We start from the raw sequence: 72,089 nt of genomic DNA, 5'->3' as shown, positions 1-72,089 counted from the left end.
TTACATTAAATAGTATCGGTACCCAAGGTACAATACTGATACTTCTACACTATTGTATCGATATTATACTTCAGTATCGATACCCAAGGTATTGATACCCCTTGGTATCGATACTACTTTTTCGATATCGATACTGAATAAAGGATTTCATACAATTTACCTTATGGTATCGATATCGTTCTTCTAGTATCGATACCCAAACTCAATATTACCTATTTTTACTCTGAAGTATCAGTACTGTTCATCCAGTACAGATACCCCTTGCCCATAACTTACTTATTTTACCCAAAATTTTTCCAAAACATACCTAGTTATCACTCTTTTAACCCCTTCCAAAACATTAAACTCAAATATACTTATTAAAACTAACTTATATCATTTACGTATTCTTTAACATCCAAAATCCCACTTCAATACTTGAATCCAAAAATTACACCATATTTTAAAACATGTTCTTAATCCTTTCTAACCTCAAAAATCTCTTATTCTTACTGATGACAAGTCAAATATGGATTAAAAATCCATTTAAAAATTCTTCCTCAAAAATTCACTTTAAAACCCCTTATATTCAATCTCTCTTAATTTGTAAATCATTTAGTTTCTACTTCTCTTTTAGCTTCCTAAGATTTCTTAACACTCTAAGAATCAACACCAATTTTAAAATAAAAGGAATAATCAATAGGAATCATACTCACCTTATTCAAAAACTCACGGTGGAGAGGATGAAGAAAGAAGAAGAAGAAGAAGATAGAGATTTCTAGATTTCCTTATTACCCATCTTCCCTTTTCCACGTGTTTATAATACCCTCCTCATAAATTTTTAATTCTCTAATTTCAAAAGACCAAAAGGCCCCCTTCCTCTTATAATTTTTACCAACCAATCCTATAAAGAAATATTCCAAACCAATCTCTGCACCTTCTAACTAATTTGAATTGACCACAATATTTTAAAATCTTACACTTTGGTCAATGGCCCTATTTTTGGGATGTTACAATTCTCCCACCTAAGAAAATTCATCCTCGAATTTTCACTACACAAATTGATGAGAATATTGTCTACACATTTCTTCTAATATTCTCATGCTGCTTCTTTTACTTTAATCTTTCGTGTTTACCGTTAATAGACTTACCTTTTCACTCCTTCAATTCTACACCTACATCAACCTTTATAAATCCATATAATATCACTCATCCTGTAGACAGTAACCCTAATCCTTACCACTCAATATCATGAGTCAGTGGATTTATTTCATCATTCTCTAATTGCATTGTAACATAATACCAAACCTTTACTCTTGTACAATCCTTATTCGAATTACAAATATTCTTTTTATCTCAAACTTTTCTACTACATCCTTAGCTTCCTTCAAATATAAAAATCGTTATCTCTTTGACTACATTACATCTACAGGGCCTAGATACACAACTATACACAAATCTACACCATACTTGATTAGTTTAACCTGATATTTTCTTCAAATATTTTAATTCTATTACACTTACCACCATATAACCTTGTTAGTCAGCACCAACTCTTTGAATCTGGGTGCAAACCCTCATCTTACCAATCATATACTTATTTTCAGTCGGAATTAACTCAACGGTAATTTACTCAACTCATCAAACCTGCACTCTTACTCATACATGGTGCAATTCCCTTAGTTCATACTAAAAAATTCTAGCTTCATTTGTCGTATAAACTGGTCACCGATGTACTTATTTTGAACTTTTCTAAAAACAATAACCCCATCACTTGATCTTTTAATATTCTCATGATAACATTTATCCACTATACTTTAACTTGTCCGCTCAGTAAAGAAACTACTCCACTTTAGAGCAATGGAAACCCTATAACGTTATTCTGACGCATTTTCAACCTCCTGAAAAATAACCCTTGATCTTGTAAAGGCCCTCCTTGAGGTGTTCGCTCTTCATCCTGCCTAGCCAAGGAAGGTGAATTGCTATCACCTTCATGTTTATCACCTCTCTCTTCACTTCGAAATCTCTCATGATTAAACATCTAATATAACATAACAATCCTACTCTAATAACAAGACATCACACTCCTTACACTATCAGATCAGATTTTTTTTCTTTTGTTGGCATGTACACTTTTAAAACTCATTTCACTTCGGTTTAAGCCTAGAATCGGCTAAACCTTAGCTATGATACCATTATATGTGATTCCCCAAACCCGTATCCGACCCGAATACAAATCCGAGGTGTCACATTGACTTTTCAAAATCATTTGCTTTCAGAAGATAATTGAAAATACAAATTTATATTAAAATAAATCTGAATAATTTACACAGTTACAATAAAAAAGGATTTACAAAACTGATCAGAGCATATCCGACTCAAATATTTAATTACATGCCAACTACATTCATTATAACAAAATACATACTATTCGATTCTTTTCTGATCTAATCTTCGTAAAGGAGATGTTGTCCAGACTCACTTATCCTTGCTCTTCCTACCTCATTGAACCTTCGTGTGAAACATTCACACGCTAAGTCATTGACTTAGTGAGACATATAAAACATATAATGGAAACTTTAACTACTTAACAATGCATGTACATTTCATACAATAATATCATACAAAACCATATAACATTTCATATAACAAAATGCTTACATGCACATATACCATCATTATCATCATCAACATTATTATCATTAGTCTCTTTAATCATATAATCTTGTACTTAACAATCGTAAACATCATATAATACATTTCAAAAAGCAAAACACATAACATTACATACAGTTTATTTATATTATCTCTTTTTAATAGCTCATGGTACACTTCTGAGAACTTAAGGTATGTGAGTGCATTAAGGTTATGCACAAATGTTGTCACCACAGCTCATATAAATTGCACCGAAGTGCCACATAGAATGTCACGATGGAGCACTTAGATATGTCCTGAAGGATCACGTAGAAATGTCCCAAAGGACCAGATAGAATTGTCCCGAAGGACCACATAGATGTCCCGAAGGACCGCGTAGAACCCTTGACTCTTGGCATGCCAATTATACCCTTAACTCTCATAACACATACTTATGGACTTTACTGTTTACACATTTCACATTTTCAATTATTCACATAGTTCTGTATCACATAAATTATATCACATGTTCACATAGTCACATAGATTGTCACATAGACATGTACTCACACAGCTCATAGTCACATAACTTATATCATTTCTCATGTATTCCCATAGGTCAATGTTATTGAGCGTATCTCATTTTTTCATTTAATTCACATAGTTCATTTATATCATTTCACATAGGTTACCACACATACATGTATTCACATAATATCACATGTAACGCATATCTCATGTATAACAATGCACTTAACATATGACATATGCATGTACTCATGAACACATAGAAATCTCATTAATAACATGCTGATATTCATGAAATAATGCAATCAAAGCATTGGAAATAGACTCATCGCAAGTCTCATTTCCATATACCACCATAGATATTAAAATATGCACTCACCTTAGCATCACTTAGTACAAGCTAAACACTTAGCACCTTAGATCGATCTCACAACTTTGAATCGTAAGAGTCTTCTTTTTTATCAATATCTACACCAATATACGATATAAATAAATATCATAATTCATAATACTATAAATCCATCACTAATAACTTGAGCTAAACAAAACACTTAATTCACTATTTTACTTTGAATAGCATCGGTACCCAAGGTACAATAATGATGCTTCTACACTATTGTATCAATACTATATTTTAGTATCGATACCCTATTTCGATTTTGAAATTTCATTTTCAAAATGGTACCTATACTTGCTCACTGGTATAGATACCCCTTGGTATCGATACTGAATAAAGGATTTCATACAATTTACCTTATGGTATCGATATTGTTCTTCCAGTATCGATACCCAAACTCAATATTACCTATTTTTACTCTGAAGTATCGGTACTGTTCATCCAGTACCGATACCCCTTGCCCAGAACTTACTTATTTTACCCAAAAATTTTCCAAAACTTACCTAGCTATCACTCTTTTAACTCTTTTCAAAACATTAAACTTAAGTATACTTATTAAAACTAACTTATATCATTTAAGTATTCTTTAACATTTAAAATCCCACTTCAATACTTGAATCTAAAAATTACACCATATTTTCAAACATGTTCTTAATCCTTTCTAACCTCAAAAATCTCTTATTCTTACTGATGACAAGTCAAATATGGTTTAAAAACCCATTTACAACTTCTTCCTCAAAAATTCACTTTAAAACCCTTTATATTCAATCTCTCTTAATTTGTAAATCCTTTAGTTTCTACTTCTCTTTTAGCTTCCTTAACCTTTCTTAACACTCTAAGAATCAACACCATTTTTAAAATAAAAGGAATAATCAATAGGAAGCATACTCTTCTTATTCAAAAACTCACATTGGAGAGAATGAAGAAAGAAGAAGAAGAAGATAGAGATTTCTAGACTTCCTTATTACCCATCTTCCCTTTTCCACGTGTTTATAATACCCTCCTCATAAATTTTTAATTCTTTAATTATCAAAAGACCAAAAGGCTCCCTTCCTCTTATAATTTTTAACAACCAATCCTATAAAGAAATATTCCAAACCAATCCCTACACTTTCCAACTTATCTGAATTGACCACAAATTTTAAAATCTTGCATTAAGGTCATTGGCCCTGTTTTGGGGATTTTACAGCCTCTTCTAAAGAAGTATATGAAGCTTGAATAAATGGAAGATTTCAAAGAACCAAAATAGAAGTGTTCTAAAAGGTTTAGCAATTAAATATGATTGTTGCAACATTTTGTCTACATCTGATTAAAATGCCAAGCTAATAAAGAGAGGCATGTCACAATGTTCACAAGGATTGAAAAAGGAGAAATATTGATGGTCGAAACCTTAGAAATAGTTTAAAGCCAACTTGAAACCAGCCCATCAATATTTACACTTGTTAAATGAATATAACGTTGAAAATTTCAAGAGCAATGAATTCTTCTGATATTCAGCGAACTCTTGTTTTGTGATTTGTATCAATTGTGAGATTAAATTAAGGGACACCATTTTGTTTTATAAAATTCTTTTATTCTTTTGAATTCTAAAATAGAAGAAAGGAGAAAAACATTTTCAAACAGGATAATCTTCTGATAATAAAGGAGGTTCTTGCTGTTGATGAGATTTATTCTACCTCAAATAGAGAAGTGAAACAAAAAATAAGAATCAAACCAGGTGATGCAAGAGAATCAAATACATTCTTTGATTTTTTAGCAAAAAACCTGAAAGATCAGAAGGATCAATAATAATTTTCTCACACTTCTTCGTGACATCGTTAGTAATCAATAAAGAAGCAAACGATCACCTTATTATGATGGGGCAGGACATATCTTGAATACATTTATACTAGAAACATTGATCACTTATTGAATGTCCATCTGGTTTGGATACCTCACAAAAAGAGGCCCTCAAACTATTTAATCAGAATAGAAAAAGAAAAAAGGCATTGGATAATACTTCTATTTTTCCAAGTCGATATCATGTAATTGTTAATGGATAATATGATGATAACGCCATTTAAAGCCGAAATTCACATTATGGGCATTTTTTAGAGTTCAGATAGCGAGAATCAGATCAAGAAGACATTGAAATTTGAGCTTCCCCACTTGAAAGAGCTTACCTTACGAGATGAACAATTCATGCCTTAGTTGACGAATGGGTCCTGAAAGACAATTTTGATTGAGCACTTGAATCATATATAAATAGGGCTTCCAATCATATACCTAATCATAACAAGAATTCAAGAGAGAATGCATTTCCTCCTAAATGAAGATAGAAAATGGATGATAGAGAGAACATGATGACAAGATGATCAATTTGTTTCCCAAAAGAAACGAGCTTGAGCTGGCAAGTTTCCAGACATCGATGTCAAGCTATTCAAGAATGATCAAGTGAATGAAGATTGTGTTCTCTACTTTAAAGCCAACAAAAGATTGATAATTAACATTTCAACACACAAGACAATCATACATTACATTTTTATGCATTACATTACATTCATATTTTCATACGAAAATGTATAATCATTACAGATCTTTCAAGAAAAGAGAAAGAAGAGAAAGTCAAAATTAAAGCCTCAAATGGAGGGAATTACATTCAGAATAACAAAAACTCAAGAAATGAGAAGCCCAATTTACAAAACAGTCATTACTTTGAACAAACATTCCCAAGCAATATGATATTTTTTAAAAAAAGAAACTAAGTTTGATTTTCAAAGGCTTCTTGCTTGAGTAAGTCCTTCGAGCCATCTGTAAGTCTTACGAGCATAGTGATTAAATCCTTCGGGCATTAGTAACTCTGTTGAGCATGGTGATTAAATCCTTCGGATCACTAGTAAGTCTTTTGAGCATGGTGATTAAGTCCTTCGGGCTATCCATAAGACTCTCGAGTGGGATGTTAGTAAATTGGAAAGGTTGAACTTGAATAATAGATACAACATTGGCAAGAACAAAATAAAGTCCCATCAAAGTAATGAAGCAATGAGTTTTCCACGCAGACATTTCAAAAAGTTTGCAAGGATTTGAATCCACAACTTCATATGGAACAAGAAGATTTCAGAAAATATTTAATCTACATCTTCACTTTTGAAAGAAATCTCAGCAAAGAATTCAAGTTTCGCTTCCATCACAGAAAGAGTTGGATCAACATCAACATTTCGTTCAATTCCATCACAAAAAGAGATGAATTTCACTAACATTTCGTTCAATTCCATCACAGAATGAGTTGATTTTTCATCAACATTTCATTAGATTCCATCATAGAAGGAGTTGAACAACATCAATATTTCGCTCGATTCTATCACAGAAGGAGTTGGGTCAAACATCAATATTTCTATTGATTCCATCACAGAAGAAGTTGGGTCAAACATTAACATTTTGATCAATTCCATCACAAAAAGAGTAGGTTAAACATTAACATTTCGTTCGATTCCATGACAGAATAAGTTGAATAACATCAACATTTCGTTCGATTCCATGACAGAATAAGTTGAATAACATCAACATCTCATTCAATTCCATCATAGAAGGAATTGGTCAAACATCAACATTTCGCTCGCTTCCATCACATAGGGTGTTGGAATAACATTGATGTTACTTTTAGTTGTGATATATATATATATATACAAACACACACACACATAACTGACAAATAAATCCTTAGATGTACTAACTAAGGGTAATTGTGTCTTTGAAGGTCGAACATATGTGGGATTGAAACAAACCAAGGGGGAAGTTCTGATACAGAGGAGTAGATCAGTAGATTGAATAGACCAGCATATGTGAGATAGGAGTTTTCAGAGGCATGGAGGCAAGATGTTCATTGTGATAGGGTAGATCATTCGATTGGAGGATTAAAAAAGAGAGATAATGTCATGAAGATCAGAATTGCAATCAGATTAGACAAAATTAGGCTATTTTTTGTCTTTGCTCTGTCATTATTCCACAATAACAAGCAAAAAGGGGCAGTTGTTGTAACCTAATTTTTTTCGGGTATTGCAAATCGAGGCGAATATGGTCAAAGTCAACTCTGAGAATCGGGTGTGGATGTCAATGTTGGAGAAATTGAAATTTTGAGGAAGAATTAGGAAGATAATTGATTTTGGGGTCTCAAGTATTGGGTTTTAAGCATTGCTCATTTGGGCTCGGTAACCATTCACATTTTATCCAAGTTACCACCATCATTCATTAATAAACACTACAACAAAATGGGTTTATAGCGGCTTTTTTGAACAAAAACTGGTAACTTTATTATTATCGCGGCGTTCTTAGAACAAATGCCACAAAATAACAAATTTCACGGTGTTTTGATAGAAATACCACTAATTTTATGCATATCGCGGAATTTTAAGCAAAAACGCCACTAAAGAATCGTACTTTCATGGCGTTTGTATACAAATGTTGTTGAAGACTCCTACTTTAGTAGCATTTTTATACAAATGCCCCTATAGACTCGTACTTTAGTGGCATTTTTATACAAACGCCACTAAAGACTTGTACTTTAGTTGCTTTTTATACAGACGTCGTAATATGACACAAATATAATGGCGTTTTTGAAAAAACGCCAGAGATTCATACTCTAATGGCATTTTTTGAATAAACGTCGCAATTTATCATTACATTATATAAACGCCGCTAAAGACTCCTACTTTAGTGGCATTTTAATACAAACGCCACTATAGACTTGTACTTTAGTGCGTTTTTATACAAACGTCGCTATAGACTCATACTTTAGTGGGGTTTTTATACAAACGCCGCTAAAGACTCGTACTTTAGTGGCGTTTGTGTTTACAAATGTTGCAAGTTTACAGTTTCTAAGTCCCGCGCCCCTTAACCTTTTTTTATTTTTCCCCTTCACCTACTTTTTCATTCCCGCCGTTTACCCAAACCATCTGCTGCTTCTTCTCCAATGGCTACTTTATTTGTGATTTGTTGAACCTAGGGCTTAATTTGGGAACATTCAGGAAATGGATGTGGATTCGTCGATGGTGCCAGAGACCGACCATGATCAGAATCACAATGGAGGTTCTGAATGGTCAGAGCCGATGGAGAGGGAGCGCCATCAAGAAAACCAACAACTAGAGAACCAGATTTCGCCACCGGCACCCGGCGGATCTGCGCCTCCTTCGATGTAACAGGCTGCATCTACCCCACCCTCTACTCAAGGACAGTCGCAAATGCAGGTGGTCAGGCCAAGGTGGGCGCCCACTTATTCCGTGGTTAATATGATTATAGAGAAGAAAGAAGATGGGCCATGCCCTAGGTGTGGGCATACCTTAACGGCAATGGCAGCTGTGGGGAAAGAAGGGACGCTTGGGTATATTGGGCCCATGTTGATTCTGTTTGGTGACGCCACGGCCTTGGAAGGGAATTCTACAGCTTCTGGGACTCCATCGTCGGCTGGAAGTGCTGTCATCAGTAAGTTATTTTTTTTCATTTTGATTAGATGTTTATGTAAGAAACCTTAAAACATTACTATGTTTTAAGTGATTTAAGATGAAGAGAAATTTGCCTATAGCCTATAGGTGTCATGTGTCCATATATGCACGAGAACCTTAAGAGGGTCTAAGATGCGTATTCTTTAAACCCAACAATTATTGCTTAAGCAGTTCATATTTGGTGAGAAGCCATTTAATGAAAGAGCAAATTACTTCCAGTTGCAGTTAAATTACTGTCTTCTCTTTTTATTGGACTGATAAGGAAACTACTCTAAACAGTTAAGTTTCTTTTTTTGAAAGAAAACTCTAAAGGGATAAGGGGGTACCACTGCAAGTAGAAGGCTGATTCTATTACAGAAAAAGAATTATGTATAGTGTAATTCTTTTTTGGTTCTTCTTCTTTAATACCAAGTTAAATTAATTCTAAGCTGAATGTAGTTGGAATAGTGGAGGTGGCATATGAGCCTTAAATTCTTTGGGTCTTCTACAATTCAAAATACATATGATTTTTCTGTAAGGAATGATAAAAGACTGGAAGTGAAAATATTCCATTCCTTCTTGAATCTTGCATGGAATTGATGTTTTAATATTTATTATGGTTCTATGAAACATGAATACAATTTTGTATACTCCCCACCCTCCTTTTTCCTCACCATACCAGCTCCCAAGACCTTTTAAAGATGTTTTCTGGTACTAATTTGAGTTCTGATGTTTTTAGATATCTTAACATTTTTCAAAGTTAAAAACTAGCAACAGGACTATTTCAGCTTTACAGTTTTAAATATCCTTGTTTTGCTTCAAATTGCAAATAAAATCTGCTTCATTAAAGAAAGAAAAAAACAATTTGTCTATATTTTCCTTCTGTTATAATAAATGTTCCAATTTTTGCTTTTGAAATATTCATGATTCTATTTATAATTCATGCTCCTATAACTAAGAAACGTAATATTTTCATTCTTTTCAAATAATAATATGATCTAGTGCATCCACCTAGGATTATCGGAGTTCAAAACATTATAGAATGTATAAAAATCAATGATGTTTTGATTGGTTTTCAATTAATAATGAAACCGTTAGGCCCTTTAGTTGGCTTGATATGGAATCAGACTCCCCCCCCTCCCTTTTTGCAAATCTGTTTGTAGCATATGGCATGTCAACGACAGTTGTTGTTGCGCCTTTGTCTCTCTTAACAAATGATTCTGATGAAAATTTCTCTTTTGTGTTGACCGACATTCATGCTCTAAATTTATTTTTGATTGAATTAAATTTCAAGACTAGCAGGTGCTACTGCTGATTTGCATTGTTATGATGTGTTAACTAATAAATGATCTAGGTAAGCCTAGGAGGGTTCATTGCTTCCATTTTTTATATAAACGTATGTTTCACCGTCGAATTTTCATCTATATATAGTGGTGACTGATAATGTTTTCGTTTGTTAATCATTTACAGCCCGGGCATAGGGATGGAACTATTCAATTCTTCATTAAGTGAAACAAATCTAATTTAACTTATCACATTTTCCTATGCCTCAGTCCTGGTAAGCTACTCTTTCAGTCTCATCCTTTAAATTCATTGGCATGGTTGGGAGGCTTACGGCCTTCCTTTAAATTCTTTGACTTGCATTCTCCCTTTGTTCTCTCTGAAAGGCCTTCTAACATAAATGGTTTTAATCTGCAATAAGCACACCTTGTAACAAGCTGCAAAGTCGTTTTCTAGATGTTTCCATAAATACTTCTTGTCGCTTTCATTTGATCATCTTGTTGATTCCTCTATTGTAGCTAGGTTTTTATTTTTATTTTTTTGACAACAGAATATTTGCTGCTAGTAATTCCAACTAGTTGTTTGCTACACATTATTTCTCTTTGGAAGTGCATGTTTTCTTTCTACAAGTTAGCCAGCTTGGTTCCAAGTATAAATGTCATCTGTCTATGGGTGGATTTTCTGTTGTCATCCTCTATGACTAGTGGGTTAGCCGTATTACACACAAATAAAGTTGCTATGATCGAGTTCATAGCAAGTTGTTTACTTTAAACTTCTAATAATGGATGTATAAATTGGAATGGGGTCCAATGTCTTTTTTCAACTGGAATAAGTTGAACTTCAATATGTGTTTGCATGCAACTTAAATAAGTTTTTGTCGGTTGTCTTTGCTGCATGATGGTGTTAGTTTTCCTACGTACTATTCTGACCTTCCTACCTATGGAGATATAATTTCTTGCTTTTTATTTATATACCATTTGGGTGCATGACCCTAATCTTTGTTATATTTCCCAATGCAGCTTTGCATGTTGAAAATGGGAAGTTTCTTCTTTGTGCAAAACGGACCCGTAGAACTACTTGCACAGAGTATGTTAGCTCAAGATTATGTAATTTTCTAAGTTTTATTTTCTTTCCCCTCATTTTTCAAGTGTATTATCAAGCAATGAATGGAAAGAAAAAGGAGGCAGTGAAAACGTGAAAAGAAAATAAACTTTGAATGTGCTTAGTAGGAAAGAAAATGAGAGGATTGTCATTTTCCATCCTCATGTAAAAATGAATTATTCAGAATAATGGGAGGAGAGAACATGTGAGAGAGATGCTAGTTAGTTTACATACATCAAACCAATAGTATAATTTTATTTTGTGTTTCATTTATCACAACACATTTAATTTTGAGCCAAGACAAACAATTAGTTTTCGTCATAATTTATTTGATATATTGGTTGTGAGTTTTAGTTTGTTGTGATATGTTCTCAATTGTGAAATTAAATGTAATGCTTATGTTTAGTTGCTTACTTTCTCTATAATATTAGCAATTAACATTTGAAATTGATAATCCATAAATATGAAATGGATAAGAGTTGGATGGATTTGTCAAGGGTAAGCGAAGAATATCGAAATGGAGTAGAAACTGAAGCAAAGGAAGCAGAGAGAGAAGCAACATATCAGAAAAAATGTGAATACTTTCAAAATCAACTTCAAGCTACGATGCAGATGATACGACAAAATCAACCCCAGAGTCTACCATGTTAGGTGTTATTATTGTTTATTCTAGTTAACAATGTTGAACTACTTTATATTTTATGTTAATGTAAACTTTGATTTATTATTATGGATTTCAAGTTTCTTGTTATGGATTTCAAGTTTGTTTATGGACGTCAAGTTTATTTGATACTGCTACAGGTTAAATTTGGGTAACAAAAGAGTAGAAAAAAACATTTGAAAAATTAGTTTTAATTTGTGGCGTTTGTATAAAAAAACACTACTATATACATGTCAATACCAGTGTTTTTGAAAAACGCCACTAAAGTTCTAGATCTTTTGCGGCGTTTATATAGAAAACGCCACTATATACATAGTCAATAGCGGCGTTTTACATTCACAAATGCCACTATATGACATAACATTTACCGAGATTTTGGGAACAAAAGCCATTATATGTGAGAATATTTAGCGGCGTTTTTGGGACAAAATGCTACAAAAGAAAAGATAAATAGCGGCGTTTGGAAAAATGTCACTAAATATCATAACCTTTAGTGGCGCTTCGAAAAAACACCACTAAATATCATTACCTTTAGCGGCATTTGTTAAAAAACGCTGCTAAAAAAACATAACTTTTAGCCGTGTATGAACTACAAACGCCGCTACCTTTTGCAATGTTTGTTATAGCGGCGCTTTTTGTGGTTTTTGTTTTGCGCCACAAAAAAACATGTTTTGTGAAAACCCAATAATAGTCCTTTAAACTGTTAACCCATTATTTTAACCCATCACACATGATACATTAAACCATTTCAGCCCACATTATCCATTACAATTACCTTACCATTTACCCAAATTATACCCCATACCAAATTAATCCATTTTCCCAATCCTACAACCCATTACACATCATACCCATTCCCATTTCTTTGGTTACATTAACTTGAACCAAACAACCCATACATTCACATTTATCCTTCGCACATTTCATTTACACGTTACAAGTTATGATCAATTAAACCATTGCCATATTTCAATTACCCAAGTTACCCATTAAACCCACTACCCGTATACTCATTTAAACCCTTAACCCGCATAACTCAAACTCAGACCCATAGTTCGTAGCCCCAATTAGCCCAAAGTTCTCAAGCTTCAACACTCGCCGACCCATGTTCCAAAACTTCCCCTCTTAGTAGCTCCACACATACGCATAACTGGCGTCCTTCAAAGTTTACAGTAACAAACTCGATCGAGCCACCAACAAACCAGCAATACGTTACCATGCCACGTCAGATTGGTCCCCACCAGCGGTCTCTCTCACAGCTCCAACGGCCTCAACAAATTCCTCATGCAAAAACAAATGAAGTGTGATAAAAATCAGAAGGATTTTTTCATTTTTAAGGTAATTCAGGTCCTATAAAACCCCAAAGCAAATAATGTAAAGGGGTCTCTTTTCCCCCACCATTTGTTTGAAAAACCAGAGCAATACAAAACCATTTTTTTAGCAAACAATTTTAGCATTTTTTTATTTTTGTTCTATTCGAAGCTAACCAAATCCAGATCTCAAATACGACCTTTTTATTTTTTTTATTTCATTTGAGCTAACCAAACAAAAAAAAAAAAGAAAAATGAAAAACAAAGAGAAGAGCTTACCCTTCGTCCGGAGCCTCTCACCTGCGTTTGAGACGTCCGTTGGCCAATCCATATGGTGAGAAGGCTCGTCGTGTCCCTTGGAACAACATATCTCGGAGCCAACTTGATCCGATGGTGGACGGCGAAAATTGGGGCCTCGAAGATTCGAAGGGTCTTGGCCCTTTTCATGGAGCTAGAGATCGTTTCTTGCAAGAAGAAACCCTGATTTGAACACCCCACATCGAGACGAGCAAGCCGGTGTAATTTGGTGACCACGACCACCGATGATGGTGGCATCGCGACAACCAATGATGACCGACGCGGCGATCGACGGCGGGTCTCTCGTCGATTTTTGGGTTTGAAGAGAGGGCATAGAGAAAAAAATGAGAAAAAATAGAGAAAAATTGTTTATATAGCCCTCGCCAAATGACGTTCTCGCCAAATGACGTTGTTTAGACTCCCATTCCTGCGCGTTTTGTCCCGACAGTCTAACCTTCTCCGCGGCCTTTGTAGTTTGCTCCCATGTTCAATTTGGTAACTTTTTGTGATTAATTTCTTAATTAATTTCGATTTTTGTCCTGATTTTACTATTTACCATTTTTATTATTCAATACTAACATTTTGGTTTGTTTCTTTTCAGGTCCTTTAACATTAGCCTTATTTTTACATTTTGGTTCCTGTTTATTTATTTAATTTAATTTTCATAATTTATTTATTCTTTTCCTATAAATTATTTTCTTTAATTAGGACATTTAATTAACATTCTGATTTTATTTTTTATTTCTTTTCAAGTATGTGCATTAAGGTAATTTCTTATGTTATTTTAAATCCATTTTATTCATAGCATGTTAATACTTTATTTTCATTTTTAGTCCTTTAGGTTTAGGTTCTTTACATATGGTCCTTTAAAATAGGGGAATTTTCAATTTGGTCCTTACATTCATGTTCCAGGATTTAAATTGATGTTTTGATTAAAATAATTAATTAGATTAATAATTAGAGCCTTAGTTTAGGGTTTAGCCCCTTTGACTTTAGGTTTCTCACCTTTTAGTCTCTAAACTTTAATTAGTTTTCGCAATTGACATAATTGAATTAGGTAAACAATTAAAGCCTTGAAATTAGGTTTAATTTCATATTAGTCCTTTAATTAGGGGTGATTTGATTTGGGTTTTCGCATGAAAATGTCTAATTGCTCAAATTGATTATCGATTTCAAAGTTGGTTAAAATCATCTACGATTAATAATAGAGATCTCACTTTAGGTTCTTTAATTTTAATAATTTGACACTCTAGGCTAAGAAATCATTTAATAAACTCACCTAGAATAATTAAGTTTTCAACCGTTTGATTGATTGCATTTCTTTTTTCAAACCCAAGGCAATATTGATTAAGGAATCAATAGTATGGTCCCCCCATCATGCTCTGGGGGCTATCATTGGTGATTCTCGAAGTAGGTCAACATCTTTTTCAAAACCTCTTCATTTTTTAAATCTCGAGGCAATGCCTGGTTATTGGGCACAATAATTGATCTCCCACATTCATGCTAGGGGTGAATATTATTGGCTTTAATAAACAAACATCATCTTGAACTTTGCATCCATAGTGATTTTTAAAATTAATAAAACTTCAAACTTCACATTTCCAAAATTTAAAATAGGGTAATCAACTAGATATCAATTTCTTAGCGTTGTGGGGTTCTTAACCCTTCCCTATGTGTATACGACTCCCTAACCTATTTTCTGGTTTTCATAAACCCCAAATTTGGTGTTTTAATAAGAATAAAATGTTTTTTTACTAAAATTACCCGGTTTTTATGGTTTTCCAATCGAACTTTAAAATGGTTGATGGTGACTCCAATATTTCCTAAAATCATTGTAAAACCATTTCAAAAACCTCATCGTTGTAACTCGTCCGACTTTCTCACTGAGGGGCCGGTTGTGATTGCCTAATAGAGATAAATCCTTGAACCGCTCCGATGATGATGTAAATCCACCGTTGATGGGACTAAATCGTCTCAGTGAGAAGCCTATTGTTGGTTCAATGGTTGTGGTTGATGAAAACGTCGGCTCGAGAAATTCAAATTACAACACGTCCGATGACTGTTTATTGGGAAACTTGCGTTTAATTGGAACGCATGCAGATTGCATTAACTCTGCTATGAATGCACGTGATTTTGTTGGTGTTAGTTGCATGGGTGAAAAGGCTAAAGCTCTTGGAGCTCTTAATGTGGGTGCTATTAAATGCAATAATTTTGGGGTGAGGGTGTAGAAGCTGTAGCTGACCATGGGGAAAGTTTGAGGCAGAGTTTGTCGAGCATGGATGGCGCAGTGGGGGCTAATAATCAATTTAATTTGATTGGGTTGGGTTGGTTGCTGATCCAACAAAGGGTGAGTTGGTGGCAAGTTCTTGCAGCAGTCAAGCTTTAGAGGATGTTAGTTAGTAACATAGTACTAAATTGCGGCTGCAACGTAACACCCGCATCGTAACATTTTTAAAGGTTATCACGACGTAATATCGGCGCAACGCGATAAGGGAACATCATCACGATTGTTGCGGTCAAAAACCATTACGTAACACCGCAACACGCTATAAATTGCACCGCAATCCCGCAACAAATTTTAAATTATCTGAAATATAAAAATTACATAGATGAATTGTTCTAATTTAATTCTTAAAACTGTATTATAAATATATATCATTAATAATATCGTAATAGTTATGTTTAAAATTAGTTACTTAAATTTGAATTAATTAAAATATTTATTAACGATATTTTAAAATTAAATTAATTTAAATTTAAATTGAATTTTTCTTATATCTAAAATTGACGTGATTAGTTTTAAATTAAATTTTTATATTAACATTAAGATTCATAATTATATGTTTATTTATTCTTATATAAATTTTGTATAAGAGATTGACTCACTTTATAATACTATAGTAGTATATGTATTTTATCTATTTACTATGAAAGTATAAAATTTTATCTAATCTATAATATAAAGAATAAATAAATAAATAATATTATAAATAAAATTAAAAAAAGGAATATATTCCTTGATAGTGTGTGTAAGAGATAGAAAAAAGTAATAGTGTGTGTAAGAGACAGAGGACTAAAGCAAATAATTCAGGGCACTAAAATTGATAGGCATGGTTTCATTGACTTAGGGTCTAAAACCTTCCTGTTGCAATAGAGTTCCATTTTACTGAGTTGTGGGAGTACTTCTCATCTTTGTTCTAAGAGAGTTTGTTTATTGGGATTCAACCAAAGCAACAATTTCTATGGTGGTGTATTTTCTTTGAAGATCTTTCGGTTAGTCTGCTTAGTAGGAAAGGTGCTCTGTAGTGGAGTGACTTGCAAATTAGTTTTTCTACAAGTAAATTATTTTATTATTATTTTGTTTATTACTTAATTCAAAAATTAAACTTATCTTAAAAGTCGAATTTAGGATTGTTATGAAAGAATTATTTTAAATATTTAATTAATAGTCAGTTACATTCATATTTTGTTATCTAAATATTTGTTTTATTTTTTAATTTGTTTTATTGTTAGTTTTAAGTTTTATAATTATCATTTTATTTTTGATTATTTTATTAGCTTATTTAATTATATGCAGCTATAAGAAAAATGTCCCTTCAAAAAGTAAACAAGGTGAAACTCGTAGTGATAATTACGGTTGGAGGTGGGGAGAACCTGTTGAAGGAAATCGTAATAATGTTAGATGCAAATTCTGTGACGAAATTGTCAAAGGAGGAATAACAAGATTGAAAGAGCATTTGGATGCAAAAAAAAATGTAGCACCTTGTCAAAATGTCTCGGCTGAAGTTAGGAGAAACATTGCTCAACAACTTAAGGATTATCATAATGAAAAAGCTTTGAAGAAGAAGAGAAAAGAAGAATTGGAGGAAAGAATAAATTAGGAGATCATGGAAACTATGGTAATAGTGATTCTGATGATGAGGGGTTAACTATTGCAAGAAAAGAAAGTATAAGATCCAAAATTGAATGGGAAGAAAGATAACGCCAAAGAGCAAGAACTGATCAAGATTCAGTTTATGAACTTGGGGGAGGTAGTACTACTGAGACTCGAGACTTTAGAAGAGCATTTAGTACTGTTGATTCAAGAAGAAGTGGGAGGGAACATCAGTGGAGTAATTTTGACTATCTGGAGCTAGATTAGCAAATATGGATCCCGTTCTTGAAAAATAAAAGAGTCTGAAGCAACCAAAACTCGCTGAAAGGTTTCTGAAAAATGCAAGAAAAAATATAGGGAAAGCAATTTCAAAGTTAATATTGCATGAAGCTTTACCAGCAAGAATTGCAGACTCGCCATTTCTACAGCATGTACTTCAAGTTGCAGCTGAAGTTGGAAAATTAGTTAGGGGTCCTTTAACTTATGAGGTAACATGACTGTATTTGGATGAAGAGTACAAAGAAATACAAGAATGGGTGAATGGATTTAAGCCTATATGGGAAGAAAAAGGTGTGATCATTATGTGTGATGGGTGGAAAGGGACTAGAAATCAACATATAATCAATTTCTTGATTTATGGTACCATCTTTAAAAAATCAATTGATGCTAGCAGTGTTACCTCTCGTACTGCTGAGTATTATTTTGATATAATGGACAAAATGGTGGATGAAATTGGTGAAGAATTTATTGTTCAATTTGTTACGGACAATGAAGCATCAATCAAAGCTGGTGGTAAAATGTTGATGCAAAAGAGAAGACACTTGTATTGGTCAACATGTTCTGCACATTGCTTGGATCTTATTTTGGAAGAAATTGATAACAAAAAAAAGTGTGAAAAGTGTCTTTGATCAAGCAAAAATATCATTTCCTTTATATACAGTCATACATGGATGATTGATTATATGAAGAGGTATATCAAAGGTATATAACTCTTACGTCCTGGGATCACTAGATTTGCTACCAATTTCATTGCCTTGGAGAGCATTGTTAGAAACAAACAAGAACTTAAAGAAACAGTGATTTGTTCATAATGGAAAAAGTCTACATATGCAAGAAAACAAGTTAGATTAGAGATGATAGAAGTCATTAACTCCACACAATTTAGGAAAAAACCAAAGATGTCTTAAAGATCCAAGAACCGTTGGTTAAAGTATTAAGGATGTATGATAGCAATGAAAAACCAACTATGGGTTTTATTTATGAAGTCATTGACAGAGAAAAATTGGTGATTCAAAGGGATTGTCGCTATTACCATAAATATTGGGAAATAATTAATAGAAGATGGAGTAAACAACTTCATAATGATTTGCATTTTGTTGGTACATTATAAAACTTTTAAATTTAAATTGTGATATCTTGTTTAGATATTTATTATGCTATTTTTTATGTAGGATATTTTCTAAATCCACAATTTCTATACGGAGTCAATTTCACAAGTGAAGTGATTGGTGAAACTATGAATGGAGTTAGAAATTTCATACAGAGGATAGAACCCAACTTGAATGATCAAATTCTTACAATGAATCAGGTATGTATTTTATATACTTAAATTGTTTGAAAAAACTCATAAAGTATCATGTTTAAACTATTAATTCATTTATTTTTTAGTTGTTGCTATATCGAGACAAAATGGATTCTTTTGGAACACCATTAGCTTAAGCTGCAATTTTGAAGACTAACCATGGTAAACAAAAATAATTTATCCTCTATAGTTTTGTAGATAATAAAGATATTTGTATAAATACTTTATGAATTATATCTTAATATTTATGTTTTTTGTAGCTGAATGGTGGATTAATTATGGAAATTGTGCACCGTAACTTCAACTCATCGCTGTCAAAATTTTGAGTCAAATAACTTCATCTTTAAATTGTGAGCATAATTGGAATACTTTTAGTTTGATCCATACAAAGAAGAGAAATAGACTCAAGCATAAAAAGCTTCAAAAATTGGTTTATGTCCATTATAATATGAGGTTGAAGTTGAGACACATGCAAAGAAAAAGTGCACAAGAATTAGAAATGTGTTTTAATCTGATTAATCTTGAAAATATTTTTGAAGAACATGACCTACTAAATGCATGGATTGAAGAAAGAGAGAATGCTACACTTAATAGTGAACAAAATTTCTCATGGTTGCCTGAGGACTTACTTAATGAAACTGATGAAGAAACTCAAGGTGAAGATATGAACAATTCACCTACTCCATCTAATGAGGAAAATGTTCAACTATCAACGTCAAGTTATGATGATGACGATGATGATGATGGTGGTTGTGATGATCATGGTGGTGATAATGAAGGTACGTACCAACCAGAATATGGACACATTTATTCTACTACTTTTCATGGAGATCAAGGTACATCCAGATATCCTTACGATGATAATTTAAGTTTGTATAGAATAAATGCATCACAAAATAAAAGAGATGATGATTATAGAACTCATAGGAGAATTGGAGAACACTTTTATGATTCATTTGCAGGTTCATCATATAGTTCAACTACAAATGATAATGAAATTAGTGAATCATCTTATGGTTCTCATTCTTACCAACGAAATTCATGTTATCCACCTTACCTTGAACAAAATCCAAGTGATTTTTTCGTCATCGTTTATCATACAACATGTTTCCTACCAATGATGCATCTTATGATGCACATAATGTGATGTCTTCTTCACATGGAATATGATGGAATCAAAACCAAGACAATAACGAAGATGGAAATTTTTTAGATCCGTCACGCCATTCATTTAGGTGTTGAACTCTAAGATATAGAATTTTTATATTTGTAATTATGTATTTTTTTTCTTTCTAAGTTATGTAAAATGAACATTTTTATGTTACAATATAAAAAATTTGATATGATTTTAGTGATATTATTTTATATGTTATTCATTAATATTATAATTGTTATTACACATTATTCAGTATGATATTACTTTTATGGTTTATATTTGTTTTTAATAAATTTTTATCTATGAAATTAAATTTTTATTTTCAAAATAAAATATTAAAAGAGTATATTAATATTAGTATATTAAAAGATAACTGTAAAATGTATAAATATAATATTTTAGATCTGTAAAATGTATAAATATAATATTTTAGACGTATTGTGATTTTTGATGAAGAGATCACGCCCGCGACAACCGCAACACGTTACGTAACATTCACAACTACGACACCGCAACCGCATCTGCAACAAAACCCGCAACCGCAATTTGATACTATGGTTAGTAATATAGGTTTAGTATTGCCAGTTCGAAGTCGATTTCTTTCAGAGTGCTTCGTTTGTTGTCGGAAGGAAAATATCCTATCCTAAAAAGAAATATATATCAATGTTAGATATTCAAAACAAATATTTATCGACAACCGAAGAGAAGACAACAGACAGCTTTGAAGAAAAATAACTCTAAGGGTCAAGCTATTTCTTGTGAGGTGGAAAATGTTTCTCTTTCTGATTCGGGTCTTAAAAGTCGTAAAAAATTAATTCTTAAGGAAGCAGAGTGTGCTTGGGAATTTGGGAAGAAGTTGGGATTTTAAATTGAAGGTGATGAGCGGAAGTGATTGCGGAGCTTGCTAGGCTAGATGGATATTAATTTTTTTGTTTTAGATGAGAGGCAATCTATTGTGTTTGAGATGTTTCGTTCGAACACTCTAAGGAAGTTCGACTTCATTTTTCATGGTTTAAGGGAGTTGGTGGTGGAAACCACTCAAATTTGGTTTTGGATTGGTTGGGTTCTCCTCTTCGCCACCCATGGGTATGGTCGCTACTGTATTTGGAAGTTGGCAGGTTAAGGAGTAAAATTGGAAGGATTTATTTTAGTTATATTGATCGAAGGGGTAATGAGTTGTCCTTGCAGTTGGCCATCGATGGATTGCAAAGAATGATGTTATTTAAAGCTTGGTCTCTTCTGCTGCTGCCTAGCTTACAATTGAAAGGAGAGGTTTTGTGATGGTTTTGTTTTGTAACTTAGTTTTTTTTTTAGGGTTAGTAGCTGATGGTTGAGTTGGTTGGGGTTTTTGCGTTTCGTTCTGTTTATTTTTTGTGGATAAAATATATTTTTTGTTTTCTTCCACTTAAATTTAGGGAGTTTTTAATGAGATATTCTACTTGATCATGGTCCTATGCTAATAAAATTCATATTTGTCGATAAAAAAATACTGGCAAAGTAATGGTTTTCTAAGGTTCGAAAGCTTTATGCTTAAAAATAATATTCATTCCCCAAGTGACCTCTGATGAAAACGAGTAAGGAGACTTATTTTTGGACTACCTCTCATACCAGTGCTATTTTAATTGCCAACATGATCTATTTGGTCTCAAAAAGCAACATTTGTTGTCTTATAATTAATAGGTGAATTTTGAAAAATGTGTAAATATTATCAAATAAATCAAACATAGCATTAATTTTCGAAATAAAATATTAACGAGATTAAGTGTCATGATAAGGCATATTGTGTATTCATAAAGAAAAGAAAGAAGGTATAAATATTAAAGATTATATTATTGAAAGGAAACTACACCTCTGAACATGAATCATAAAATTAAAATAACATATATATGTATATAATTAATTCAAATTTGATATGATTATTTAATTTGAACATGAATCATAAAATTAAAATAATAGGTTCGGTTAAAAACAGTATATAGTCTAATTAAGATTTTGTGTAATTATATAAAAATAGAGAGAAAATTGAATAAATTTTGATAAATGAAAAAACTACAAAATTTTGGATAAATAAATATATACCTTCAACATAACTAAAAAAGCATTAGTGTTCACCCTTTTTATTTATATAAAAATATAAGCATTTTTTTAATGTTTGAAAATATCCTAATATGTTTAAAAATAAAAGTCCAAATGTATGTACATTGCTAATATCCAGTTTCCTTTTAATAAATATTTGAAAATCTTATGTTTGGAATCTTTTCATGTAGTAAAATAATGCTATTGTGAAAGGCAAGTCGCATATTATATACATCTTTGAACTGTATTTATTATTGATGTACTTTTAAATATATCAATGAATCAAATAATATCTCCTTCTCTTTCTTAATTTTAGGTTAAAATATGTTATCAAATAATATCTTTTATATTAAAAAAAATGGATTGGTTTAGTGGGATGAGGTACTAGATTTGTTGTTTAGATTCCTTAAGCAATGTCAGGGGTTTGAATCCTAACGTTTGTGAATGGAGCAAACTGGGTCAGGAGGGTCGCCCTCGCCTCTGTAGTACCCGATTTGGATTAGTCGATCAATAGATTGATATCAATGATTAATTAAAAAAATATTTTATATTAATTTTTATATCTCCTCTTTCATAATTTCCCTGTTAAAATATTTTATCAAATAATTTTCTTTCATATTTCTATATATGTGATCTTTAAACCCGAAACTTCAAATGTAACAATAATCCTTTAATCGCTAACTTCGTTTAATTTGTGCATGAAAAAATTCAGAAAGTGTAGCTATTACATCAACCGAAAAGGCCAAAACAAAAGATAATTTTTAATTGAATTCCGGTGTGCCTTAAGCACCATGTTTGCTTGTTGTCCAGTTCAAAAATCAACCCACAAGATCCTCAAGATTTTGTACGAAAATCTCCCCGGATCTTATTTTCTTTCCAAACTCTCGCATATTCCAACCCTTTATTAACTCACCTTCCCACTGCTTTTTTCTCTCAAACCAAACACCATTTTCTTATCCTTTTCCTCAGGGGTTGGTTATTTTTAATCAACATTTCCCATGGCTGTTGATGAAACCCAGTTTCATGTTCTTGCGGTTGATGACAGTGTCATTGATAGAAAGCTAATTGAAAGGCTTCTTAAGACTTCTTCTTTCCAAGGTTGGTAGGAATCAAATTACAAATCCCAGTGGTAAAGACAGATGGATCATAGGATTTTATTTATTTTAGAAGTTCGTTTTTAACATAAAATCCTGTCTCTCTGTTTGCAGTTACGACTGTGGATTCAGGGAGTAAAGCACTGGAGTTTCTTGGATTGAACGACGGAAACGACAACGATGAAGATGTGGGAGTGAATCTTATCATAACAGATTATTGTATGCCTGGAATGACAGGATATGATCTTCTAAGAAGAATAAAGAAATCATCGTGTTTGAGAGACATACCAGTTGTGATCATGTCTTCTGAGAATATCCCATCAAGAATCAACAGATGCTTGGAAGATGGAGCTCAAGACTTCTTTCTGAAACCACTTCAATTATCCGACGTGAACAAGCTCAGGCCTCATCTAATGAGGACATAGAACAACATCCAGTTATTTGATCAGCTGTGGAAATTCATTAGTTTTATCTCTTATTTTGGATTTTTGCTTTGGTTTCAAATTCAATGTAAATGATTTTATTTTCATTGGGAAGAAGAGACATGTTTCCACTGTAAATTATTTGCAGGGGAAGTAACTCATTTTTGTGAGTTTACAGCTCAAAAGACTGATTTCTTTTTAATGAAAATCATATCATTGTAAACCTAATAAGATAAGCCAATGAATATTTGTTGTGATTCAAGAATTTGAGCTTGTAAGGCTAAATTTGAATCCAATCACTGTCACTCTTGGTGGGCAATCTATACAATCCTATTTAAATCTCATTGGGTCTTAGGTATGCCCTGACCTTAAACTGGAGGAGTCACCCGTGACCTAAACTTTTTCCTATCCAAAAAGAAACCTAATAAGCTACATAATAACCAAATATTTTAATTTTATTAAATATCCTTCAAAAAATAATTTTATTAATTATAGATTATTAATTATTAAAATTATGTAAATTAAGTCCCCCGAATTAATATTTGATGAAAAAATTGATGTGTAAGTTGACAAAATTAATATAACTACACATTTAATCTTCATTATTTATATATTATGTTAATTTAATCTTAATTTTAATATAATTTAATAAATTTAATCATTCAATCATATGATAACACATATCACACCATTAAGTCAAATTATAGCACGATACATGTTATCATCTTATTAAAAGAAATAATTGGCGAAGAATTATGTTAAAGGGATTAAACTTAAGGACTTTTTCTCGGCAACTATCTGGGCATGCCTTTATTGCACAAAAGAGTCACATGAAGCACTTTTCAATTCGTGATCGATACAGTCAGGAAAAAGCTGAACAATTGGACTGCGACCAAACTTTCGATGGCAAGAAGGGTTACTCTTGCAAGATCCTCTCTTTTAGCTATTCCGAATTATTTTATGCAAATAGTGTCGATTCTTAAAGGGGTGTGCGATCAGATCGAACAAATCGCCCGACACTTCATTTGGGGTGATACTCGGGATTCTCAAAAAAAATGGCCCTTGTCACTACAAGAAAATATATTTTTAATGACACACGAACGATGATACACGCTAATTTATGACTTACAAAAAATGTTCATAAAAAAATGTCATGTTTCTTAAAATCTAAACGATTTATGACTTATAATAATATGTGTCATATTTAATAGTCATAATAAAAAAAAATTAACAAACACACAAAGTACATTTTTTATTGTGTGTCATCTCTAAAAGTCATCTTTTAATTTCCCACATATTTTTCATCACGCATGCTTTCCCGCTTCTAATCCTCCTCTATCATCAGTTCACACTAAACCTATATTTCCCTTTTTCTTAGCGCCCCCTCCCCTCTTCCCCAAAAAAACCTTAATCCCCACAACCAATAACAGGGGATAAACAATGGGAATCAAAGGTCTACTTAGATTCATGAAACCTTTCATTGAACCCGTTCACATCAAGAAATACGCTGGCAAGCGGGTATTTTATTTTCTCCTTTTTTCTTCTCTTTTATTTCCATTTTGTCCTCCCCAACATATATGCTATTCTGCAAGTTTTGCAGGTGGGTATTGATGCTTATTTATGGTTAAATAAAGGAGGTATTTTTGTTTCAGATGTATTCACTTATATATTTAAATTGTTAAATGAAAATGGAGTCAATAAGGTTGGGCTGGTTTACGCAAAAATTGTAGCATATTCATGTAGCACGGAGATTTGTTTGGATTCAAACAGTGAAAATAAATCTCGTTACATAACTTACTTTATGCACAAAGTCAATCTTCTCCGTTACCATAAGATAACCCCAGTTGTGGTTTTTGATGGTGCAAGTATTCCCTATAAGGTTGCAACTGAAAATGAGAGAAACAAGTTTTTCAACTTTTTGTTTACTTTAAATGATTTATTTTTATTTTAGATCTTGCATTTTATTGACTATATAGCTATTTCAAGTTCTTGGGCATAGTAGTAACACGGTTTTGACTTATGGAGGAGAGAAGAGAACCGGGAACTAGCAATCGCCAAACTTAAAAAGGGGATGTTAAAGCTGCAACTGAGCTTTTCTAGGTTTCATTCTAGCTTCCTTCTGCCTTTAATCCAATGTTTGAACTACTCACTGGCACTTTTCCCATAGCATTTTTAATTTGAGTCTCTTATTTACCAATGCATATGTATTTCTGATGTTTGGTGAAACACCTTTTTCCTGGGATCAATGGTTATGATGATAATTAATTAATCAATGTTTCTGTTTTTATATTCTTTTCTTCTGGTGTATGGGGATAAAGAAGTGCTATGAATTTATTTCATTTTCTTTGAAGTTAATAGGATGAACCATTGTTTATGCTTTTGGATTGAATTTGTTCACGTTTTAATACTAAATTCTACTCTTGGAAATTTGCCGAGAAATGTTAAGATATTCTCAATATTGCACATAAGAATGAAGTAAATTTCAGTACTGATTCTAGTCTCTCCAACTATAAATTACTTGTTTAGACTTCTCCTGCGATTGGACCTGAGCATGAACTATATTTTCTATTGGAACTTCAGCAAGTTTGATCCGGTTTTGAACTGTATAATTAGGCCATTTTGAATCGTTTACCAATCACTTAAGTTCTTTAAAGTTTTTCATCTTTAGAATCATTTCTGCTAACATCAAAGGGCATATTTATATGTGTTGTTGCCTGCTTAATTTTTCATGATGTTTTTATCTTTGTTGTTGATTCCGACATCTGCATGGATTTTTTAGTTGTTCTTATATAATTGTGGTCACTCTATTCTTTCATTTTCTTCATTGTAGAAAGCAGTGAGAATCACTCCAGCAATGGCCATCAATTAATTCAGGTAAAACATTTTCCTATGAATTTTAGCTCATCATGGAAATTTAGAATATTTCTCATACCTGTTCCATTTAAATCCTTTCCAAACTTATATTGGTTCTTTTTTTAGATCCTGAAATCAGATAAAGTTGAATTTGTGGTAGCTCCATATGAGGCTGATGCACAACTAGCATATTTGGCCACCCTTGAGGTTGAAAAAGGAGGAGTTGCGACAGTGATTACAGAAGATAGTGATTTAATAGCATATGGTTGCCCAGCTGTAAGAACTTCTCCAGAACTATGATATGGTTTGCTGATGGAGGTCTTCTGCTCTCCTGATGACTTCTTTTCTTTGTTGATCCTGAGTTAGTGGTTTTGTCTTATTTTCATGCATTTTCTGTTAACATATCATATTTAAAATGGAACATTATAGCAATGGAGAAGAACTAGTTCTGCCAAAAGTTTTTGATTCATTAACTAGTAAACCTTCCTTCAGAAATTTTGATAAAGAATTGTTTACAGGTAATCTTGTTTCACACATCAAGAGCTATGCTCTTCAGGTTTACATTTTTTTGGGAAGCCTAGGTCGTCTAGAATGCAACTTTCACTATAATCAAATTTAAAACATTTGATGAACTCAAATCAAGAACCATAGAGATATATCTTCATTTCGTTGGGCTCTTTATGCCTGTGATTGTTACAAACCTGAATCTTTTAATAATTTGAGCTGGTTGAACTTCTCTGTGATGAGCCATCAGTTGTGAAGTTTTCCATAAAATTGTAAAACCAAAAAGATCTGTTTAAACATTTTTGTTGAAATAAACATATGTTCTCATCATTTGGACTCAAATTTACTTACCTTTTGACATTTACAGGTATGTGTGTCCTTGCTGGATATGATTTCCTTCCATCTGTTCCTGGAATTTGGATTGTAAAGGCACATTCCTTTTCTACCAAGTACCAGTACGTAGGCCGTGTAAGTAGTCTTCTAAATGCTTCTAACCAGCAGCTTCTGTGCTAATAATGCGGTTCACATTTGATATTCAAAGATCTTTCATAGAATTTAAATCATGTTAAATGAGGCAAAATTATTTTGATAATAATGCGGTTCACATTTGATATTCAAACATCTGAAACCTCTTACAGAACAGCTTCTGCAATATCTAGATGAAGGGCTTGATTTCCTGGGACTGTATCCTTTCTTTTCTTTTTTGTTTTCCATTTTTTTACTTTGATTCTCAAGTTACAATGAAACTTCAAGTGATGCAACCAATAGGTGATTACCAGGTATGAGGAAGAAATAACGGAAATTGAGAAAGTGGTACATCCATAAGGTGAAATTATTTTACTAATATTTAGTACACAAATTTCAATTATCCATAATGTGATAACAGTACTTGATGTTGGTAATACGTAACAAATATATTTGAGTGCACGGCATGTAATTTTTCCCTTGACCAAGTGAAAATGATACCAGAGAAATCCCTCCATCGGTAGCAGTTGCGATTGCTGAAGGAAAGTTAGACCCCGCTACAATGGAGGCCTTTCACTGTAATCAACCAGAGCATGATAATGTTCAAACTTCTGTTGAAACTACTATGGCCATGTATTGGCTTCTTCATTTTCTTTGATTTCATGCGTGAAATACTTTTGTATTGATTATTACCGTTTTTCAATTTCTGGGTCCGAATAAAATGATTTCATTAGACTGGCAACGAAAAGACTTATACTATTTGGGGTCCAGCAAATACCTTGTTTGAAGAAAGTTTATCAAGCGATCAGCAGGGCTTAACTCCTCGTGTGTTTCAGCGTTTATTTGATCGTATAAATGAGGTGAAAGTGTTGAATTTATGCTCATCAATGAATTTGTTGATTTTTTTGAATTTTAGGAATGAACCATTTTCAATAGTTTGTGTTCTGACCTTCTTTATTCTATAGGAGCAAATTAAGCATGCTGATAAACATATCAAGTATCAAATCCGTTGTTCTTTGCTTGAGGTAGAGTTAATTGAATTATTTTGATTCTTAGTTTTGACATAATTGGACTGCTTAGCGTTGTACTATTCTTGTTCCTTATCACTTCATTTTCAATTTTCTTTTGCAGATATACAATGAACAAATAACAGATTATTGGATCCAAATCAAAGAAACCTGCAGGTAGAATGGATTATTATTTAACTTTTTCAGTTTCCATTTTTTCTGGACGAAAAAATTGGGTTTTCTTATATTGTTCTATCATTTTCATCCAGATCAGAGAAGATGTAAAATTTGGCGTCTATGTTGAGAATTTGACAGAATACTGTGTGCACTCAATGAAGGGATTGACTAAGCTACTACTAAAGGTTTTTCTTCTTTTTCTTTCTTTTCCTTTTGGCCGATGCTTTGATTGCTAATTTCTTAATAATCTTTCATGAAGAAGATACTCAATTTTTATGTTTAGAATGCTAATGCTTTTCTTTTTCTTGAGAGAAATGGATTGGACCATTTATTCCAGTAATAAGCTGCTGGACGAATGATGTAGGGATTATCAAGTAGAAGGACAGGTGCGACTAGTATCAATGCTGAAAGTTCTCGTTCCCATAGTGTTTTAACTTGTGTTATTGAATCTCGATGCAAGGTAATAATCCTTCGAATGCCAAGTGTTCTATTTTGTGTTTATAGTATTTAGGTTTGAGCGATATACTTTCTCCAATTATAAATTGATGGAATCAAATCACTAATTTCTTAGCTATGCAAAGAGGAATTTTCTTATATACCATGTCATTATTTGCTAATTTCTTAGATACCCTCTCAATCATGCTTGAGGGATTCAGAAGTACTCTTTATTGTTACAGAGTGTAGCCAATGGTGTAAGTTGCTTTAAAACAAGTCGGATAAATTTCGTTGATCTAGCTAGCTCGGAATTACAAAAGTTAACTGGATCTAACAAATGGGTTAGCCTCAATTGGATCAATGTTTTGGTGCGGACTTCGATCGATCATTCCTTGTTTAAATTGCAACTTTCATTTTGACTAATCATTTATTGTAAACTGTTTGTAGTGTCCCCGTCAGTCGGGAGGTACCGAGTATGGATATTATGTTTGTAAGTTAATGAAAGATATAGTCGAGAACGGACTTGAAGTGTTGGTCAATGAGAATGTAAGCAAACTTTTCTGATATTTTACTTAGGTTGGCGATGGGAAGGAAGAATACATGGATAATGACATTGATGATATTCACAAAGAATGAGTATCTTATGTGGCAAACTTTATTATGCCGTGATATTTTGTATCGACATATATATGATTACAATATTTTTGATAACTTAATGTTAATATATTGTATGCAAATGTATTGCTTATATATAATATGATATATATATTTAGTATTATGGGCATTAAATGTGATTTAGTTTGATTATTTGTCAATCTACAATATAATATATATATAATTTACGACATACAATCACGACACACGAATGTGTGTCAACTTTTTTAATGACGTGTGCTTCAATGACACGCAATGTAAGTTATAAATGCGTGTCATAAATTTATGACACACAAATGTGTGTCGTCTTCATTTAAGACGGGGGCTTCAATGACGCGCAATGAGTGTCATAAATGTGTGTCATAAATGTGCGTCATAGATTTATGACACACAATTACGTGTCATCTGAGATTTATGATGATAGCTTCAATGACACGCATTTGTGTGTCATCTGCACCTATAGATGATGCGCAATATACGTCATTAAAGGGGTTTTTTCTAGTATTGTGTGAATTGGAAAGCTTGTTGTCAACCCCTTAACCATGGGGCCTTGGTATTCTGCCGCTCAAGACTCAAAATGAAACATTTATTGTTAAATTAGGGTATGATCTCCTAATGCGACCGGACACCTTAGGGGCTCGCATCGTTCGTGCCAAATACAAAATCCATCAGCTCGTTCCCGTGTACATTGATCCCAGTAGGGGCTCTTTTGTTTGGAAATCCCTCGCCCATGCTTGGAGCAACATCCGAGACAACCTTAGCTGGTCCATAGGTGATGGTCGTGAAACCAATTTCTGGTTCGACTCCTGGATCCCAGGAATGAACCCTCTTGCTGATTATTTTAACCCCTCTCGAATTGTGTATCCTCATGCCAAGGTTCGTGATTTCACCTCCAGCGATGGTACATGGAATTTCCACTTGCTCCAACGTAGTTTGGATGACAATATAGTTCACTTTGTTACTGCAATGCCCACCCCAAGTGATGGGTTTGGTGAAGACAAACCTTGCTGGCGGTGGGAGCAAACCGGGAAATGCTCGGTCAAAACAGCAGCAAAAATCATTCAAGATCCGGAATTGGAACAACATCACAATTTGTGGAATCTTGATTGGGACTTTGATGGCCCCCAACGAGTCCGGCATTTTCTTTGGTTGATCCTTCATCAGAGACTCATGACTAATGTCAAACGGAGTCGTCGTGGACTGTCGGCAGACCCAAGCTGTCCGATGTGTGGCATTGGGGAGGAAACGGTCACTCACATTTTAGGAGATTGCCACCAAGCGAAAGCCATCTGGATTTGTTTCCTCCCAACGGTCACTCGCATTAACCTAACTTCCAATGCAGGTTGTATGAGTAAGGATTGGCATTGGCGACATATGTTCGACATTCTTATTTGGAGAATTTGGATGAACCGGAACGATTTTATTTTCAACGGAAGAATATGGAGTCCGATCTCCACCATTCAGGCGAGCAAAGCTTGGGCCACCGTTCTCAAAACGGATCGCCTATCAAGGAAACTTGCGATGAAGGATAACATCAGGAACAGTGTGGAAATGTCCACTTCCCGGGGTGTTCAAACTCAACACGGATGGTGCAGTTAACACCTCAACGAAGAAGGCCTTAAGTGGCGGAGTCATCCCTGACGAGAATGGCACCTGGATACAGGGCTACGCCAGAAATATTGGATGCTGCTCGGTAATTCAAGCTGAACTCTAGGCAACTTTTGATGGACTGCAAGTAGCCATGGCGAGTGGGGCACATCACCTGGAAATAGAAACTGATAACTTGGAAATCATGCAGTGTCTTAGGAATCCTTCACCGCTTCATGAGTCTGCTCTAATTCGAAGGATCCAATGCCTCCTTAGTAAGAACTGGTTCACCAATATTTCGCATATACCCACCAGGGGAGCCAACCAGCTGGCCGACAAGATGGCACAACTTGGCCGAGATGGAGACCAAAGCTTGACTGTGTTCATGCAACCGCCGAACCAAGCTCAAAGTATTTATAATTCAGAAATGCCTTCCTCGAGGAGGAATACGCATTGATTGCTCCAGTGTTCCTTTTGTAACAAAAAAAAAAAACTTGAGGATTTATAGATTACAACATTTGGGACATACTCTTACAATTAAGTCAAATCCCATGTTTTATTTACAGATTACAATATTTTATACATATTTTATATATAATCAAATGAAAAAGAAAAAAACCCATAAATGAATACATTCTTCACCAATTAAATTCACAAATTAATTTATTGAATTAAATTAAAATGAACTTATTGAATTAAATTAAAATCAACGACTAAATTAATAGAACATATTAATAATAAAGATTAAATGTGTAATTATAGTACTTTGATTAATTGATAATTTAATTGATATCATTTGAATAATTAAGTAATCTGATTGATAAAACTAAAATATCAAAGGTCAAATTAAAATCCTTATAATTAAATGATCAACCATGTAGTTTACCGTAAGTAATGACTTTTTTTCATATTATTTTAATACATAAATTGTTACAAAGACAGAAAGTATTAATTCTGAAAATAACATGGATATTTTTATAAATATTAAATAAAAGCAAACAAGAAGATTCAAGAGGGTATTTTTCTCAACAAACAAGAAATGATAAAACTAGCATTGATTAAAATGATGATGGAAGTCGATTCAAAACTAGAAAACATCCGCACATCAAAACTTATATGAAGAAACCAAAGTATTCAAGCTAATTCATCTTACTAATTAGGTGATTGATTTCATCTTCCCGATTACAAGCATCTCCGCCTTCTCTGTACGGCTGTTTCTTCCCTCTGATTAATCCATCTTCCGGCTTGCTCAGCATAAGTGGTCCCATAAAACGAATAACCTCCTTGAAATGTGGACCGACTTTCACAATTTCATGTACGATTTCTATGCATATGATTCCATACTTCCCCAATGTCTGCAAAAAGAGTTTAGTTGCGGGAATTATGAACCTTCAAAATTCAGACAAAGTTAAACAGAACTTATTCTGAGACTTGGTTAAGAAAACTATGATACCTGTTCGATGATATTATTATCTGTTAGAGGAACTGGTTTCTTGTCGATCCTTGCATAGCCCTTCTTGTAAATCAGCTCCTTTACGTTCTTAAGATTCAGACATCTGTGTAAAACGGTCGAGGCAAAATATAAATTCAAGATCATCTAAATGAAAACTATAAATAAAAGAACCAAGTTTTCTAGATTATTCCGGAACTGCGAGACAGTGGAAACCTAGCAGAACCCTTGTTAAGTAGCTTAAGATTATAGTTAATGAAGGTTCAGCCATATGCCTAAAGGAAAGCCAGATCGATACATGAAAATAGTTTAAAAAATGCCAAATAACTTGAGGTTCATTTGCATGAGCTATGGAAATACGAAGGATAATTAGACAAATTTGTGAAGCAAAAGAACAATTACATATGCCCCAAAAGAGGATGTAGGCAATTGAAGTAGGTACTGATAAAATGATGATAAACATATGCTAGGGGAGGAAAATCATTACCACACATGGAGTAGCACCTTAACATTTGTACAAGTTTTCACATAATTAGATTTAACAGATAAGAAGGAACTCAAAACGAAAAACGAGGAAAAAAAAAGTTACATTCGTACCCATATGTAACATACGGCTCCACCTTTTGCAGCATATCCATCACACCCTCGGTTGCCTTAACAAAGACACCACTGAAAACTTTCCTCAATCTCAGTTTGTACAAGATCTTCCTAGTTTTTGGATGCATATCGTTTTTGCTGCACCAAAGAAAACAAAATAAAAGTCGGAGCTTGAAAATTTTGGAAGCAAAAATATTGAACAAGACCAAGATGCAAAAGATCACCTACCCTTGTATACGGATGACGAAAAGTAAGTTCGATCTCAGTTTTGGTATCATTGATGTTGGTCTCTTTGCCCTTTGTTTCATTCTGATCAGGTCCAACTCCTAAAACCTAAAATACGTTTACCTCAAGCAAAATGAAGTGTCAGAACAACATTAGAAAGTACAATAGTCAACTACAAGGTGCATGGACCTAAGCGATACAGTGCAAATCTGAGGCTTAACAATACTCAAATATAGAATTTGAAACATGACTCAAGCTCGAGTCTGAAAACAAGTAAAAAAGAACCGAATAATATGTATACATGCATATCACATAAAATTAATAAAAATCCGAAATCCATGCTACTATGATAGGCTATGGATTGCTTGATGCAAGAATTAAAGATAAACAAGACTTGACTAATCACAACCTGAATACTGAACTTGAAACTTGTCCCAAGCTCAAATTGAAACACGAAACAAAGTTTGAAAACATGTAAATATATACCGAATCATATTTACACATGCATATTTCGTAAAAGAAATCCAAAATCTTAGTTAGGCTCGTGTGTTTCTTGATTCAAGTATTAAAGAAAATCAAGCTCGAACTCCACCTAGAAATCGGACAGGTGGTGTTTGAGTATTCAACCACTTACATCATGCAGTCACGATACAATACTATAACGGACACCACAGCCCTAAACAGAGGAAAGAAAGCAGTAAAGCTTTCCAAACAACGATACATTGAATCAACAACAAACACCCATTGCAAGAAACATGATCGATAAACCAAAGAGACATAAAATATAGCAACAATTACCTTGTCTCTGAACTCTTTTATGAACTGTTCCGGTCTTTTGATGTCGGAAACATCGGATTGCTTCTTGCTTTTCTTCGCTCCATATTTACCAACTCCATCTGGGTCCTCCTCGTAATGGTTAACTCGTCTTTTATTTTCCTTTTCTTCAATACTACCTCCGATACATATGGTAATGGCTGCCCCTCCTCTCCCGTCGTCATTTCCTGTTTTTTTGTTTTCAAATAAATCTTTTAATAAACGGAGATTTTATACATTGTAGGAAAAAATATGAACAATGAAACAGAGACAACAAGAAATTTACTCGGTAAATGGAATTGATATTGGAGGCGCGGCGGCGGAGAGCTTTGAGGGTTTAAGAGCCGAGCGGGAGCGGCGGCGTCGGCAAACGGGCAGAGTATATAAGAGACGGTATGTAAAAGATTAAAATTCTGAATATTTAAGGATTGTTTGGGTAAACTACATATTTAGTCATCTCACTATTATTTGAGTTTTTTGGTCATCAAACTATTATTATTTCCAAAATCATACTTAATGTTATTTTTTTGTTTTGTTTTAGTCACTATTGTCAAAAAAATTAACGGTGATGTTGATGCATTACCACCATAAGATAATATCATGTTATCATTTAAAATTAAATAAAAAAATTCATGTTAATAGTTTTGTTTAATTTTTAATGTCAGATGACCAAAATGGAACCAACACAATGATGTTAGGCATAATTTTGAAAAAGATAATAGTTGAGTACCTAAAACAAAATCAAATGACTAACTAGTTAACTTTTTTTATTATTTGTTTTTCAATTCATGTTGTGGGAATAAACTCATGCATTTACTCTTGAAATTCTCTTGGTTCCTTTGTTGTATTTGTTCCTAGTTGTTTAGCCTTGTTGGCTTTGTTACTTAAGCTACTTAGCTTATTTCTCTTTGTGCTTAAGCCTTTGTGGCTTGCGATATTGATCGTGAGAGCTAAGATGACCTTAAGAGTGTTTACTTCCTATAGTTTTTTAGAGTTCCCAAAGTGACTAAGTCTTTGTGACTTAGAAAGGTTTGACAGTGCTTGCGTAACACAGACTTGTTCTTGGTGGCTTGGATTAAGCCCCATTGGTTTTAAGATTATGCATCGTTGTTCTAACCCTATAAGGTTAGTTTGTCACTTGTTGAGCTAGAGCCTCACAAGGACGTTGTTGTGTGATTTAAGTGCTTTGCAATTGGTGCAAGTGTACACGTCATAAGTTATAGTATAGAAAATATATCGTCTCCACAAGGATTTGTGGAAATCTGTATTCTAACTTCTTGCACTGTAAAACAAATAATTAAATTTTTGATTCTAGGAGTGTGAATTAATAATTAAAATAAATGTATAGACTAATATTGAATAAGAGAGCAGGCTAGGCTATCATGATGAGTGGTATGACAATTGTCTGGAAAGTCTGAGTAGTTGATTGTCGAGGGAATCGATTATCGTGGCATCTGAAATTAATTCAATTGTTATAGCAATTAGGTCTCTCCCTTTCAACAGAGCATTCTTCAATTCCTTCTTGTTATCATTAACCCGAAGAACTAGTTAATTGTGCATGCCTTGGTGATACATCCATGCGTTAACCAAGGGTGAACAACAATTGATCTTGTGCTCCTTTTAGCCGTTGAAATTCAAATCTTATCCCTAATATGGATTAACTTTCACCAACATTCATTCAAATGAAGCTCATGCTCATTCATTTCTTGAATCTAAATCTCTCGATATTAGATAAATGGATAAACTCCGAGATTCTCTCCCAATTCACTCGAAATCAATTAAAGCACCAAGAATTAACAAACTTTGAATTAAAAAGAAAATCAAGAATTCAAGCTAATCCAAAAAGTTTCCACAACCATAAAATCCCAACCACCCTAGCCAAATAGATTTAGTTCACATTTAGGTTTAAAAAATACATAATGAAGAAAAACCTAAATATAAATTAGAAAGAAAACGTGTCTAGCCCCAAAAAAGAATCTCTCTCCCCCTTCTTGTAATGCTTCTTGATTCCTCTTAATAGGAGATGATTTGGTCCCTTGAATTCTTGTTGAATGAGAGTTTTAATTGGAATAAAAGAGCTATTAATTCTCTTTTATCTTTATCTTTAAATAAGACTTCTTCTCATCTTTAAATTCAACTTGGAAATCGAAACTTCTAGGCTTTATCCCTTGTTTTGTGGAGTTTGACTTAGATGAGGTTAATTTATCTAGTTAGCATTATCCTTTACAAATTAACACACACCATCATTATCTTTTCCACAAAATCAATGACAATGCAATATCAAACAACCGTACATTTATAGCATCACAAGAATCATTGAGGCAATCTCAAATTATCTCTAAGTCCTAAGATTCTCAACATTAAAATGCTATCGACAATTATCTCATCATAGGTAAGTACAAAGACTCGATAATCATTTATTTGTCTAAATTTCATGAAAAGTAATTGTCATGGAAAGCTTTAGTGAATGACACAAATAATGAAAAATGACAACACATGACATAACAAATGAAATATGACAAAACGAACAATGCCCCCCAAAACTCGAGATCAGCTTTGTCCTCAATGCATGCAAAACAAATGGGTTGGTCATAAAGGTTGTCACTTGACTGATAAATGTCATTCAAGCCATTTGTTTGATTTGCTTGTTGGCTCGCGGTGGTTTGGTGCACGTTATTGCCTTTTTTTATGGTGGAATCTTTTCGCTTGAATAGTATGATAAACAATGGTAATAAATTGGGATGGACTCCCTCCTTGAATCAAACTCCTCTTTTATGAAAATCTTATCCTAATAATTCAAATAAAATAAAATATAAATATTAAATAAAAAATAGAAACTAACTTAAGTATATAAAGACTAAAATAAAAAAATAAAAAAATATAGAAAAATAACAATAAAAACACTGAAGGGAAGAATATTCATGCTTCTCCAAGAGTAACCACTTCCTTTGTGTGCTCACCATGGGCACCGGTGTAGTACTTAAATCGTTTTCCATTGAATTTAAACTCATTTTGTCGATGGTGAACTCGTTTATTACGGCACCATAGGAGAAAGGCTTCACTACCTCGAATGGCCCGAACCATCTCGATTTCAGTTTTCCTGGAAAAAATTTAATCGAGACTTGAAATGAAGTTCTAATTGCCCTTGCAATGATTCAATTCTAGTATGGTAGGTTGCTCAATAAAATATTTTTCGAGTTTACCTTCTTTACTTGAGTAGTCTAATGGTTCAAAATATTTACTAGGTTGACTTACTATCCAGTTTGCTTCATTTTGCTCTCCATCGTCTGGTTCTTCAATTTCATCCGGTTTGGCAATAGAATTCTTGTGGCAATCGCCTCTACTTCAAAATTGAATTTGGTGGTGGTGTGAATGATTTGGCATTCTTCTGGATCGTCAGCATGCTTTAAGGTTGGAAAAACATTCAGTTTGATTTACTGGTCTTCACTCTCATAGTGAGTTCTCCCTTTTCGACATCAATTTAGGTTCTTCTCGTTGATAGGAATGGTCTTCCAAGGATAATAGATGTGAATTCATCTGCTTCACAATCCAGAACAATGAACTCAGTGGGAAAAATAAAATTTATCAACTTTTACCACTATATCTTCAATTTTTCCCTCTGGTTGCACATAGGATCTATCTGCAAGCTGTAGTATAATTGTCATAGGTTTTGCCTTCCCAATACCTAATATTCAGAGCACATATTTAAGCATAAGGTTTATGCTCACTTCAATATCGCATAATGCCTTCCCGACGTAGCGATTTCTGATTGCACACGGTATTGTAAAACTATCATGATCCTTCAGTTTAGGTATCATTCGGTTATGAAACATGGCCATACATCCCTCCGTCACAACAATGTTTCAAAATCGCCTATCCTGGTTCTTTAGAGACAATGTCTTTAAGGAACTTAGCATAGTTTGACATTTTCTCAATCACCTCATCTAATGGTAAATTGTTGCAGACTTGCTTCAAGATGTCCAAGAATTTTTTTGAACTGGTATTCTTGTTTCAGACTTTTTAGCCTTTGAGGGAATGGTGGTGGAATTTTGAACTCCTCATCCTTCTCGTCTATTTGGAATTTGATTGATGGACCCGCAGTGGTATCTGGATTTGCTGAGGTATGGACTATTATGGGAACAATTGATTCATCAATATAAATTGAGGTCTTGGTGCTGGTTGTATCTTTTAGGATGGAGGTTTGTTTCTTGTTGAGTTTTCCCCGTAGGTTGTAAATCAGTTTCAGTAAGTTTTCATCCACTCCGAGTGGTTATTACCTACTCCCTTTGTAACCTCAGTATCGCCGAGTAAACCAACTAGTGGTCTTGTGTTCAATTCTGGGTAAGTTGTCCAACCTGTGTCTCTAAGGATTTCAAAGTTGTTTCTGGGAAAATTACATTACATGATTACGAATAGTGAGAAGATAATGTCTATTGAATCAAGCTCGTTTATCGTGACATTATGTCAGACTCCTCCTCTTTATTATTTGAGAACTGATAATACAAGACAATTTAGAATCTTATTGTTTCCTCTAGAGACTTTTCGAGGAGTATGTCATTCGCTGAAGCATCTGGCATAATCCTAGTTGGTATATTCACTAAATTCTAGAACATCGTCACTTACGTCCATACTGAGAATCTGTGCATGGACATTTGCATAAAAGCTCCTATATCACTCACAAGCCTCATACATGGATTCATCATATGCTTGCCAAAAAGAAGTAATATCATTACGTAATTTATCAGTCATATTTATAGAACTAAATCTCGCAAGAAATCACGACATAAATTTGTCCAAGATTCTATAGATCCGATGAGATACTATTCCACCATGATTTGGCCATATCCATCAGTAAATAAGGGAATAATTACAGTCTTAGGACATCCTCATGGACTCCTTGTTGATTGAATTAGTTGCAAATCTCCATGAATGATTTGAGATATTTCCTGGCATCTTCTATTGTAGATTCACCAAATTGACCAATTGTTTTGATCATATTGAACATTACGGGTTTTAATTCGAAGTAGGCAGCTTCTATTTCAGGTGTGACATCTAAATAATCTCGAATGAGTCTATTCCTTGAAAAGTCGAACTACTAAAGCTCCTCCTACCCTTGCTTTGGCTATCTCATTGTCGATAACATTAGGGTTGTCAATTGGATAACATGTTGGTTTTCCATTCTTGCTTGTTACATTCTTCTTCTCCTTCTATGAAAAGCTCGCTTGATTTCGGGTTCAAATGGATACTCAAGTGATTAAGGTCTCGAGTTGGTCATACACAGATGCAAAACCATAAATTGTGAGCCCTGAGAATCCAAAAAGAAAGAAAAAGAAAAAAAGGAAAATAATGCTATTAATTAAGATGGAAGAAATAAAAATCACAATCGCTATTGTCAATCCCCGACAAGGACGCCAAAAACATGCTGTGTGATTTAAGTGCTTCACAATTGGTGCAAGTGTACACGTCGCAAGTTATAGTATAGAAAATATATCGTATCCACAGGGATTAGTGAAACCCTATATTATAACTTCTTACATTGTAAAACAAATAATTAAATTTGTGATTGTAGGAGTGTGAATTAACAATTAAAATAAATGAACAAGTAAATAAAGTTATAGATTGAGATTGAATAAGAAAGTAGGTTGGGTTATCGTGATGAGTGATATGACAATTGTCTGGAAAGTCTGAGTAGTTGATTGTTGTGATCTGAAATTAATTCAATAACCGTAGCAACTAGGTTCCTCCCTTCAAAGATCGGTAGAGTGTTCTTCAATACCTTTTTGTTATCCCTAACCCGAAGAACTCGTTAATTGTACTTGCATTGATGATACATTCCTGCATTAACCAAGGGTGAACAACAACCAATCTTGCACTCCTTTTAGCCGATGAAATCCAAATCATATCCCTAAAATGGATTAACCTTCACTAATTTTCGTTCAAATGAAGACCATGCTCATTTGTTTCTTTGAATCTAACTCTCCTGATATTAGATAAATGGATAAACTCTTGAGATCCTCTCCTGATTCACTTAAAATCAATTAAAGCACCAAGAATTAGCAAACTTTGAATTAAAAAGACAATCAAGAATTCAAACTAATCCAAAAAGTTTTCACAACCCAACAACCCAAATCAAATAGATTTAGTTCATGGCTAGGTTTAATAAAAACATAAAAAGAAAACCTAAACATAAATTAGAAAGAAAGAAAATGTTTCTAGCCCAAGAAAAGAATCTATCTCCCCTTCTTGTATTGCATCTTGATTCCTCTTTATAGGAGATGATTCGGTCTTTTGAATTCTCCTTGAATGAGAGTTTTAATTGGAATAAAAGATCTATTAATTCTTTTTTATCTTTATCTTTAAATAAGGCTTCTTCTCCCTTTAAATTCTACGCGAAAATCCAAACTTTTAGGCTTTATCCCTTGTTTTGTGGAGTTTGACTTAGATGAGGTGAATTTATCTAGTTAGCATTATCATGTACAAATTAACACACTAACATTATCTTTTTCCACAAAATCAACCACAATGCAATATCAAACTTAACGATGAAGGAAACTATGAAATTATGTATGAACGACTAATAATGCAACTAGATCAAACCTAAATCTAGAATATTATGGGTAAAAGGGTAGAAAATATAATACTTTTATATGATTAACAAACGTGTAAAGGCTAACTTAGCACTCTTTTAACTTTGAAATCATCTAAGTGTCGCAGGAATCAACTAGCAGAAGTCTAGCCCTATGTTGACACACCTCAACAAAATAGGTTCGGTGAACGTAAAAATTGTAATCTTCTTGAGGTAACCCGAGCACTTCTTTTTTCTACTAATGTTCTTAAATACCTTTGAGCGAGGCTCTCTTAATTGCAACATTTCTTATTAATCGTCTGCATATTAATATTCTTGCCTTTAAATGTCCCTAGGATATACTTTCACAATGTTTTTCTCACTTTAAACCTTTCACCTCTTTTGTTCCTCTTCGTTGTTTTTGGGTGTACAACCTTTGTCCATGATCATAACCCCTAAATCTAAACTTGATCTTGAGCAACTCGATGTGTCTTTTTTCATTATTCTCACTTCAGAAAGGTTATCGATGCTACTCTCCTTCTACCAAAAAGTTTTTCACTTCTATGGATGTTACTTCCCAGTAGCATAAACTGTTCTTCTCAAAAACTGAAATCAAGGGGGAGAGCGAGTGTGAATTTCAATTTTTTCTGATTAATATTGAACTACCTATCATTCTAACTCCTATTGAACCAACTAACACTACCTCACCTAACATCACCGTATCTGATATTGAAAATCAAGCCATTAATCCAGTTGAATCCCTTGAAATGCCAAGGCCATCTATAAAACCGCTAACCTACGACGACCCAAACAAGTCCCTCAGTCCACTCTACAGATGCATTTTCAAAAGCCAGAACCAAGTGTAAATTCCTTGACAAACAAAGGAGATGATGATCAGAATAATTTGAATGTGACAATTGGCACTAGTGAGTTACTAATTGCTTAAAAAAGGGAGTACAATGATGTACAACTTATTTTATCAATAAGTTTGTTGCTATGGTAAACTAATATCTGGTCTTAAGTCATTTACAACATAGATTGATCATATTTTCATTTTAGAGACCATAGAAGAAGCATTAAAAAGTCTCAAGTAGAAGAAGGCAATTGAAGAGAAACTTTCAGCCCTTGAAAACAAAAAAACTTGGGTCATCATCGATCTACCTAAAGATAAGAAACCAATCAGCTCCAAATGGGTCTTTACGATGAAATACAAGACAGATGGCAGTATTGAGAGGTATAAGGCTAGACTTGTGGCATAGTGATTCACTAAGACTCATGGAGTTTACTATCAATAAATGTTTGCCCTGATTGCAAAGCTCAATTCTGTTTGAGTTCTATTATCCTTGGCAATGAACAAGGATTGGATACTTCATCAGCTAGATGTAAAAAATGCATTCCTCAATGAAAATCTTGAAAAAGAGGTCTATATGCAGGTTCCACCATGAGTAAAATTCACTCTGGAAATCACCGGGTATGCAAATTGCTAAAATCTTTATATTGTCTAAAACAGTCACCCAGGGCTTGGTTTGACAGATTCACGAAGATACTATAGGACAACTACAAACAATGTCAATATGATCACACTCTATTTATAAAAACTGCTCTTGACAAGGAGAATGCAATCTTGATTGTCTGTCGATGACATCATCATCACGGGTAATGACTTAGTAGAAATTAAGCAATTGAAGACCTTACTAGAAAGGAATTCGAAACTAAGGATTTAATAACCTTAAGATACTTTCTCGGCATGGAGGTAACAAGATCAAGAGAATGAATTATCATAAATCAAAGAAAGTATATTCTAGACTTACTTTTTGAGACTGGAAGACTGGTTGCAAGCCCTCATAAACTCCCATGGAAGTTAATATGAAGTTAAAGAAAGACTAAAGTCCTGTAAACAATGAGTAGTATCAAAGGCTAGTTGGTAAGCTTATCTATTTATCCCTACCTAGACCTGACACAACCTTCTTCGTTAGTATTGTAAGTCAATATATGAATAATCCTAGAGAATAACACTTGGAGGCAATAAATCAAATCTTGAGATATTTAAAGATGATACCCAGACATGGGTTGATTTTTAGAAAACTTTAAGATATAAAAGTAAAGATCTTCTCAGATTCTAGATGGGCTAGAGAATTAACGGATAAAAGGTCAACTACGGGATATTTCTTATTTTGTTTGGGGGAACTTCATGACATAGAGAAGCAAGAAAAAAGTTGTAGTTTCTAATAGCAGTGCAGAAACAGAATATCGGTCGATATCACTCGGGATTGTGATGGTATTTGGTTACAAGGGCTCTTAACTAAATTGGAGATGTGCGGCAACAACTACTTTGAGCTTTAGAGTGACAAAAAATCAGCAACAAGTATTGCAAAGAATCCGTACATCATGACAGAACAAAACATATGAAGATTGAGAGACACTTCATTGCATAGAAAGTGAATGGTGGAACAATGAAACTCAACTACATCTCTTCACAAAATCAACTAGCTTATGTATTGACTAAGGCTCTTCCGAGGATTACTTTTGATGAAATTATATCCAAGCTGGGTCTTTACAATGCCTATTCCCCAACTTGAAGGGGAGTGTGAGTAGTGTTTCGGTCAAACTCTAGCTTCCTTCTTTGTTTCTAACTTTAATCTCCAAACTTGTAGAGAATATAACTATTATCTTATCTAGGTTTCTCTATTTCTTGCTTAATTGTAAACTTACACCTTGAAGTATGGATTTTGTCAACTTTTAACCCTAAGCTATTTTAGAATGCACAATGTACCCTTTAATGATACTATTACCATGACCATAACATAACTATACACCCATTTATGCATTACACACACTCATAAGAATATATTAGAATTTGGCAACTTATACGTATTAGATTGATCAAGTACAATTAACAAAATATAATTTCTAAGCAAACGTTTAAAAAATCGATACACCCCGACATATATGTCATTGATACTAAGAGTTGTCAAAAATGAATATTTACATATGAAGAGTTAAACTTGTGGCCTGACTATGATATGATCTCAATCTAACCGAAATTTATCTATGGCCTGTAAAATCAACAAAATCTACAGAGTGAGCTTCAAGAAGTTCAATGAAACAATCAAAATTATAAATGATGCAACATACATAACTATTCAATATGGTTTTTTGTTTAGTGTAAAAAAATATCCTTTTTAACATAAATTCAAATAAAACTCAGCATTAGCACAATTTAGTTTCACAGTGTAAAAGAATATATTCTTAATCTAAACACGTTCATATATCCTAAAAAAATTTCAAATATAACAATCCAAACTAATATCGAATCACTTATAGCTTCGAATATGTGTATTATTATGTTTGCTAAAAAAATAACAATGATGTTGATGTGCTACCATAAAGTACTATCACATCATCATGGAAAATTAAAATAAAAAATTATCATATCAGTAGTTTTGTTTATTTTTAACTACAGGTGACTAAAGTGGAACTAAAACATAAGGTTAAGTATAATTTTGAAATTGTATAGCTAAGTTGCTAAAATAGAACTAAAGTGATAGTTAGATGACCAAATACTCAATTTACTTTTTTAGTTCAAGTTGTGGGATCGGGTTAACGGAACAAATCGTCAAGTTATTCTTGAATGCACAATACGCCCTTTAATGATACTATTACCATGATCATAACACACATCTTTGCATTTATTTATGCATTTCACACACACAAACTCATAAGCATAGAATAAAATTTGGGCAACTTATACATACTAAAATTCAGGTTAAAGGACTTGAGAATTGTGCTTGGGGATAGAACGTCGGTTGATTTTTGGAACGATTATTGGGTCTCATTTCTTCGCTTAAAGTCTCATTTCCGAGGATTTTTAACCTGACTGTTAAAAAATCTGGAAAAATGGCTGAGTTCGGTGAAAGATTGAATAGAAGTTGGGTATGGAAAATTGAAGTAAGAAGAATGTTATTTGATTGGGAATGGGACTTGTGGTTGGTTTTCATATCTATTTTGAATAGTGTTGCGAACAGTTGCGTTGGGCATGATCGACTAAAATGGACGGGGTCGACAATGGTATGTATTCACCTAAATATTTCTGCTTGCTAGACAATGTTGGAGAGGCCATTTGTGATGAAGTTTAGAATTTAGTTTGGGTTAATCTTGCTCCCCCAAAAGTCGAGCTGTTTGTATGGATGATTGTCTCTCAAAAATTACTGGTGCTTGTAGAATTAGCAAAGCGGGGAGTGGTAAGAGCTGATGCATGCGTTTACGTGATATGCCAAAAAGAATTTGAATCGATGAATCATCTTTTTTGTCACTGTGAAGTGGTCCGAGCAGTTTGGCAGCGGTGGTTTGCGAACTGGAATTTTCATTTTGTCTGTCCTTCCGATGCGAGGTCTTTCCTTCTCTCGTGGGATGGTGTCTCGGTTGCTAAGGGAGGTAAGAAGTTTTGGAACGTAGCTTTTTTTGGTATTTGGTAGTTAATATGGCGGAGTAGAAATGAGGTGTTGTTTAATAAGAAAAACGTTTTTTCTAATCAAATCTTTGAGTCCGCCATGGCTATGATCGCGTCTTGGAACAAGTATAATTGGCCGGGAATCTGTCCATCCTTGTCTGATATCTCCAGATGTTTACAGGCTTTCATTCAGGTTAAATAGTGTGGGAGGGTGTTTGTGCTTAGTCTTGATGTGGGGTTGTGACCGAAAGTTTCTTTTACTGGTTTCAATGTTCGATTGCTTTGGTTGGGTTTCTTTGTGCATTCGTGGTTTCCATGGTTAGAATATATATTGTTCTATCTCTGCGCAGGTTGAATTCTGTCGGTCAAACTACATGCAGCTTTCAGTGTGCTGCTTCATCAATACCAGGGAATATGGTAAATATTGTTGTTCAGTCTGATGTGCTATTTTGGGCAGCCTTTGCCAGTGGCATTGGTGTGGCTTTGTTTGGACTTCAAAATGGTGATTGGTTGATTGGTGCTTTACCATGAATCTTTGTTTTTGTTGTCTAGCTTCATTCAGGTTTTGCATCAAGATTAGTTCCGAGTAGTGTGGGCTTTTCATTTTACTTGGGGGTTGTGATTTAGTTACTGCCCTTTGTTGGGATGGCAAAGCTTTTGATTACTGTGCGAGTGTAATGGCCTTTAGTGGTCGTTCTTCTCTGGTTTTGTCGAGCAGTAGTTCAGGACACTCTTTTTTCTCTAATTAATTTTAGGAAAGTTTTTTAACGAGGTCCGATCAATATCGTTATCTTTGTATGTTTTTCGATATAAATTCATACAAGACGCCCTTTTAAAAAAAGTATAATTAACAAAAGATAATTTCTAAACCAACGTTTAAAATTCGATACACCACGATATTTATCTATGATATGATCTCAATCTGATAAAAATTTATCTACGACTTACAAAATCAACAAAAACAAAATTACGCAGTGGGTTTCTAGAAGTTCAATGAAACAATCAAAATTATAAATGCTACGTAGCCTATAATGCGACATACATGATTATCCCACTACTGTATAATTAACATACAAAGATATCCTTTTAACATAAATTCAATAGAGTTCATAGTATTGTAAGCACAGATTTGTTTAAGAGTATGGAAATGAACATATTCATAGTCTAACCATATTAATATTTAATTTCAATTTCATAAAAAACATAATAATAAACATATATTAACATAATTAAATATAAAATGATATGGATCTGGTCTTAGAATTGTTTAGTAACTATATAGACAGATGGATCATCCTCACATTCAATAGGGATGGATCAAGGGGCGGATAGGAGCAGCCGCACCTTTAAAATTTTAAAATTACTATATATTTTAGATTTTTTATATATATTTTTTTATTAAAAATTTATTTTTTGCATGAAATTTTCTATTAAAATTAATATATATTTTAAAATTTTTCCGTATATTTTAATTTTTTTATAAATTTACTCCCATAAATCAAATCATGAGTTCGCCCCCTGCATCTATTGGTTAAAAAATTTCATCCTGACACCTTAAAATGGCGTCAAATGCCCCAGTCTCACATCCTTAAAAAAGAGAAGAGAGAGAGAATTATGCACTATAGTGCAACTCGTACCCTAAAATAACGACCCTATAATATGTCAGTTATGCCTAACACATTACGAGTACAGTCAATGGTCAAAGTAAAAAAAATTTATTAATCTTGTGTGCGTGGTAATTTAAACCAAAACGGATGATTTTCGACCTGATAGGATCGGATTTTTTTTTTAAATTTGATTAGCGTCGAGTTGGATTAGATATTTTAAGGAGTAAGGTCGGGTCAGGTCGGATGAAGGAAGAAAAAAACCTCTGACCGACCCTACCCGGAGATAATAATGTAATTTCTTTAAAAAAGTTTATTATTTTCTAATTAAGTCATTATTTTATAATGTGCCAGGTTGAATTTATATTCTAAAAATTCAGGCCGAGTCAGATTCGGGTGGAGGATATACTTTTCGGGTCGGGTTCGGTCGAGTCGAATGAAGGATATATGATTTTCGGGTCGGGTCGACCAAAAATCCGACTCATTGCCGTCCCTACTTACAAGTGGTAGTATATGTTTTAATGACTCTTAACCATTTGACAATAAATGCTCAAATACTTTGATAGTATTTGGTGCTCGGACATAAAACCTCTACGAATAATGATCATTTATTTATCTACTGAAATAGTTTAATTTATGCAAATTTTAGTACTCGATATATTATAGCATTATCATATATCATAATAAATTCAAATATAACAATCCAAATTATTATTGAATCATCCGTAGCTTCAAATATTATATTCATAGATTAGGTACACATAACCCAAACTTTCCAATGATAATTTGAATACTTATATACACATATTTATCACTCAAAACAGACAAACCTCAAAATTATTTATTGAACTACACATTTCAAAAGCATGACAAACACACACACATATATATAAGAATACAATCTGATCGCATCAAGTGATATCAATAGTTAAAGGGATTATTGCAATCTTTAGAGGTCTCAGGTTCAAGCACGACATCTACATGAATGTTTGAGCGTTAATGTTATATAATTAAAAAAAATTCGAACAAATATTACATTGTAATCATTTTAGACTAAGAGAAAAAATCCCAATGCTTATTATCTTATTTACACCAAACTTTCCACAATTCTAAACACTTACCTTCTTCAATTTCCCGGCTTGACCTTCAGTATTCAAAATCAAAGCTTAATTTTGTAACTTCTCTTAAATTATACATTTTTTTTTTTGGTTCTCGCTTCATCTTAAAGCTTTCTCTCACCACTGGCTATGGAGGAGGAAAAAAAGATGAGCAATGAACATGTAGTTTTTGCTTAAGCAATTCGATGAAAGGGAAGGGAAAGGGAAAGGGAAAAGAATGAATTAAGCCCATTAAACTTTAACTAAATTATTGCTTTATGCAGTCCTTATGATCGTTTTATTGAAGGAAATGTTGAGGAAATAAGATAGGAACAAGGGGGATTGATCTTAGAAGGGGATTGAAATAAGCTCAACATTTGATTTATATTTGACAAAATATTATACATAGGCTATTGGATGGAAAACCAGGAAAATAAGTTAAAAATAAGAAAAATCAAACTTAAGTTTTAATGAAATATTTGAGTGTACTTAATCGTTTAATTAAACTTAACATTTGATTCGAGTTTAGTAAAATATTATATCGAGATTATGTTGTATAATTTTAATAGGTAAAAAATTGTACTTATATTCACTATTCATAATGTATATGTATTAAAGATTAAATATATTATTATATTAGTTTTTTAGCTGCTATGCCTATGTCGATAATTTCATTATCAGATCATGACTATTTTTTTAGCAATGAAAACTGAATTTCATTAATAAAATTGGAGTAATCAAAACTACAACGCATCTAAAGAGAAAAATGAGACAGTAGTCACCAAAAACTCATACATAAAATTAAAATATTAAACCCAAAGATACGAAGAGAATGAAACCTTCCAAACATCAAAACAATCTAGCAACATTCATAAAACTCCTCGTCTATGTCGAATGAGATGTTTTATGATATGATAAAGACGTAGTGAGCAAACTAAATAATTTGACAGACTACTTCGCTACACAATTCTGATTATATTGGCAAACGACCATTTATAAAAAAAGATATGACAATACGTGACAACCAACAAGCCAATCAGAAAACAAATGTCATAAAGATCTTTATGGAAGTACCAACATGATCGTAGAAGTATGTGAAAAACATACCGAAAATCATAAGGAATGTGTCACAAGAGTAGAGAAAAACGTGTCATAAGGAGAAAGATTCTTATTTAAAAGTGAAAAAACTCAAGAAAAAAACAAAAACATAATATAAAAAAGAATAAGAAAAATAATAACCATCGGCTATCGACAATCAATATTAAGATTAGTGCCACCGCTAGTTAAACAGAAAACAAAGGAAGAAAAGAAGATGACACAAGAATATTAAAAGAAAAATTAGGTTAAAGAAAAGAGAGAGACAATAGAACAAATGATTGAAACTATTTTAATAGTTTAAGGATTACTTAATAAAACTATAGTTCAGTGGTCAGAATAGAACCAATTCAATAGTTTACTGAGCCAAATGGTAGTTTATCCTTATTTTTATACGATAACGTAGGAAAAAGCATTCGACAACCCAAGTTCTAACTCACCAAACTCGCAAAAAACTAGGGAATCAAAACAAACGAAAAACAAGGGAAGAAGACGAGATAGTGAACGGAACATGGCAAGAGACAGCTGCTTGGCTCGTGTCACCGCCGGAGTCGCCGTTGGAGGCTCTGTGGGCGGCGCCGTTGGTAAGTCCCCAGTTTTTTCTTCCACTCCTCATCAAAACCCTAAACCACAATGCTCTGTTTTAGCTGGGTACTGAAGATATTGAAATCGATAAATTCTTTTTTTATAATTTCAACAACCTTAGCGATTATTATCGTTTTGAAATCAGAAAGCCTAAAGAAAAATATCAATTATCGGCTTAGGATTCTGGAACAAAATGTCTGGATTCTAGTCTTTAGGGTTTCTGAACATATAATAAGTATTTTGGTATCACTTTTTCCATTGGTTTACCGTTTCTTTCTTTACCGATTTTAGTTTACAGTGTTGATTTTTGCAAAGAATATCAGAAGCCCGACATTTGGTTTATTTTTTTAAGTTATTCCACAGGCTATTTATTTGTGTATTTCCTAGTAAAAGAGGAAATAAATAAGTGAAGGGATGATATTTATGGTCTTAATTTGGTACAAAACTAAAATGGGCAAAATTGCTTCTTTTATTAACTTTTTTATGGGGGACCAAACACAAAAAATAAAAAGGTTGAACTAATGATTTTTTTGTTTGCTAAGTACTTGTTTTGAGGTTATTTTTTGGCCCATTGTTGATTCTTTGATTTGTTTCATGGTCTCAGTGAATTTAATGGAACTTTTGTTTGTGCTTATTGTGAACTGTCTGGTTGAATATGCTTTTAGACTATCAAGCAATTATCTTGTTTGATAGTATGTTTCAGTCGGTATACTTGGACAATATAGTCCGCTTAAGTTGAAAAGAAACAATTTAAGAGAAAAACATTGTAAATTTATCGTTTTCGAATGTAAAACATTGCCGTTGTTGCTTATCTTTCGGCATATGTAAAACACATTGCAATTCTTTTGCAGCTAATGATATAGAGCCAGTCCTCTTGCTTTCCGCAAATCTCGAACTACCCTTCTCAATGCTTTCAAACCCTAGACCTTTAGTTGGAAGTTAAAGTTCTAAGCATTAGGGACATTGTGCCGGAGTTCAATGCATACACATAATTTTCAACTAACAAGAAACATGCATACTATGATAGTACTACTTTTGTAGTATATTTGGTAAAAGAAGATAGTATTCTAGAACAATTTGATCCGATGTTGCTTTTACTCTTTGATTTTCTTGAAGTACCTGTCTTCAACACCCATGTTTGACGCATATCCAGACTATTGATATGAATGGAGATTTGATCCTCCAAATTCATAAAAGAAACTTGAAAATTTTTCAGCTTACCCTTGTCGGACACACTCTTCGTACCTGCCAGTCACGCTCAAATCTGAATGACATAGATGTGCTCTAAATGTCCCTAGAGATTAGAAGAATGAAGATGGATGATTAGGAAGGGGATTAGATGATTCTGCAGAGGCTGATTGCGAGGACAGAGTCTTCTGCTGGTATCTCTTAAATGTAGCAACTTTCTATCTTTAATGAAAGAACTCATCTCCTAGATTCTTTTTTACACGATTCTCAATTATTTATTGCTCTCTTATAAAAGTGCATTACTTTGTTTTTTATCTTTTATTTTAGGATTGTTAATGAGGCGCATTAATGTGATTTTGCTCGTGCAGGTGCTGTATATGGGACTTACGAGGCTATTAGGTACAAGGTAATGTTTGATATTTTACTTTTTATTTCTAGAGATGAAACAGTGTCAATTATGTGTTTAGGTTTGCATTTTTGTGAGATTCGTATTTTTGGGTTGTGCAGGTACCAGGACTGCTCAAGATTCGATACATCGGGCAAACCACATTGGGCAGCGCGGCTATATTCGGACTTTTCTTAGGTGCGGGAAGCCTAATCCATTGTGGAAAATCCTAGTAAACCAATTCATTGTATCACAGGATGATGCTTTGGCTTCGGAGACTAAAGAAAAGGTCGTTTAACTTTTTTTAAGGCCCGGTTTTGTTCTTCTGAGTTATTTCAATTGCCTTATGTGGGTGAATGCAAATTTGAGAATATATTGGACTTAAATGTTACATAAGTATTTCTTCTTTGCCCCCTTTATTTTCTGTAATCTACAAGGGAAAGCTCTTAACAGATCCTACCATTATGCCTACATACATCACTACAAACTTACCACCTGGATTTTATCCCGTGCTGTTTCGTGGCTTTGTGTCATCGTTGCATTAAAATGATTATTATAGAAAGGGGAATGTTTTCAAAATTTTGACGTTATAAATTGAGAATTTTAACCATAGGCTTTAGAGATTGTTGATAGATGTCGGTTTGTTTATGCGATGAAAATGAAGTTAAAATAATAAATAATGGACGTGCATTAAAAAGTGAATAAATAATGTATATGGGTATCTGAATTTGGTTTTAATATTCGATTTGGTACCTAGAGTTGTATAATGCAATCAAGTACATAAACTTGACTTTTTCTTGGCAACTGAACTTGATTTTTTTAATTTACTTTTATACTAAATATTTAAGTTTTAGTCTGATTAAACACTAAACTTAATTTCTTAATTCAATTAGTGCTAATCTTCAACTTAAATATTCAAATTGGATTATTTCAATTTAGAAAATAAAATTAAGAAACGAAAATATTGTTCTATTTTATTGTTCACATTTTTAATGTAAATTCAATTTTAATTAGAAAGAGAAACTATAAAAAATTATTAAAAACATAAAATAGATAATATGAGAACTTGCATATGTATTGAAGAAAATCGAAAAGTCAAGATTTTTTTTCAGGCTTTGCAGTTGAACGGTTTGCCAAACATATTGTTTGTTTCTAAAATCAGATTTGTGTGATTCGTAACCTTGTGTAGAATTAATTGTTTGGTAAATGCTTCTTCTGTTGTTCATTTGATAAAACTATACACGAACAGTTGGGGTTCATAAACATGCATTTATGAACTTTACCAGGAACTCCAATGCTCATAAACTTGAACCAGGAACAGTCGGAGTTCGAAGGAGTTGTTGCAGTAAACGAGCTGCAAGCCGCTGAGAGATCCCGCCGACGACACGGCCCCCCAGACTTCGTCCCTCCTGTTGTTGAAGGACCTGTTCCACAACCCCTTTCATTAGCCAACTCCATTGAAAGTTAGAAGAAACGAACTGTACCACAAATAAGGTTCACTAACCTGTAAAATAGGCTGCAAGAGCGCTGGATCGAAATTTTCCGAGGAACTTAGAAGACTCCAGATTCTAAAAACCTGGTTCCGAAGCTCCATTATGGCTTCCAAATCAGAACTGTTCATCGCGAGCCCTCCATTGCCGTTGCCATTGATCATCAGAGTCTGAACAAAAGATGGCGCAGAGTTGTATGTATCAGCAATCGAGCCTAAAATAACGGCCTCGGTGACACGAACAGCCTCTTTAATCGTTAAAGTCCGAAGCTCTTCGCCGTCTGGTGCCAGTAACAGCTTTAAAACAGGTTGCAATGCAGCTTTTGCTGAGAAATCCCGGTCCTTTCTTCCCTCAATAACAAGGTCTTCTAGTCTGTTCCACCTGTTGCAAACAGATCACATGCATTTCAAGATACGTTGTTCGACTCCTCAGTTTCCTCAAATGTCTTAACTCGACTTATTGTCCGATATATTGCTGGACACAAGTATAGGACTATAATGCCCTAAGACCCTTCCAAATGCATGAACATATTCATGCCAGACACTCGTATTATCGTATCCAAATATGAATTCAAATGCAGAGGATATGTACAAAGAGTTAGGTTAGGAAATACATGCCTGAACCTGCCATCCTTGAAAAGCAACTCAACCAGAGCATCTCTGAGATATGGATTTGGATCAGTGAGAAGCCTTTTAGCAAAGTAAGGATATGAGGCAGCCAACACCTTAAAATTAGGATCAGCATAAAGGGCTAGCCCTTCTAGCACTGTAAGTGACCTCAATATCAGTGCATAATAGGCTGGCACTGCAACATTGATAACCAAAACATTAAACTACATGAGAAACTAAGACGTACTTGTATCCGAATATGTGTCGGACGAAAGTACATTAAGAAAAATGAAGTGTTGAAGCAACATAACGGACGATAACCAAACTTGAGAATAGGGCTCACAAGTGTCATATAAACAATAAACATAAGCAATCTTGCTCCAACTCTTTGCTTTTCTTGAAGCACATGTATCTAACACACTTATTCGACATGATTTCATATACGAGTATGAGCATATGGCTCTTCAAGAATCCAGAAAAGCTTAAACTTGCCAGACAAATACCATATCCTAAAGTCACACCCGAATTCGAATAACGTGCGAACCAAACGAAGAAGTATCAGCTCACCATTAAAAGGGTATTGGTATAAAACATTTCCCAGGCCATCAACTAGTGTTTTGAAGTTGAGTTCGCTCACAGTGTAATTCAGCGCATCGTCAAAGAAGTCCCTAAGAGCCGGCACAATGGGAGAAACATCGACATCCATCGCCAAGAAATCCAGAGCATAGTAATCACGAGCCATTGCTTCGTAATCCCGATTCACCATATGAACAACGTGCCCGATTATAGCTGACCTCGCATCCTCCGGTGTTTCACTCATCATTCCAAAATCCAAAAACGCGAGCTTCCCTTCGGGTGTCGCCAAGAGATTACCGGGATGAGGATCAGCATGAAAATAGCCGTGTTCTAGGAGTTGTCTGAGGCTGCATTGGATGCCCGTGGTTACTAAATCTATAACCTTTAAACCTTGTCTTTCAATGGCGGCTTGGTGGTTTAGTTTCACCCCGGTAACCCATTCCATCGTTAAAACTTTGCAGCTCGTGTAATTCCAGTAGATATCTGGAACAAGGATATCCTCTTTGTCAGCATATAACGTCTTGAATTTCTTTGCATTTTGTCCCTCCTGCAAGCAACCTGCTAATATTAACGTCTCATAGCACAATAATAGTACATAGATATAGTTAAGAAACTAACCTGGACATAGTTGAGCTCTTGGTAAACTCTACGGGCGAATTCATCGATAAGGGCAACAACATCGCTCGTGATGATATCGACGTACTTATTGATGAGAAATCCGAGGCCTCTTATAAGGTAAAAATCGAGGCCAATGGCTTCTTCAATACCAGGTCGTTGCACTTTAACAGCAACAGTTTGGCCAGAATACTTGAGTTGAGCTTTGTAGACTTGGCCTAAACTGGCAGCGGCAATAGGAGAAGCAGATATCGAAGAGAAAATGGATTCGATCGGCATCCCCAGCTCCCTTTCGATGCATGAGAATGCATCGGCATCGGGAAACGTAGGCAGTGCATCCTGGGAACATATAAGAGTTACAAAACTCGACCCGAGGAACTAGTTGGAGGATGCTTGCTCGATTTTGATTCGACTCGATTCAATTATATATGTATCACTAACCGATAACCGACCGACTTAAGTTACCTGAAGCTCGGACAGCTCCTCGAGATACTCGGGTGGGCAGAGGTCGGGTCTGGTGGATAAACCCTGACCCAGTTTTACGAATGTAGGGCCTAATCGGGTGAAAATGCTTCTCAATTCAATGGCTCGGATTCTCTTGTTTCGATCCAGTGTGCCATTCCTTTGATCCAACAACAGCTTCGTACCGAAAGAGCCTAAGGCTACCAATATTTCCAATGTCCGTTTCATTGCCTGATTAATCATACCAATTTCAAAGCCATTAACGAACCACGAAACAAAATTATATTCCCTTCATTCAAAATTATTTTATCATTGTCAAAATCCACATGGATATACATAAATCAGGACAAACGCAATAATTTATGCGAATGATCGAATTTTTTTCTTTGAATATTCTGAAACGAATACAAAATAATGTGTTTATAACTTTTTTTTTAATAATCGACAACACATACAACTCTAAAAAAGCATAGCTCAAAACCTAAAGGGATAATAACAACTTTTTTAACCATCACTCGATGGGTCAAGAACGAATTTCAAAAATTTTAAGATACAATCTTAAAACACTGGAAGTACCCAAAAAAATTATCAATAAAATATAAAAAAATATCTGAAATATATGATAATTTAAAATATTTAAAGGAATTTTATTAATAGTACCAAATATATTTAATTATTATCTAAACCAGGGTACTAAATCCCATATAAACATTAAATTTAGTTCAAGAAAATAGAAAAGATAAAAAAAAATTGAATACCCATTCACTTTTAAAAAAAAATTTAAAATTTTGGACCATTTTTTAATTTCTATATCGGCAACTTATCCGAACCAAATTCGAAACTATTTTTTTCATTTTTGTTTCGGCCTAACCTGGATAGGTCGTGACCCATATGTGTCGGCAAGAAGTTCGGGGCTGTAAACGGAGGCATTGGCGGCGCGCGCCATGGCTTTGGCCTCCGCCTGCAGTTCCGCCACGCGGTCCCCTCTTAATACTTGTAGTGCCACTGGGGTGCCATCGGCTCTTGATCCTGCTTCTACCAAAGCAGCTCGAGGACCCAATTTGTAGCCCTTGGGTTTAGAAATTGAAAACCCATTACCGGGGTTCAAACAGGAATAATGAAGCCTGGTTGAAACAATCAGGTTCATGGCCGCCATTGCTGAAACTTTCTCTCTTCTTCAACAAATGGAAAGTGAAGGAAACTGTACGCCACAGTTTGATAATTGGAGCAATATTATATGGATAAACATATTTACGAAAACGAGACCTCAGATTATTCAGTGGGGATTGTAGATATTTCATCCTTTCTTCTTTTTATGGGTATAATTTGCGTGCACGAATACCATGAACGTAAGTGAACCAAAAACCGCCATTTGTCACACTCCCACTCACTTCTGCAGCTGTGTTCATCCAATCAATCATAGACGAGGCTGCTCCAATGGGGTAAAACATGTTTTAGTCACTAAACTTTGTTATCTTTCCCCATTTTGGTCCTTCAAAATTTAAATTCCTTGGTTGACATTAGTTGTAAACCAATAGTATTTTTTTATAATAATCAGAACAATTTTAATAATAATAATAATAATAATAATAATAATAATATGTTTAACAATAAGACAATAATAATTTTAATAATAAAATTTTATAATAATAGTGATACGTATTTAAATTATTATTATTATTATTATAGTAGTAGTTTCAATATTAGAATTATATTATTTTTAAAATATTAGTAATAATAATTGAAATAATAACAATAATGAAAACAATAATTTAATTATGAAATCAATAAGTAATTTTGTTAATTAGATGACATGTTTATTACCAAATACATAATCCAATAATTTTTAAAGAAATTGTTGCTTTTTCTAGAGGTCATGTGTTTGAGTACTAACAACTATAACAGAGTGATTGAACATTCATTGTCAGATGACTAAAAATATTTAGAACAAATATTATTTTATAATCATCTTAACTTATATATAATACAATCAATAAAACCTCCTTACCATATCAATTATAATCTTAACTAATAAAAACTTATCACAATACCAAGGATAGATGGAAGGGTAACAATCGCTCTCTTAGAAATTTAAAATTATATTAAATTTTAATTTTTTATATATTTTACTAAAATATTATTTTCATTTAATTTAAAATTTTATAAATTTATTCACTCCTAAAATTTAAAAAAGTTTACCTCCCTTCTCTTAAAATCATGCATATGTTCCTATACATCAACGCTTTCTTCTATACGTAATATTTTTAAAAGCAACTATTTCGTTCACAATTTTATTTATATTAATAAAATACGAAGTGAGTAATTTTAATCGAAGTATAATTACTATGATGAGACGTGTTAATTATATATTTTCTAAAAATCTCGATATATTATCTCATTTGAGTCGATTTGTTTGTTCATAATTTGGTTAAAACAAAATTAGCCGATAGAATCAAAACTTCGATCAGTTAATCAGTCGAATAATTTTAGGTTTAGTTGGTTAACGATTAATGATTCTTTTTTAAATTTTAGTTATTGGTTAATTAATCGAATTAAAAAATTATTAAATATTTAACATATTATATATATTATATATATTTTATTTAACTTTAGGGATGTCTAAACTTTGATTTTAACCGGATTAACCGAATAAGCAAAAAATATTAGATATTTAATATATTATATATATTATTTATAAATTTTGGTTAATTTGATTAACCAATCAATTAAGTGAATTTTGTTCAATTCGATTAAAAAAATTTAAAAAAATTTCAATCCAATTAACATTAAAGGAAAAAAATTTATAATGAATTTTGGATAATTCAATTAGGTCGATTAACCGAATTAACCATCTCTAAATTTATTTCAAATTTTATTTTAGGTACACGATGTCATAGTTGAGGGAAAGTGAAAGGGGAAAGTTTGCTAAAAAGTTTTCAAGAATTGTTCTTAAGCATTTTTATTTAACAAAAAAATTTCTAAAAAAAATAAAACTTTTTTTCAATGACTTGTATTCTTCAAAAATATTTTATGGTGTTTGAATGATGTTGTATAAACTATTTTTTATTAGTTAATAAATTTGATAAAATGTTTATTATAAATATAAAATATAATAAATAATATTATTTATTAGAAAATTTTAATATTATTATTTTTGAAATATTATAATAATTTTTGAAATATTATTTATGTCAAAAATATTATTTTTACAATTTTATAAATAAAATACTAAGATTAATATATTTTATTAAAATAAAAATATTGTAAAATATATCAATTGCTAATTAAGATAATAATATTATATTGTTAAAATAATCAACATTATTAATTATATTAATTATTTATTAAGAATCTATTATAATATTAAAAAAGAATATTATATTATATTTTAGAAACTTTTAATAAAAATATTTTAAATATTTAATAATTCTTATAATATTATTTTATGAAATTAATAAATAATATTAATTTTATTAATATATTATTTTATATTAAATAAAAACATAATATAATATATTATTTTTTGAGTCTATAATATCAGATATTATTATAATACTGAATTATTAAATTGTTAATATTATCAGTAAAATATATTTCAATAATTAATATTTTATTAAAATAATACTTACATATTATTAATATTAAATATATAAAATAATATTATTTAAATATTTATACTTTAAAGTGAAAAATTTTAAAAATGAGTTATGAAAAATCAATTAAATAAATAAATAAATACTAAAAATCAGACCAATCTATTAAATACAAAAAATACTAAAAAAACAAAATACATCAACCGTAAATCATCTTTCAAAAAATATAAAAAATCTATTAAATAAAAATTAAAAATTAAACTGTAAATCATTTTATAAAAAATACAAAAAAGAGAAAATAAATTACATTAACAAATGTATTTTCTGTCAACCAAATTCTAAAAAATCTATAAAATGCAAATTATCGTATCAATCTGATCTCTAAAATCTATAAAAAGAGAATGGTTGCAAACATTTCGCTTGAAATGGTTAAAGGAAGGGGACAAGAACACAGAGTTGTTCCATCTAATGGCTTCAGGAAGGAAAAAAACCATTTTCTTCAATCAGAGTGGGCGACTCAATCATTTCTGATCCAAAAAATATATCTCTAATGTTTGAAAAGCATTTTTGTAAGAGCTATAATGTAACTCCAACGATTCCGATTAGGTTTTTTGTGGGTGAATTCGGTAAGTTAAATTCCATGTCTGCCAGAGAGTCAGAATCTCCGTTTTCTTCAGAGGAAGTATGGTCGGTCATTTCTTCTACTGACAGATCTCGGGTGCCAGGTCCAAACGGGTTTAACCTGGATTTTATCAAGAAGTTCTGACCACTTCTTAAAGAAGACATCATGTAATTCTTTGAGTCTTTCTTTAAAGGGGAGTTTGCAGACAAGTCTCTAAACCACTAGTTTTTAACCTTAATTCCGAAAGTATCGGCTCCCGAGACGGTGGAAGATTATAGGCCTATCAGCCTAGTGGGGTGCATCTACAAGGTTTTAGCAAGAGTGTTGTCTAGAAGGTTGGCCTGCTACATAAATGAAGTTGTGGGAGAAAGTCAATTTGCCTTCATCATCGGAAAATAGATTACCGATTGCTCTTTAATTACAAACGAGGTTATTGACTTGGTCAAATGTCAGGGTGGTAGAGCTGTTGTGTTTAAGGTTGACTTTAGAAAAGCCTACGATATTGTTTATTGGTCATTCCTAGATCTAATTTTTAGGAATATGGGTTTTGGTGCGAGGTAGCGCAAATGGATAAATTTATGCATATCTTCGGTTTCGATATCTGTTTGGTTAAACGATATGCCGTCTAACAGGTTTAATAATAAGAGAGTGTTGGAAGCGTAGATGGGCTCACGATAATTTATAACTCGAACTTTTTATTGATACGAAACAAAATATGTTACAATGACACTACCTCAATATTACAATACTGCAATACTAGTTGCGGCTAGTTTACAAACGCAACCTCACTATTTTAAGCTTTGCTAAGCTCTCTCAATTCTCTCTATTTTTTCTTTCGTATGTTTTCTTTTTCTCACTACTCACTTGTGTTTTTCATCTGGCTTCCATACATATATATAGTTGTAATAAACCGACATATTATGCTCTGGATACTTCTCAATTTTTCTTTGCCGCCTTATTCTTGCTTGTCTTGATTTGCTTTCATTTCAATTCTCAAATATATGGCTTGCCGACACTATGATTTATCATTTGCCAAGTTGCCTATTTTTTATTGTTTTATTTGCTGCCACATTTAAGATTTCTAAACTCTTTTTATCGACATGTGCTAGTGCACTGCCACATTGCCACGTTGAGTTTGAATTTCCAACACTCCCCCTCAAACTCGATTTTCCATTCTGAGCTTTTCTTTGAGTCGGTTGAATATATCTGCTTTCAATGGTTTTGTGAAAATATCTTCTAATTGATCTTCAGTTATGCAGTAAATTAGCTTCACATTTTTGTTCTTCACCAGCTCTCGTATAAAGTGATACTTTGTATCGATATGCTTGCTTCGACTATGAGAGATTGGATTCTTGGCAAGGGAAATTGTAGACTTGTTGTCGACATATTGTAATTGGTTCTTCTTGTGCCAAATTTAGCTCGTGTAAAATATTATTTAACCACATTGCTTGTAAGTGCACACTACTGCGACTATGTATTCTGCTTCACATGTTGAAAGAGCTATCGTTTGTTGCTTCTTTGATGACCATGAAAATGATGCAGAGCCGATATGAAGTAGATATCCAGTTGTGCTTTTCCGATCGTCTAAGTCTCCCCCATAATCACTATCAGAATAACCAACCACCTTCGAATTTTCTGAATGTGTAGAACAAACCATGACATGTTGTACCTTTGACATATCTGAGGATTCTTTTTGCTACAATCCAATGATCTTGTTTCGGATTCTCCATGAATTTGCTTACCAATCCCACAGCGTATGTTATGTCTGGTCGTGTGATAGTCAGATACCTTAGACTTCCAACGATGCTTTTAAACAACGTCGGATTCACTTGCTCTCTTGTTGAATTCACACTAAATTTGATTCCTGGTTCTGCTGGAGTGGTTACCGGCTTGCAATCTTCCATTATGAATTTTCTTAAAATTTCTTCTGCATACTTCTTTTGTGATATAAATATTCCTTCTTGTATTTGCTTCACTTCAACTCCAAGAAAGTATGACATTTCTCCAATACCTGTCATTTTAAAATCTTTAGTCATAGCTTTCTTAAAATCATTGAACATACCTGGATTATTTCCTGTGAAAATCATGTCGTCTACATATAAGCACACGATCATGATATCACCGTCTTCTTTTTTCTTTGTGTATAAAGCATGCTCGTATGAACTCTTCATGAACCCATTTCTCTGGAAATATTAATCAATTCTCGTGTTTCATGCTCTCGGTGCTTGTTTCAGACCATATAGTGCTTTCTTCAATCAGTAAACTTTGTCTTCATGTCCCTTTTTAATGTATCTAGGTGGTTGCTCAATATAAACTTCTTCTTCTAGGTAGCCATTTAGAAATGTTGACTTCACACCCATCTGGTAAATTTTCCATCCTTTTTGTGCTGCAACTGCCGTGAGAAGTCTGATGGTCTCAATCCTTGCTACTGGAGCAAATACTTCATCATAGTCTATTCTTTGTCTTTGCTTATAGCCTTTGGCAACTAGCCTCGCTTTGTGCTTCTCAACCTTTCCTTCTTTATTGGTCTTTGTCTTGTAAACCCATTTTACTCCAATTGGGTTATGGCCTTCTGGTTGTCTTGTTAGCTCCCATGTATCATTTCTTTCTATTGATGCAATTTCTTCATCCATTGCATTCCTCCATTTGTCATCTTCAACCGCTTCTTCGTATGTTATTGGATCACTGTTCACAAGTAAACAGAAAAGTGAAACATTATTTAGTTCATAATCGTTGTACCTTTCTGGCATTCTTCTCTCTCTTGTGGATATTCGAACTTCTGTGGGAGGTGCTTCAGAATCTTCTATTATGTTGCTGGCATTGCTGCTGTTGCTTGACAAAGATGGTACATTTTGTTGAGGACCTTGATCATCAGCTTGTTCATCTTGATAGATAAGATCGCCATCTTTAAAAAATAGTCCTTCAACTTTCTTTTCCTCTTTGCTCCATCTCCAATAGTCTGCTTCATCGAACTCGACATCTCTTGAAATTATTATCTTCTTTGTAAGAGGATTATATAATCTGTAAGCTTTGCTTCTTTCATCATAGCCAATGAAAATACATTTTTCTCCTCTGTCATCAAACTTCTTTCTGGTCTGTTCAGAAATGTGGGTATATGCGATGCATCCTTGAGGTGTCTAACTCCTGGTTTCTGACCACTCCATGCTTCGTTTGGCGTCATATACTTCACACTTTTTGTTGGACATCTGTTCAATAGGTAAATTGCACATCGAACTGCTTTAGCCCAGAAATTTCTCGGTAGTTGCTTGCCTTTTATCATGCTTCTCGCCATGTCAAGAATTGTGCAATTCTTTCTTTCTGCAAATCCATTTTGTTGTGGCGTGTATCTGGCAGTCAGCTGATGGATGATGCCATGCTCTTTGCAGAATTCTTCAAATAACTTTGATGTATATTCGCCTCCTCTATCTGATCTGAGTATCTTTAAATATTGACCGCTTTGTTTTTCCGCCATTGCTTTGAATTCTTTCAATTTTTCTAGCATTTCTGACTTTTCTTTCATGATGTAAATCCAACATTTTCTACTAAAATGATCAATAAAAGTTAGGTAGTATATGTTATCGCCAAGAGATGGTATGTCAAAAGGACCTGCTATATCTGTGTGTACTATCTCCAGCGGTCTTCGGGCACGCCAGGATCTACCAACTTCAAAGCTTTGTCTATGTTGCTTTCCTTTGATGCAAGCCTCACATAATTGATTTGGAGGGTTAATCTCTAATAGTCCTTTCACCATGCTTGTTTTTTATAACAGCTTCAAACCAGAAAATCCAAGATGTCCATATCTTAGAGGCCATAGCCATGAATCATCTTTGATCGCAGTCTTCATGCACTTGACTTCTCCCGACTCGATATCAATTGTAAAGAGACGATTTCGAGTCATATCAGCTTGGGCTATCAATTCTCCTTGTTTATTTTTGATGGCAAGCGAGCGATTCTTCATCTGCACTTCATATCCTTTTTCCAGGAGTTGACCAAGACTGATGATATTGCTTTTCAAAGCAGGTACATAATAAACATCTGAAATATATTTCTTTTCTCCATTTCTCTGAGTAATCATGACTTCACCTTTTCCTTTTATTTCTACGTGCGAGTCATCTCTGAACGTTACTCACCCATGGACTGTTTCATCTAATTTCACAAACAGTTCCCTTTGACCACACATATGGTTGCTGGCACAATTATCAAGATACCTAATATTTTTCTTGAATTCCTCATTTCCTTTATAAGTGAGGAATACATGAGATTTTTCAATTTTTTCTTCTTCAGCAGCTGCTACGTTATTTCTTTCTTCTTGTTTAGGAGCAGATCTACACTCATAACTATAATGACCATACTTATTGCAATTATAACATTGTACATGAAATTTACTTCCTTGTTGATATCTGCCCCTACCTCGGCCTTTGAATCCTCATCCATGACCTGATGTTGGATTGCTTTCACACATTTGATCGATACCATATGATCGACCACCACGTCCACGAGTTCCTCGTCCTCCTCTGTATCTTCCACGATAACCACCATGATTTCCTCGACCTTGTGTGTAGCTGCTGCTAGCTTCTCCTTCGTTGACATTCATCTTGCTTTGTAGAGCTTGCTCCAAATTTTTTGAATCTTCATTTTGTTTTATTTTCTGCTCATGGGCTTGAAGTGAACCCATAAGCTCATCGATCGATATCTAGATAAATCTTTTGATTCTTTGATTGCCACAACCACGTAATCAAATTTCTTGTTAATGACCGCAAATTTTTTTCCATCACTCTAACATCGTTGAGTGATTCACCATTTCTTTTCATTTCATTTACGGCCGCTTTCACACGGCTAATATAATCATCGATGATTTCTGTATTTTTCATTTTTAACATCTCAAACTCAACTCGGAGAGTTTGTAAGCGTACATTTTTTGCTTTTTTGGCACCTTGTAGAGATTTTTGCAAAATCTCCCACGCTTGTTTTGCGGTCTTCGCATCAGAAATTTTTCAAAGGTAGATTTGTCTACTCCTTGAAAAATAAAGAACAACGCTCTTTTGTCTTTTTTCCGAGATTCCTTCAATACCTTCTTTTCTTCATTGACCAGGGTTGCTTCTGCTGCTGCATTTTCAGGCTCGGTGTAACCATCCTCGATGATATCCTAACAATCTTGGGAGCCTAGTAACGCCTTCATTTGAATGCTCAAATTTTCGTAATTCGTCTTTGTCAATCTCGGGATTTGTGGTTAAATCATGTTGGCCATCTTCTCCACCACGTTAAACTCGAACCAAGCTCTGAGGCCACTTGTTGGAAGCGTAGATGGGCTCACGATAATTTATAACTCGAACTTTTTATTGATACGAAACAAAATACGTTACAATGACACTACCTCAATATTACAATACTGCAATACTAGTTGCGGTTAGCTTACAAACGCAACCTCACTATTTTAAGCTTTGCTAAGCTCTCTCAATTTTCTCTATTTTTTCTCTCGTATGTTTTCTTTTTCTCACTACTCACTTGTATTTTTCATATGGCTTCCATACATATATATAGTTGTAATAAAACGACATATTATGCTATGGATGTTTCTCAATTTTTCTCTATCGCCTTATTCTTGCTTGTCGTGATTTGCTTTCATTTCAATTCTCAAATATATGGCTTGCCGACACTATGATTTATCATTTGCCAAGTTACCTATTTTTTATTGTTTTATTTGCTGCCACATTTAAGATTTCTAAACTCTTCTTACCGACATGTGCTAGTGCACTGCCACATTGCCACGATGAGTTTGAATTTCCAACAGAGAGGTCTTTGACAGGGCTGTATGCTCTCTCCGTTGCTATTTAATCATATTGTCGAAGCTTTGAGTGTCATGTTATGTAAAGCTGTGTATGTCGGCTTGTTCAAAGGTTTGTAGGTTGGCAATAGGGGACTAAAATTTCTCACATACAATTCACAGATGGTTTAATTATTTTCTTGGAGTCCGAAGACCTTAATGTTAAGAACATTAAAAGAGTTTTAAGCATTTTCGAGCTTGCCTCTGGGTTAAGATTAAATATGAAAAAACACAAGCTCTATGGGATCAATACGAGGCTAACTCGGTCAAAATGTAGGCTGGTTCCATCCAGTGTGGCTCCGACCAGTTTCCATCGTCTTACCAAGGCCTCCCTCTCGGCCTCCTCGAAATTCATCTTCGATTCGGAATCCTATCATTGACAAAGTGAAGTCTCGGCTGGAAGGGTGGAAACCAAGTTTCTTTCTTTTGGTGGTCGGAGCACTTCAGTGAAGTCAGTTCTTTCAAATCTGCCGATATATTTCATGTCGATGTCTCTAAGTCCAATCTAAACAAAAATTTGCGCGAGGTTTATTTGGGGTTCACTAAAAGACCGATCCATTCAATGGATTATATGAGATAAGTTATGTAAACCAAAAGATTTTGGGGGCCTTGGCATCGTTGATTTCAACGTTAAAAATAGTGCTCTACTAAATAAGTGGCTTTGAAGATATGCAAAAGAGCCTGAAAGTGTGTGGAGAAGGGTTATCGCTACAAAAATATGTTGCCGATGAGTCTTCTCTTATCCCGACTGGTTGTCAACCCCGAAAGGTATTGTTGATGTGGAGAAACATTTCAAAATCTGTTTCAGATCAGGATGATTTTTATTCCAAGCATATTCGGTTTATCCTAGGCGATGGAAGGTCCATTAATTTTTGGACTGATCCCTGGGTTGACAATACTCCTTTGCATGTTTGGTATCCTAGAATTTTTGCTCTACCCAATGAAAAAAAAGGAAAAGTGTGATTTTGGGGAAAAGTTAAAATGGGGAGTGGCTGTGGAACATCGTCAGCGTTTTGTTTGGGAGACTGAAGTGTTGAATATGTTCTTGAAAGATTTAGCTAACGTTGTAAATATTTCCATTGAGACTGACAATTTAGTTTGGGTTGGGAGTTCAAACGGTTGTTACTCTTCAAAAGGTTTCTGCTCCCGGATGGCGGCTGAGGGGGCTGATCCGGAATCATTTTGGAAGCTGGTTTGGGCTAATCTGGCTCCACCAAAAGCTTTTATTTGGAAAGCTGTTCAGGAAAGGATTCTGACTCGCGTGGAATTGAAAAAGTGTAGCTTAAGTTCGGATTCAGAGCTATGCCCTTTATGTCATAAAGAAGACGAAACCGTGAACCATGTTTTGTTTCTTTGCGACTCTTCGTGGCGGATTTGGCAAAGACAGTGTTATATATGGAGTGTCCAAATTGTCGTTCTCAGAAATTTCAGATCATTCCTTTCATCTTGGGAGTGCGAGTCGATCAGATCAGGTTCGAAACAGTTTTGGCTTTTATTTTATTTTTTTATTGTTTTTTGGTATTGCTTGGTCTATTTGGTTGTTTCGCAACGATACTGTGTGATGGATCCCAAATTTTTGATATTTCTCTGTCGAGAATTGGGCACTGATGCAAAAGTAAGTGGGCGAGGTCTTTCAACTCCATATCAGATCATTCCTTTCTTCCTTGTTTAAATTGCTAGTAGTTTGCTAGGCGAAGTTGGAGCAGTAGTTTTTCGGTGGTTGCTTGACTTTTTTGGTGGTATTTCCTTGGGGTTTCTACTGATTGTTATGCTTCGTTTTAGCCTCTGCTGATTCAATCTGAAGCTTCTTTTTGATTCGTTTGTTTCGTCTATTTCCTGCTATTTTGGTGAGAGGCTAAATTCCTTGGCGGTGGTTTTGCCGTCCATCTTCTAAAGCGATTAATTTGCTATCCTGATTACTGGAGTGAGGTGAGGTCGATTCTTTGGAGTAGCGAATGTATCTAGTGGTCCTCTTTCAGCGAAGCTCAGTCGTTTGTGGGCAAGGGTGCAAGTGTTTCTTGCTGAGTCAGCCTGTTGAAGGTGTTCTCTGTATGGTTTCCTGTGGTAGTTAAGTTATTGTTTGCAGGCTATTTCTGGCTCGATCATCTGCCGGCTTTTGTATCCACCAAGCTATGCTGAATCGTGTTTTGGGCTGTGTGTTTTCTGGGGTTCTGAGTTTTATCACACCTTTTTAGCATGGTTTGTAATCATGGTTTTCATAACCGGACCGGTTAGCGAACCGGTCATGCTACCAGTTTACTGGTTTAACCGGTCGAACCGATTCGATTGGTCGGAAGAACCGGACGACGTCATAATTATTTAAAAATTAAATAAAAATACCAAAAATATTTAATAAAAATTTTTTATATCACAAGTCATATTCAAAGCAAGTCATAACATATATAAATTAAAAACCATAAAATCAAGTGGAACAAAATGATTCAAATTAACTACAACATAATATTTAAGGTAAAACATATTAAATAATAAATATAATTATATAACTATAATTAAAAAATAAATTTGGGACTAAAAAAATCATAACAAAATGATATTGTTTGGTTTAATTTTTTTTAAAAAAACAATCTCACATGGTTAAGAAACATAGAAGAGCATCCCAAAAGTCTAAAGAGTAAAAATATGAGAACAAAACAATCCCATATTGCTAAGAAACATAGAAGAGCATCACAACTAACTTCTATAAATAATAGAGGTAATTTGGCATTCAAAATCATGGAGCCTTTTGGTGAGCATTGAGTCAACTATTCTTTCACTTCAATCAATCTCGAATTTTAGGCTTCAATTTAGCTTCTAATTTTTTTTAGTTCAAGCCTTTTTGAGTTCAAGTTTCAATATTATATTTCGAGTTCGAGTTGAACTTGATAATTTTTAACTTGTGAGTTTGAGTGGAGTTGAGCTTACTTTTAAAGTTTTCAAATTCGAGTCGAGCTCAGCAATACTCGAGTTCGACTTGGCTCGTTTAACAAACGACGTTTGGTTTAATTTAAAAAAAACAAAACAAAATTTCCGGTTTTTTTTCGATTTTTTTCAGTTTTCAGCCGGTCCGGTTCGAACGGTTCAGCGGTTCTGGCCGGTTCACTAGTAGCGGTTCAACCGGTTTAGATTGAACCGGACTAGGCAACGGATCCCGGTTGAACCGACCCTTTTGTAATGGTTAGCTTTGGAAGTGGTAGTGGAATGCTTTGGTTATCACAGTTTTGGTTTGATTGTAATCTAGTTGTTGTCGAGTAGATTTTTGTCTCGAGTTCAGATGGTAGCGTTGCAGGGTTTTGTTACATACCTTGCTTCATCTGGTCGATTGTAATCTCTACGATAGTAAGGTGCACTCTTTTTCTTCCATCTAAGTTTAGAGACGTTTTTTAACGATGTTCTTATAGTTATAATTTTTGCATGTGTTTTCTTATCCAAAATACATACAAACCCCTTTTAGAAAAGGTATATATTATCATTTTTTACGTGGTACTAATCTTTTTTTATCCAATTTAGTACATAATTTTGAACTCTTTTTTATTGTGGTACCTGTTTTGTTCCTTTTGTAATTTGATAAATAAACATGACGTTTTTTTAATGTGTTACATGAATAAAATTAACATGTCACAACTATCAATAATTGAAATATCACATTAGAATAACATAAAATGATCAAAATATAGTATTATATTACAAGAAAATATCAAATTTAGAAAGAGTTAAATTCACTTTCGTCATTGTATGTAGTGTAAAATAAATGTAGACGTCCGAAAACCCGTTTATCATATAATTTCCTGTCGTACATTATTAGGATTGACTTATTTGTTTAGGGAAATAAAAAAAATCGAATCTATTGCAACAGGCAATTTACTTAACGTAGGAAGAAAATTTTGAAAAAATTATTAGATTTAAGTAAAGCATAAGTTAGATTCAAAGTATTGGAAAGTTGAGCCTAAAAATTAATTCCTTGTTCCTCAAGCAACAAGGATTCGTGTATATATATATATGGAGTAGAAAGCATATTATTTTAGTTTTGATTAGCACTTTGCAAACATGATTCCATCGCCACCACCGACTCAACCTTCTTCCTTTGTGCCAATCATCGCATATCGGTTCGTACTTCTTGTGCCTCTTATCATTATAGTGCTTGTTTTCATGGTACTGTTTTATTCCAAGATACGTGAAGGAGTGCTTCGTCGTTTTCATCGAGACACCAACGTAGATACCAACCATGACATCGAAAAGTAGATTACTAAGCCATCCATCGCAGAGGCAGACGGACGGAACTTTTTATCGAACAATATTAGGATGGACTTATTTGTTCATGGAAATAAAAAAACGAATTGAATTCTATTGCAACATTTACTTTACTTAACCTAGGAAGAAAAGTGTGAAAAAATGATTAAATCTAAGTAAAATATAAATTAGATTAAAACTGATTGGAACGTTAAGCCTAAAAATTAATTCCTTGTTCCGCAAGCAACAAGGATTCGTGTAAATGTAAATCTAAGTATAATGTGTGTGTGGAGTAGAAAAGCATATTATTTTAGTTTGGATTAGCACTTTGCAAACATCATACCATCGCCACCACCGACTCAACCTTCTTCCTTTGTGCCAATCATCGCATATCAGCTCGTACTTCTTGTGCATCTTATCATTATAGTGCTTGTTTTTATGGTACTGTTTTATTCCAAGATACGTGAAGGAGTGCTTCGTCGTTTTCATCGACACACCAACGTAGATACCAACCATGACATCGAAAAGTAGATTACTGAGCCATCCATCGCAGAGGCAGTCGGACGAAACTTCGGGATTGATTACGATCCGGTACGAGAATGACATACAAACTGAATCGGAATGTGCTATTTTCTTAGAAGAGTTCAAAGACGGAGATTCCTGCAAGGCTCTTTCCAAGTTTAAACATGTATACCATCGATGTTTCATAGATCACTGGTTGCTTCAGCATAGAACTTGCCCTCTTTGTCGTGGTGAAGGCCACAACATCCCGCTCTCTTACGTGTACTAAACTACCTGCATCTGTTGTTAAGATCAATGTCGATAGAGCATGTAGCATATCAGAAAAAGTGGCTACCACTGGAATTGTTTCCAGGGACAATCATGGAATGGTGCTAGGTGAAATGTGTCGTCAGATCCCCTACTATTTTTTTGCGAAGTTCGTTGAGGCAGTAGCATTCACAGAAAAGATGAAATTCGCTATATAAAATGAATGGCATAACGCGTTAATCGAAGGAGATGCGATTTCCATTGTCAATAGGCTTGCCAACTGCAAAGAAGATGTGTCTACAATCGGTCTGCTAATCAACAAAGCTCAACGGTTGATCGCCTCTAATAGTGGGTTAAAAATTCTTTATGTTAAGTGGGAGGCGAACAAAGTGGCGCATAAGCTTGCCCATTGGGCTTTGTCGAACACTAATCTGTTTTAGTTTTAGTATAATGAGTCTGATTGTATTAAATTTGATGTAATTAATGATGCTATCGGCATCTAATGAATTCATTTTTCTCAAAAAAAAAAACCCCCACAACATCCCTCATTATTTGATTTTTTTATCCGTGCTTCAACGTTTATTTTTTTATTTTATAAATCAAACTTTAATGATTATATTATTTCATTTCCTAGTTCATTATAATTTAGGGTAAACTACACATTTAGTATCTAAAATATCAGTTTTGATTCATTTAGTACCTAAACTTTCAATTTCTTCAAAACCATACCTAACGTTTAGTTTTTTTTTTCATTTTAGTATTCTGTCATTAAAAACTTAATGGACGAGTTGACGGGACATAGCTTTGGTTGACGGACGACCAATCTAAATGGTGGACCATGATAGAATGACGAGTCGACCGACATAGTCCAGTTTCAGGTCCATTAGACGGTTGACGACGAAGATCAAAGGATGAAGAAATCGAAGAGTCCATCATCGATTTGGAGAGATTGAAGCGTTTCCCGGTGAAACATAGGCTGGAATCGCCTTCAGGGGATAAAAAAGATGCAGGTTGGAAAGTTTGGGCTTCATCGACCGAAGAATGCGACAACCGACTATTGTAGATGCTGCAGTTGATAAGTTTGTCCGTTAAGTTTTAAACGGTGAGGTACTAAAATGAAACAAAAACTAAACGTTAAGCATAATTTTGAAAAAAATAAAAGTTTAGGTATTAAATTGGATCAAAACTAATAGTGTAAGTACAAAATACGTAGTTTACCATGTAATTTATACATAAATATAAATAGTGTAAAAATATCTCTTTTATCCATATCATATATAATTTATTTCATTCACAACGATAAAATTCAAACTCTAGGCAACAAAGTGGAACAAAACCCTAATTATTTTGTAGGTTTAATGTAAAAATAAGTGTCCAAAGTATATAAAGTTAATTTTAAGTGTCTAAAGAATTTCTCGCTCAAAGTAGGTGCTTAGTGTTTTCAATGTTATGCTTTTAAGTGCCTACGCCATAATGACCGTTAAAAAACATTGTTAACTGATATGTGTCATTATTATATATTTTTTTGAAATTTTAATATTTTTAAAAATAAAAATATTATATTTTTTATTAAAAGATCCAAACTCCTTTAAAATTACAAAAAGAAAAACCCAAAAACTTTAAATCCCTAATTTCAATCTTCATTTCTAGTCATCGTCGATCATCTCTGACTACCACCTTTACAGTCTACTCACTTATCTGCCATCGCCTATACCGCCAT

The 72,089-nt window shown here is 33.7% G+C and overlaps 3 protein-coding genes, 1 long non-coding RNA gene and 2 pseudogenes across 4 annotated transcripts; 4 read left to right on the top strand and 2 right to left on the bottom strand.

The window, feature by feature from the left end:
• Positions 1-23,284: 23,284 nt before the first annotated feature.
• Positions 23,285-23,851, top strand: LOC120129472 (two-component response regulator ORR10-like). Its single transcript, XM_039146960.1, has 2 exons — positions 23,285-23,430; positions 23,541-23,851. Exons 1-2 carry the CDS (start codon positions 23,331-23,333, stop codon positions 23,849-23,851), a joined length of 411 nt encoding a protein of 136 aa, XP_039002891.1. The 5' UTR covers positions 23,285-23,330.
• Positions 23,852-25,238: 1,387 nt separating this feature from the next.
• Positions 25,239-28,518, top strand: LOC120129488 (annotated as a pseudogene).
• Positions 28,519-28,640: 122 nt separating this feature from the next.
• Positions 28,641-29,649, top strand: LOC120129489. The gene is made up of 4 exons (XR_005516745.1): positions 28,641-28,695; positions 28,802-28,854; positions 28,947-29,314; positions 29,532-29,649. It is a non-coding gene; the product is annotated as an uncharacterized LOC120129489 (long non-coding RNA).
• A 2,878-nt stretch (positions 29,650-32,527) lies between these two features.
• On the bottom strand, positions 32,528-34,988 carry LOC120129462 (annotated as a pseudogene).
• A 14,884-nt stretch (positions 34,989-49,872) lies between these two features.
• LOC120129422 (reactive oxygen species modulator 1-like) lies at positions 49,873-51,850 on the top strand. The gene is made up of 3 exons (XM_039146927.1): positions 49,873-50,010; positions 51,568-51,605; positions 51,707-51,850. Exons 1-3 carry the CDS (start codon positions 49,938-49,940, stop codon positions 51,815-51,817), a joined length of 222 nt encoding a protein of 73 aa, XP_039002858.1. The 5' UTR covers positions 49,873-49,937; the 3' UTR covers positions 51,818-51,850.
• A 929-nt stretch (positions 51,851-52,779) lies between these two features.
• Positions 52,780-56,597, bottom strand: LOC120129495 (protein ACTIVITY OF BC1 COMPLEX KINASE 3, chloroplastic-like). The gene is made up of 7 exons (XM_039146972.1): positions 56,207-56,597; positions 55,339-55,566; positions 54,877-55,212; positions 54,250-54,805; positions 53,692-53,878; positions 53,089-53,455; positions 52,780-53,008 (listed from the first exon to the last, which is right to left on the bottom strand). The coding sequence occupies exons 1-7, from the start codon at positions 56,489-56,491 to the stop codon at positions 52,883-52,885; spliced, it is 2,085 nt and encodes a 694-aa protein (XP_039002903.1). The 5' UTR covers positions 56,492-56,597; the 3' UTR covers positions 52,780-52,882.
• Positions 56,598-72,089: the final 15,492 nt, after the last annotated feature.

Source organism: Hibiscus syriacus, unplaced genomic scaffold (assembly GCF_006381635.1).
Source record: "Hibiscus syriacus cultivar Baekdansim isolate YM2019G1 unplaced genomic scaffold, ASM638163v2 tig00110500_pilon, whole genome shotgun sequence".
Lineage (NCBI taxonomy): Eukaryota > Viridiplantae > Streptophyta > Magnoliopsida > Malvales > Malvaceae > Hibiscus > Hibiscus syriacus.
This window is presented reverse-complemented; position numbering and strand designations above follow the sequence as displayed.

Coding starts and splice junctions, on each gene's coding strand:
- LOC120129495 (XM_039146972.1), bottom strand. CDS start 56,491: ATGGCGGCCATGAACCTGATTGTTTCAACCAGGCTTCATTATTCCTGT. Junction 55,213..55,338: donor AGGAGCTGTCCGAGCTTCAG/GTAACTTAAGTC, acceptor ATATGTTCCCAG/GATGCACTGCCTACGTTTCC. Junction 53,879..54,249: donor ATACCAATACCCTTTTAATG/GTGAGCTGATAC, acceptor TCAATGTTGCAG/TGCCAGCCTATTATGCACTG.
- LOC120129422 (XM_039146927.1), top strand. CDS start 49,938: ATGGCAAGAGACAGCTGCTTGGCTCGTGTCACCGCCGGAGTCGCCGTT. Junction 50,011..51,567: donor CTCTGTGGGCGGCGCCGTTG/GTAAGTCCCCAG, acceptor TTGCTCGTGCAG/GTGCTGTATATGGGACTTAC. Junction 51,606..51,706: donor ACGAGGCTATTAGGTACAAG/GTAATGTTTGAT, acceptor TGGGTTGTGCAG/GTACCAGGACTGCTCAAGAT.
- LOC120129472 (XM_039146960.1), top strand. CDS start 23,331: ATGGCTGTTGATGAAACCCAGTTTCATGTTCTTGCGGTTGATGACAGT. Junction 23,431..23,540: donor TAAGACTTCTTCTTTCCAAG/GTTGGTAGGAAT, acceptor CTCTGTTTGCAG/TTACGACTGTGGATTCAGGG.